This window comes from Phalacrocorax aristotelis, chromosome 8 (assembly GCF_949628215.1).
Source record: "Phalacrocorax aristotelis chromosome 8, bGulAri2.1, whole genome shotgun sequence".
Classification (NCBI taxonomy): domain Eukaryota; kingdom Metazoa; phylum Chordata; class Aves; order Suliformes; family Phalacrocoracidae; genus Phalacrocorax; species Phalacrocorax aristotelis.
This window is the reverse complement of record NC_134283.1, coordinates 42,674,128-42,746,216: the sequence shown is the minus strand read 5'-3', so window position 1 is coordinate 42,746,216 and position 72,089 is coordinate 42,674,128. Positions and strand designations below refer to the sequence as shown.

The 72,089-nt window shown below is 45.2% G+C and overlaps 1 long non-coding RNA gene across 1 annotated transcript; it reads right to left on the bottom strand.

The window, feature by feature from the left end:
- Window positions 1-15,754: 15,754 nt before the first annotated feature.
- Window positions 15,755-39,654, bottom strand: LOC142060775 (uncharacterized). Its single transcript, XR_012661911.1, has 3 exons — window positions 39,021-39,654; window positions 36,421-36,564; window positions 15,755-19,456 (listed from the first exon to the last, which is right to left on the bottom strand). It is a non-coding gene; the product is annotated as an uncharacterized LOC142060775 (long non-coding RNA).
- Between the last annotated feature and the right edge of the window lie 32,435 nt (window positions 39,655-72,089).

The following is a 72,089-nucleotide window of genomic DNA, read 5'->3' as shown; positions in this document are numbered from 1 at the left end:
GGACTGACAAAGGGAAAATACATTAATGTTTTCAAGTTCCTCTATAAAATATGTTTGCATAAACACACTGTGTGTAGTCAGAACTAGCCTATAGTTTCTGGTAGTATGTTAAACAAGGAGAGTGATATTTGCCAAACCCTCTGCTATGGTTTTGGGATGTGCAGTCCTCTGCAGAAGGACAGAGCTAAACCGAGGAAACGCTTTGGAATGAACTCATCTTGGAGGTAGTCCAGATATCTTGTGGAATGGGTGGAGATGCAAAAAAAAAAAAAAAAAGAATTTAACCATTAAATCATCCAGCAACTTGGCATCTGCGGCATTTATCTTCTTGTCCCAAAGATAATAATGTTTCAAAGTCGTAATGACATCTAAACATCTTTGATCACAGAGCAGACAAATTGGTCCAAAAATGCTAAATTTGGCTGTCTCAGCCGGGTTATCCTAATAAATACTGAGTCAGTTTTGCAAACGGAGTGGTTTTCAAAAGCGTGGAATGACCGTAGATGTGCTTGACCTAAGAGAAGCTGGAGGTGTTAGTTGCAGCAGCCAGTGGACCTCCACTTGCTTGAAAGCAAATTTATGATTCCTGGTTTTTAGGCTCTGGCATCTGTAAACGCTGTGAATATTTTTTTTTTCAGACTGACTCTAAAAGCTGCCTTCATAATTTTGCATGAGCAAGAACTTCTGCTTGTGCAGGGTTTTAGTCCCAATTTTTAGCACTTTGAAAAGCTAAGCCTGTGCTTGGGGAGGGGGAGTGGGGGCGAAACTGGTTTCTGCTAGAAGAAGTCTCTGCCTTTTTCCCTGCCCACTTACTGAGCCGACCTGTTGCCAGGATTGGGAGAGCATTAGCTAACAAGCACCTGAGAGGTGCCATCATCACAACGACACGGTGCAACCAGCCATTTTTTAAAATGCCATTTAAAATGCCATTTTAAATGGCATTGAAATAGCATTTAAATGGCATTTAAATGTTTTTAAATGGCATTTTAAATACCATTTTAAAAAATCCAGTCCAAGAACTCGGTGAAGCCAGGCAAAAAGAAGAAGCATTTGCATCCCATTTATCAGGTACAAGCTGAAAGCTCAGGAAGACGGTGCAATTGCACTGCAGATTAATTTGGGCTTTTGACCTGAGTTTCCACTGCTGGATTCTTTGCGTATGTCTGTGACCAGAATAAAGAGTTTCTCTGCGAGGCTACTCAAAGGGGAGGCATGAGCCAGACAAAAGTCATGCAACATTTTCTTAGCAGGAAATAAATTTAGATCCTTGCATTTTTTTCTTTTTTCTAAAATATTGGAAGGAAATGTGGGGCTTGGAATGGGATGATCGCTGCAAGAAAACATGGCTGGTTTTACTGCACTTGCTATTGCGCCCCAAGGCCACAATTAGGTCTGGAATCCCATTGTGCCGGGCATTGTCCAAACACAGAGGAAGGAACAATCCTTGACTCGGAGGTTTGCAGTTTTGATGAATGTTTATTTGTTTGTGCAATTACTGGTTTATTATTGAGCACTGTTATTTGCTTTAGAAGGGAAATGTTCTCAATGCAGAAATAATGAGCCCAGGTGTCAGCCGTATCATAAGCCATACATTCCGTGTAGGCAACATGGAAATATTTTTCTTGTTTTCGTAGGTGCCTCATTGAAGTTTCAGGTTTTCAGGCAATCTTGGGGAGTTACACTCACGGCGCCATGAAAGTCTGTGTGACCAGGACACAGAATTCCTGGCAGCCCCTTGGGAACCTGCATCCTAAAATGACGTGCCCCTAAGCCCATGCGAGACAGCAACAGAACTAGGACTAACAGTATCCCGTATCCCAAGCTGATTCTCTTGAAATAGTATCTCTCATTTCTGCAAAAACAGATATTCTGTGAATATGCCTCTATAAACAATTTTACTGCAAAGTACACTTGATTTAACTTCCAAGACACTGGTAATCTGTGTGTCCCTACTTTGGCTGCTGGCTAAAATACCATTTTCTTGTCCACGCATTGGTTTCGGCTTTCCCACTGCAATGCTGCTATCTCTTCTGCTATCTCATAATTTACAGGAAATTCAAAACTGGATGCAATCACAACTCATAATTTGAAATTCTAATCCTTGGCCTGTCACTCCAGCTGTAACACATACAGCCTGCTCTATTAAACTTTAATGTCTGCCCTAATAGCCATGTGAGGCTAGAAATCCAGGGATTAGCTTTGATTCCCGTTTAACTACTGATAGGCGCCTGTAGTATTATAAAGGACTCTTTCTCTTCTGAGGACCGCTGAGCATCTTTCCTTTGGTTTGTTTATAAGCTACTGAAAGTTGGTCTAACATAGATTTTCTCCAAAAAGGACTACTATAAACTGGGCTTAATCTAGCTGAAGAAGGGCGCACTTGGAGCAGCAATGGCTCGTTTTCTCACTCTGTGTGTGTCACAGCCTGCCCGCTGTAAATACGGTGTCTGCTAGGGAAAGAGCTGAATTTTCTTTAGGAGTGATATTCAGGACTATCTGGATTCTCTGAGTGGGTGGAAGACTGGGTATGTGTCGTGGTTTACCCGGGCAGGCAGCTAAACCACAGAGCTGTTCGCTTACTCCCCGCCCCCAAGTGGGATGGGGAGACAATTAGAAAAAAGGTAAAACTCATGAGTTGAGATGAAGACAATTTAACATGACAGGAAAGGAAGGGAAAATAATAATAATGATAAAAGAATACACAAAACAAGTGAAGCATAATGCAATTGCTCACCACCCACTGACTGATGCCCAGCCAGTTCCCGAGCAGTGGCCGTATCCCCCCAAGCCAACTACCCCCAGTTTTTTGTTCAGCATGACATCATGTGATATGGAATATCCCTTTGGCATGTTGGGGTCAGGTGTCCTGGTTGTGTCCCCTTCCAGCTTCTTGTGCATCTCCGGCCTCCTTCCTGGCAGGGCAGTATGAGAAGCTGAAAAGTCCTTGACTTAGTGTAAGCCCTGCTCAGCAACAACTAAACCATCAGTGTGTTATCAATATTATTCTCATCCTAAATCCAAAGCACGGCACTGTACCAGATACTAGGAAGAAATTCAACTCTATCCCAGCTGAAACCAGGACAATATGAAGCAACTGTATTGTGTAAGATGGGTAAAGACCTGGCCCTGATGAAACCAAGTGTAACATTTCTACCCATCAGCAGGGCCAAGATTACCCATGATATTTTGGATTAAGGTAATGCTGTTTGCATTGTCCAAATAGACACTGACAAGGGAGGTAATCATTGGTTTTTGTTTTGTCTTTCAGTCAAGTGAATGCTTTCTTCATGTCGTGTTGGTAGGAAGGCTAAGTAAGGTGTAAGAGCAGAGGTCTGGTAGTGTTCTCCTCTGTCAAAAGTAGGTAGAAATAATAGGCATATAGTCTTCGCCACAGTTAGTACCTCTGAGTTATATGCTGGAAATGACAGAATCATTTAGTTTGGAAAAGACCTTTAAGATCATCCATTCCAACTGTATATGCAACACTGCCAAGTCCACCACTAAACCATGTTCCTAAGCACCACGTCTACAAATAGGATGCTTCTATCATTATTAGCTTCTGTGGATACAAGACCTATTTGGATTGTGGATTGGAAACTCTCCTGGCAAAAATGTCTTATTTCTTTTGCAGAAGAAGATCTGTTCACCGCCCCAAAGAATGAGGTTGCAACCTGTTCTTCAGCATGGAGATCTTGCCACCATTAGTGCATGCCTGTGGTTAGTCCAGGGCATATCATTGCAACCCAACCATCCGTGCAGCTCCTCCCAAATACCACCAAGGGCTAAAGAGGCAGAAGAAACTTCTCCTGCAGATACATTCAAGCATGTTGGTGAGCAGAAGAGGACTGTGGAGGCTCAGTAGGTCCCCGGTGTGGCTGGAGGTCCACCTTTGGAAGCAGCTTGCAGAGGATGCATTTCTGTATATGGTCTTAAAACCTCTACAGCTGGTTGGGGAATGGATTTTTATAGGGATGTTTTAAAATTTGGAGCATAGCAATGAGTTGAACCAGGAAGTTTTTGTTTGTTTGTTTTTTTTTTTTTTAAGAAATGTATTATTTTTTATGCAGTTTGCACTGGGAAAGATCTCCTGGGACCAGAATAACCTCTCTTCCAAAGCATACAAAGCCCAGAAAGCTAAACAGCCTGACAGCGGTGGCAATTCTCTGCCAAACCTCCTGGTTCATAGACTTGCTCTCTGTGGCCTGAAAAGGAAACACAAGCATCGCCTGGTATCATAGCTTTGGGCTGGAGATACTCTGGATGAGGCAGAATTTCCTGCAGCACATCATTCTTTCCTCACAGTTGTTCAGGGAAAGATTTTAGCTTTGCCTCAATTTGGAACAGGACCCATTACTGAAACTTGAGATTTTTTTTGTGTGTGTGTTTTTTTTTCAAAACTGAATTCTTGTTGTTCAGCCAGTCTTTACTCTCTTGAGGCTATGGCAGCCCCCAGTCAGCTCCAGGTCTTTATTTTCATACAGCATCTACCTTTTAGCATCTGGGAGCCCTCCTCTGAGGGAACATGTTGCCTGTTGTACTCCAAGGCAGATGGTGGGTTCAGATGGGATTTTTGGGATAACTCATCAATTTGTTCCAAGCTCTGATAGATTTTGAGGATGGTCTTTGGCTGTGAAATATACTCACCCCTCTGAATCCAGGCTTTTTGACTTTCTGAGTATTTTATAAGGAGTCAGTGTTATCTTTTCTTGGGATTATGTTGAATGGGTACCTGAGTTGTTGGTATGGATAGGTGGAAATTTTTAATGACTGCTGTGTGTGGTTTGTAGCTATTTTTGTGCATATTTTCAATAGCCACAATGGTTACACCCATAAGCTGAAAAAAAAAACCCAAAACTTCTTTCCCGTCTGCTGGCTTTTCTTGCGGCTCATGTATATTCTTGTTTATTCTGCTGGTCTTCCAAGATGGAAGTTTGTACAAACATTTTAAAGTTTTGAGAAACAACAACCAGAGGCAGAAGGAGAAAAAGAAAAACAAGAAGCAGGGTGATTGGCTCTCAAGAGGGTCTGTGCATCCTTTGCTTTATTGTCTGCAGCTTCAAGCTGGCATCAATTTTTATAACTCTTGGGAGATGCAGAAGCTCTGATTTGGTGCTCGGTAAATGAGCATGGCATGTTGTTTCTTTCACTTATAGTCTTTGGAATCCATCCCCTGGCTGCATAGCTCCATGCTTCCTGCAGCTTTCGTACATATGAAGGAAATAACCACAGCAGATGCCACCCAAATACCTGTGGGTGATCAGATAACCCAACTCGCTCTACGGCTTTCAAAAATCCTGAGTCAGGTGTTTGCTATCCAAAGATGTTTCCTTAAAAAGAATAATTTCTGCGGTTTGCACACCCAAAATTATTTCATCTCCTCTTGTGGCTTTTGCCGCAGAGATGAACAACCTCCAGAGACACAAGGAGAAGTTAAGAGGAGGGAGATAGGTGAGTGAGAAATGCTTTCCAGCTGGCACCAATGGCTGGGAGCCCTCTTGTGAACAAATTAATTTTACACGTAAAGGAAGAGCAAGTGGAGCTTGTTCATCTTGTTTGCTACTTGTGGCTGATCTAGCAGTATCTGCAGTGTCCATTGTAAGTACAGTTATTGTAATTTTATATCATTTATTGATTTTCATAAGCCATTGGCCACGGTACCTGTGCAAGGAGTGAAGTGTGCCAACTGCTTTTTGATATTAACTGTAACTCAAAAAAAAATTAAAGAGTATCTGATTTTCACCCTGAATCACCCAGCTGCAGGTAGATGTTGACTTCAGCCAAGGATGCTGGTTTGGTTATGGTCAGCGGAAGCTCATTCAGGTTTTAGGGGACGCTTTCCATCCTCCGCACGTTTCATGCAGAGAAGCACAATTTGGTTTGCCTGCAGCACCGTGGAAGCCAGGATCCATCTCAGCCCACCCTGCCGGGCACAGAGAAGCACCCACCACCCCTGTGCCAGCGGCCGAGCCTGCAGCCAGTGTTGAGGGCACCGACAGCCCCGAGCCGCCAAAACGGCACAAACAGAATAGCTGTGTGGAGGAGAGCCATGTCCGATGGGTTGCAGCTGTCCCTCTGCCTGCCGGCCGCCCCCACCCTGCTCCAAATGTAAATCATCACCCTTTTCCCTTTTAACATAACAGTTGTGTCATTTAAAAGCTCAAAGAGCTGAGAAAAAAGTCTACTTGTTTAGAGAAACCATTAAAACAAATTATAAGCATTTAATAAATGGGGAAAACTGTCTGTTTGTCATAACACAGAATTTTTCCTTGAAATATCCAAACAACCGCCCAAAAGGTTAGTTGTAGATGGGTGTGATGGGGGGATATTTCCAGGGTCAGTCTGCACTGGGGTCCTTGCTGGAAGCCTTTGGCCCAAATCCCAGCTGTAGTGAGCACAGATGGGTGGAGGGCTCAGGGTGGGGTACAAGGCTGTGCTGAGCTCCCTCTGGGGCTGGTGATGGAGCATGGCAGCTTTCCCCAGCCTCGTGGTACCCAGTCGGGCTGGCACACATTGCCTCCATGCTGGCAGAAGAGGGATGGGAGCACAGTTCCCGTGTACCGCATCATGCTTGGCTCTACGGACCGTGCTTGGCTGCTCTGCGGGGAGGAGGGTCTGCCCTGCATGCAGATGGCATTTTTGTAAAGCATCGATGCATCTCTTAAATAAACAGTAGCTTGCAACTGCCTTTGGAGAGCAGTTCAGTGCTTTTCTCACTTCTCATGTGATACTTTTTCGAAACATTTCCTGATCCTGAGCTCCTTCCTTAGGTTGTGGGAACATTCAGGTTTGGATATGCAGTGTGTGGGCTGGCCTCTCTCCAGTTGTTTAACAGATGATTGCTTTGAATAGGATTATCTTGGACAGGCAGGGAATCATCTCTGCAGTGCCGGGGCCGCCTTCGCCCTGGGAGGGGGGAGCGACCAGACCATGCTGTGAGATGCTCGGCTCGCCTTGCTGGCAAGTGTCTCCTCCAGTCAGTGTATTCAGGCTCTGGAGCTGTGATCCAGTCTTTAAGAGCTATTAAGTCATTGGGTCCTTAAGAATGATTGATTACCAGCTAAACCTCCTTGTAATGAGCCTCTTTACCTTTAGGACCTACTGAAGTTTGGGAGAAAACCTGTTGTGTGTCTTGCTGCTTGGTGACTCAGGAGCCTGGAGGTAAATAAGTCCTCACCCTTTAAGGGCACAACATTTCACAGGGTTGCAGCTTCACTGGTCTGAAAACTGACTGCTGGCTCCCATTTGGCTGCTGCAGGCATGGAGAGTGGCCGGGTGGTTGCAGTCATGTTGTGGACCAGCTCCTGAGGGCAGCAGACACTGTCAGAACCAACCCAAGCTTCAGTGTTGCAGGCTGCTAAGGAAAGACAAAACCAGATGGGGTCCAGCTAACATAACGCTGCCGAGTTCCTCGCTGTTGCCAGGCTGGCTGTTGCATCTCTGCCACTGTTCGTCCACTTCTGATGGTGTCAGGGGTGACCTGCTGAGCGCTTGGGGCACTCATGACATATGCCCCATGTGGAGGCTGGCCGACTTGCTGGCGGTGTGTCAGCTTGTGGCTGGCACCCCTCCAGAGTGCTTCCACAGTTTTCCTGAAGCGCTTGGAGCTGGCAGCTTTTACAAGGTAGTTGGCCAACAAGGGGACCACGTTTTGTGCTGCTGTTGTGCTGGAACTGGGCAAAGCAGAGGGAAAAGGAAGAGAAAGACCTTTCTGGGTCTGTCTCCACTTTGGGTGTAGGTTGCAACAACACGACAGGGTGAGAGCCTGGTGCAGCTTGTCGGAAGAGGGCACACAAGGTTTTGCTGAATCTGTGTAGATACATGAATTTGGAGATGGTAATTTTAAGGGTCTGTTTTAAGACTTGTCTGTGGGGTTCATGGGCAACAAGTCATGTGAAGACCAGGGTGAGAAACCAGCATTCACCCAAGAAGGCACTACTGTTGGGGCAATGGCAAGGCCACCAGTGGGAGCCAGCACTGGTTAAGCAGACCCTTCAGGAAGAAGTGGGTACGAGGAAAGATGAATAACGTGGTTTTATGATGAGGGAGACGACAAAAGGTATAGCTTGAACAGGACTTTGGGCTATGCTAACAGGGAGGAAAGGGAAAAAAATAAAAGAAATGTCATAAGGACAAACAGAAAGGTTTTGAAACAGCCTTAGTGTGTGGGCAAGGGTGAGATGTTAATCAGAGTTAACTGCTCAATTACAGGCTTTGTCACGGGCAGATGGAGCAGAGGTGGTTCCGCTCTGCAGAGGTGACAGCAGAGGTGGGAAATTCTTGGACACTGCAACAGCCCAAAGGTTTGGTCCCAAAATACAGAGTAAAGCATTTTTCTCCCTTGCATCACTCTCCTGTGAGATGAGCTGGTTCTAGCTCAGCTTTCCATGTCCAGGCAACTTGACCCTGGCATTTGGGATAAAGCAAAGTATGGAGACAGATAAACTTTGAAGGGCCTCACCTAAAAATAAAAGCACAGTTGAGAGATAGTGCTTCATGGGGACACTGTCCTTTGGGCACATGCTGTCCCCGGTGTGAATATTAACTCCCTTAATTAAAGCGGTGCTGTGTCGGACTCTCAGTTTCAGGTCAGTAAGGAGTATTTTATTACCTCCCTATCATTAAAAAAAGAAGACAATCCTTTTCTTTTAGCCTCCTCAGTTCTTTAATCTTGGAGTCCTCCTCGGTCAGATGTGAGGAGACTGTTCTTTATGAATCGGGAGCAAATTATCCAGCTTCTCTCCCACAGGTTTTAATCCCTTCTTTTGTTTCACCATGTGGTTGTGTAAGCAGTTCCCTTGAGAACAGGGCTCTAGGAATATATAATTAAATCAAAAGTTTGGCACTAATAAGTGATCTTATCACTTTGCTGTGCCATTTTTTTCAGGTCTTTCTGTGATATTCCTCGGCCGCTCGTTTGAAGTTATTTAATTAAAAGGTCCCCACAGTAGAGCCTGGGCCTTGGATGGCCTTTTTAAAATGGCATAGTATATCATGTGGTATGATGCTTTGTGCACCAGGTGATCTAGGAGGGGCTGACAAACCTTCAGGACTGTCACTGACTAAGCTGACTCTGCAGAGATTGTTTTTGCTATGAGTAATTACCAAAGAGAAACTCCTCTTCAAGCCCTAACAAAGCAAGTGGTTGAACCCCAGAATAGCTGTCACTGTCAAGCTGGGCACTGGAGCCCCCTGGGGACAAGAGTAAAGGAGAAAGAAAGCCAAATCCTGTGAAAACTCCCATTCCCGGTGAGTTTTCCTGTGTCCTGTACAGATCAGAGCGCTGTGCCTTCTTCTGAGGTCCTTGGGCCGTGGAGGCATATGGCTGCCGTGACCTCCATGGGGTGGGACAGTTGCCCAATGCAGGTTTCTCCAAGGGTTGAACCTCTCCATTGTTCAGCTCCAAGCAGTGATGAGGATTAGGGTGCAGCCCTCACCCTTGAGAAGCCTCAGGGCCTGAGTTGACTAGATGTGAAGTTGTTTAAGTACTTCAAGATGAAGATAAGATACGGAGAATTCAAAAACCTATTAGAAACCTGCTGTCTGTTGAAGTGCATTCTAGGTAATGGGGTATGCACCCTTAGGATGGAGCTAATATTGATAGGAAAACAGTGTTTGTAACTCTGCATCTTTCAGCACCCCAATAATTTTGACAACTGACTTGCATCTCCTCCCCAAAGAATGCGCAATATGATTGAGAATGATGTGAAATGTGAGAGCAATAACACAAAGGAAGGCATTGGTGTGGTCTGGTGGTACGATGACACAGCAGCATGAGGTGCTTTCAAAACCCCAGAATATGTTTTGGTTTGTTTTTTTTTTTTTTAAGGAAGAATATTCTTCCACTCCTCCATTCTAGCTGCTGGTCCATTCATGGCTGCTGGTCTGCTGGGGAGGTGAGAGCTGGACTGCCATGAACACGGTGAGAGGTGTGGTTGGTTAGCTTTCAACCTCAGGTAAGATCAGAAGTAGCCACCAGCCAGGTGGAGCAGGAGTACAGGCTTCACCCATGTTCCCCCAATAGATAATATTTCCTGAAATGCAGCCAGTTTTCCCCTTTTGTTACTCTTTTGCCCCATAAAATGTCGGAGAGCCCTTTGCATATCTGAAGTTTTATGCTTGCAATCATTACACAATCTGCGATGGAAATGGGCTTTTAAACTGATCTGTTTGCTTGAAAAACCTTCCGTCTCTCAGTGAAAACTGCCCCCGGGGAAACCCTTCCCCCTCTTTAAACAGCAAATCTGTTTCAAGAGCTTCGGCAATGCCAGCACTAACTCTGAGCATGACAGTCGCTGGAAACTGCTCTGCTTTCCGCTGGCCATGTGACTCGAGGTAAGACCTCTCTGTTGTTGTAATCCATCAACTGAGAACCTGCTGACTGATGCCCTGCAACTGCCCTGGCGCAGTTTGCTGCGCACCTGAGCCCGGAGCTGACTTTGGAGCTCCATCCCCTTGCTATGCTCAGGCGGAAAGCCCTTGATCAGAAAGTCAGGTGCTAATGAAATAATAACTGAACAGAGATTAGCATATCCTTACAGTGTCATTTTCAGGTCTCATTTTGTTGCTTTTCTACCCACTTGGAATGCTGCCCCACTTAGTAACTTCTTATTTGCTTTACTTCCAGCTTGCTTACCTATCATCACTAATTACAGAACAAACAATTGCAGTAATACAGTAATGAATAGCAAACTTTTGGGTTTTTTTCCTTTTGTAGGTGCACCTGGTTCAAACATTTAAGATAAATGGGAGTAACTTTCCAACGCTCCTCTCCTTTGCCTAGCAGCAGAATTTCTATCAATTCATTCTGGATGGTATGAGCAGGCAGCAGGAGGTTCTGCCAGGTAAGCAGGAGGAAGGAGTGTTCTGAGATTTCCTGTAAACACAGAGTTCAAAGGTTGCTGCTGAGCACCATCCCCTTCCATTTTTAACTTTTTTCCCTCCTTGCCTCTGTGCTGGTGTTATTGTGAGCAGTTGTCTGTGATCCCAGTGACGCCGAGTGACACTGGCTTTGGCTGAGCTGGCACTCCTTACAGCAAGACCTAGTGCGACCCCAAATTCAAATGTTCACCATTAATTAGGAAAAGGAGAAATTCAGAAAAGAGACTCAAACCTTTCCTGTACCAGTGCCCTAACGCAACACAGCACTTGGGATAAGAGCAAGAACAACTTCCGTTGATTTTTGCTGCTTTGTGTAAACTTAGGCATCCACATAAGGATATCTTTTTGATCTGGACTTGGGATTACAATGGAACACAAAGCAATGTAAATCCACCATTAAGTACATCAACAAAAACACCTCACAAATGAAGCTTAAGTGAGCCTTAAAATGTACCTGGAAATAGGAAATTACCTATTGTAAGTGAAATAGATGTTGATAGAAAGCATTTAATTAAAATAGAATTAGTGTTTCAGTTAATCTTTCTGTATTTCCTTTCATTGTGGTATGCGGTTGGGCATATGTCCCTGCCTGGGCTGGAAACAGCTCTGACGGGGACCAGCTTCTACCTTGGACCTACACAGCCTTTCTGACAGATATTTTGTCCAATGTGACATAATTCAGGAGAACAGTTTGCTTTCAGTGAGCTACCATAATTTTTTTTTTTTTTAAATCCTCTTTTGCTCTAATGTCACCCAGGACCTCCACTCTCTGGAGTTACAAATATTTCTGAAAAGCAGGGGTACAATTCTGCCACAAATCTACTTACAGGGAGATATGGCCTGCTTAATGGAAACAACCCCTGAGCCGCCTGCTGAACTGGTTTGATGTTACTTTGGTGTAGTGCTAACCAGTTGTGCACTAGGATAAATCAAGAGTCACTTTTTGAGGATGCAGGCATCTACCATTTACAAGACAGTAATGAATCACCCTCGCTGTCTATTCAAATGGACCATTAAAATTATTGCCAACCCTAGAAAAAATAAAACCATTTGAATGAGGCCTCAGAAAACCGTGAATTTGGCTCAAAGGTCTTCAGCTCCTCCTCTACTAGTGGGAGGAAGGCGTTTATGCCTTGTCTTTTTATTCCAGAGCCTCCAGCTTAGAAGTAGGGCAGCTTTTTCTGCAGCTGGCTTGGGTAGAAATGCACATTTGGAGAAAGGAAGGTGGAGCTCCTTGCCTTTCCTTGTGTCTCCAGCAGCTGAGGATTTAAGAAAAATACCAAATATAGGTATCACTCCATAGATACATGGCAGCAGCTTGGCGCAGTGCAGAGGATTGGGAATGGGTGGATGCAGTGGTGTATCTTGCAGATTAGCGGCTATCAGGCAAAGGGGATCCTGTATCCCAAAATGGTGGGGTGAGATGCAGCACCTGCAGAGTGTCCCCTTGGGCTCCTCCTCGCAGAGTCCATCTGTCTGGGCACCTTGTGCGTCTGTCTTCTCTGTCCTAGGACTCCCCCCTTGCTCTCCCAGGGCTCGCAAATCTAAGGTGTGAGCAAACACCGGAGCAAAGTCAACAAGAGAGAAGGTTTCTGCTGCTTTCAATGTCCCAGGAGAGGCTGAAGCGCACTGTGAGAGCCAGCTCACAGTGCTGGGCTGTGGGGATGCCCCTTCCTGCAAAGTGGGTGTCTGGCATCTGGACACTCAATGGTGTCACAGAACTGAGTGTGGACGCTGGGAAGGTTCATGAGGAAAGGAGAGGGTGTGTGACATTCAAAGTGCGGTACCAGCGCTTTAGATGTTTCCTTGGTGCGGTCTCCCAGTGGGACGTGGGGTGATTCAGGGTGCTCATCCCTTTGCGTCAGACTCTCCCTTCTGTTTGCTGTATCCACGCTGATCCCCTGTGCCTGTGATGTATGAGGGGCCACATCTGATATAGATATAACAAGGTCTCTGTTACCTACTTTACCACTTTATACGCCCTGGTTTTGTGTCTGTATTTTTACTGGTGTAAAGCACTCTAAAACACTAGTTCAGCTGCCGCTGGAGCTGTGGAGCAGCGCAGTAACTACCAGTGTCCCGTGCTTGTGTGAGCAATGGTGAAATGCTGGACTGCAGCAAGGAAATGCCTGGGATAAGGTGGTATCCTGAGCCTGACAAGACTTGCTGAGGTCAGGCAGGAGGAAAGCCTGCGTGAGCAGAGAAGGAAGGATACATTCTCCTTGGCGGCCGTTCACTTGCACACCAGGAGCAGGAACCGTGCGTCGTCTTCGGGTCATGGCTCCACCTCGCAGGAACAGCTTTCATCACCTGGCCCCAGTGTTTCTCTGAGAGTTAAAAACATCAACCTGCTGGGACGTGTCTGCAGCCTCTTGAGGTGAAGGAAAGACCAGGGCTGGGGTGGAGCCACCCGTGTCACTGCAGTATTTCACAGGGTACAGCACTGATGAGGGCTCCTTGTTCCCACACTAGTTGCTTGTGCTGCTAGAGAAGGATGCACAGGCTGTGTGCTGCCTGGGTGCTCCTCTGCACCCACTCCAGGTCTTGCAAGAGCTGCCCTGGTACCCAGCCTCACCCGGTGCCACCGACCTCTGACGATGAGATATCGCACCTGGTGATGGTGCACTCCCAAGAAGGACGGGGTCCTCAGGCATTCTGAGGAGGGGGTGTCTGTGTACAGCTCCTAAACTTCATCTGGGTTTGGGTCTGGAGCTCAGGGTGCTCCTTTCCCATGTAAGGGTGCCTGCCAGGCTGGGTGCTACAGGGGTGATGTGTGGAGAAGCCTCCTCTGCAGATGCTGACCCAGTTTATGTGTAAGATAAGCCCTGAGCTGCACTGCACAGGGAGGAGCAGGCCACTTCTGGGAATTTTAGACATCTGGATAACTTTAATGTAGAAAACACAGATGTTTATAGATGCTCGCTGCAAGGTCAGGGAGGTTCGAAGATCATTGTTTCGTGCTTGGGCATCTAAGTCCTTTTGCAGATTTCTTGGCTCCACCATTTGCTTTTGCAATGGCAGAGGAATGATTTGACTTAGAGCAGCATACCAGCTGCTCAAGATAAATGGACTAGCTATGTCCACATGGAACAAATCTCTCTGTGCCTCACTTTCCTCCTAGTTAAAATGAACACATTAATAATTATAGAGGTGTTGGGAGGATCATTAATGTGTGGCCAAAGTCTCAGACTTATGTGTGCAGTTCCATAGGAGTTAAAAGTACTGTTCCTGTCAGTTTATCACTCACTACATTAAGCCAATTAATTCATGCCCTTTTAAAATGTTGACTGGCAGGTATTCTATGCCTAATATTAAATAATGCACATTATGATTATAGCCACAGTACTCCTTTTATTATTTTGCCTGAGAGCAGTTCTCATCCTTTGGTCCCCACTAGGACAAATAACATATAATGGGGATATTTCAACAAGAGGCAATGAGTGCAACTTCCTTGACCTGGATAAACAGCACCAGGCAAAAAACCCCCTCCAACAGCTCCGGTGAGTGCTGGGGGGACTGGAGTGGGGACAGACATAAGCCAGTTCCAAAGGGGAGCTTGGACTTAACACTATCCCTTCGCCATCTAGTTACAATACCGCCTTTTGCTTTAAAATAAGACTTAGATAGCGTATGTTCAAAATACTACCCATTAATTAGGTAAAAAAGCTAAGCCCTCCTTTCCTCCCCAGGTCCAGGGGAGCTGAAGGCACCAGCTTCCCCAGCACACAGCGAGAGGTGATTTACTGTAGCCCCAGCACAACGGGTATTTTCTGGGGCCACAGCACATAGACATGCCATTGATAATTCTGCCTTTGTTTTGATTGCTTCCAACTGGAGAATGAGTGAGACTTAATTGGCAGAAATGACCTCATTCCTGGCTTGATTAAGGTCTCCATATGTGTTTTATAAATAAAGTAGTCTTTTCAACTGTTTTATCACTTGGAGGTTTCAGCAGACTAAATATGATTTATGGTGTTTTGCCTCTTTCCCTGAATGGGAACCACTTCTGATCATCCACCCTTCCTGCAGCTGAGGACACTGGAACATCAAGAGCTGACGGGCGCATCGCCTGAGCTTGCTGGTGTTGCTGCCAAGGCTCTGGAGGTGGCCGGACACCATCCAAGCCCTCCCTGGGGTGTTCGCCCAGCCCGGAGCACGGCTGAGTAAAGGGTTTCCAGGGGGTTTGCATACAGTGGTTGGCAGCATCAGCTCCATCCGTGCGGCATGACTGAACAGGGCTGCACGCTGCTGTCTGCAATGGGCTCCTTCACGGCACGGCCGGGGCTTGCCCTGACAGCGCTCACAGGTGATGGTTGCGTTGGCTGCGAGCCGAATTCCCCTGCTCCCTTTCTTATTGTGTTATAATAAAGGAATAAAGCAAATATATGCATTAAATCAGGCTTTCACTCATCGGCTGGGCTGCAGTGTGTGGCCTCCTGAAGCACTGGGAAAGCCTTTTACAGCGGACCACCAAGGGGCATCTCGATCCTAGCAACGTTGCTGGATCATCCTCCTCCACACCTAACAGCAGTGGCTGAAGATGAGCTTCAGCACGGGACCTGCCATCTGCTTAGTCCTCCCAAATCCACCCAACGAGAAGCCAGAGTCAGAGGCGGAAAGATGAAGAGTGGTTGGATGATGCTAACCAGGTGCTAAACTGTGAAACCTGGAATAGTGCTTTTAAAAGAGATTGTTAGACAAACAGCAATGGGAAAAAAAGAATGAATAGGAATAAAATCAAGGCCTTGTGTGTCAAATACACTGCTTGCTCCCATCTACATTGTTTCATGTCTCTTTGTTTTCATGTAGCTGTGTTGCTTAAGCCAAGCTTTCAGAAATCATGAGCTCAGCTTAAAATTGGAGCCAAGAAATGTTTCATATCAGGTTCTTTTATTCTCTCTCTGAAGGTTGAACATTTTGCACTCACGTGCCTTTCAGGAAGGCTGGAAATGCATTAAATGAAAAAATGAAAGCTTAAGTTGTTAGGTTGAAAACTGATGGGAGCTCTAAATCACCAGTAAATACAGAGGACTCATGATAAAATGATGAGAATTGAAATACCGTTAGACATTTACAAAGATAAAGAGAAGAGGTATATTTAGTGGGATTCTTGTGTCTTAGCATTTGGTATTCTGAACTGCCTAGAGAGGAACATGCCGATTTCCTCGGATTACTTGATCATGGTTCACTGAGTTCAGGTTTTCTTTCCTTTCTTATTTTGCTGCTAATTCAGTAGCAGCGAATATTCTTGTGAATGAATTCATGCAGCTAAGCACATTTTTTGAGAGAAAGAATATCTTTTCTAAGAACGATCATTTCCTATCTGAGGTGCAGGGGAAAAAAAAAAGAAAAAGTTGGTTTTATATTATTGTTAGTTCTGAATTTTTAAAAAACAAGCAAAATAAGAAAGTTGGCCTGAAACAGCTGGATGTGAAATTCCAAAAAACAGAATTTGGGATTTTGCGCCAGACTGGATTCTGCTTGACAGCAAAGCAACAATTCAGAGCCAGCGCGGGAAGCAGCCCTGGAGGCCAAGGGAGGATTCGGTTGGGGTGCAGGACAGGCTGTTTCTGCTTTGCCCCCATAGGCTGCTCCAAATAATACCCCTGAAAAATGAGGTCTCCATCCTGTAATCAGGTCTGCCTTGAAAGGTGCTGCTCCCATCGCAACTCAGGCCACATATCTTTCAGGAACGGGGGTCCATAGCAAGGATTAATGGCACCGCGAGGGTGTTTTACAGCTGTCATACACAGAGGGACAGCGCAAGGAGTTTAATACCATTCCTCCTTGGGAAAACCCATTGGGGCAGGACAGCCCAACAGAGAAGCTTCTGCTCAGGTTCACCTGCAGGAGTACTAAGGCAACACAGCCAAAAATGAGACGTTACTATGTACTGTGTCTGCAGTGAAATGTAAATGTGGTGTTTCCCCTAATGGAAGAAAGGCAGAGGCACTACAGTCAGGTTTTCCACGTGCTTCTCGCCACAAGGCATGCAGGAGGGAGCCCGCTGACGTTGAATGAAATCCTTCCTTTGTGGCTGGCGGGGAGAGAAGTCCTGTGTTATTTCTGTGCTGACGGCATATCTCCAGGAAGGTTATTTTGGTTTTGGCTCTCCTTCCCTTAAAGGAATGGCACTACGTGAAAACCCAAGGTCCGCTCGTGACCAGAAGGTTTTTGGTTGGAGATGAAACGAAGCACGCTCCTGCCCTGCTGAGGTGGGAAGAGAAAAATATCTAGAAAAACCTCTTTTTGCCTCTTTTGGAAGTTACAACAGTAGCTTCAGCGGCAAACGTTTCGAGGCAACACTTGAAGATGTGTGCTTGTCTGGAACAGAATACCAGACACGACCAGAGTCCCAGCCGGATTTTTGTCTCTGCGTAGCAGGGCCTGTTGCCAGGGTGAGTAAGGGAGCTCTTCTCCTGAATACTACCACGGACACAGCTCTTCACAGATGTTCTTTCACCGAGGGCTGAAGCAACGTGCTGTTGTTTCCAAACAGGCTTTTCAGTGCTCTCCTGGACGCTCAGCCCAGGGAAGCACTGGTCCTGCCGGGTCAGGGCAGGCAGGTGTTTGCAGTGCGGGTCAGGGGCCGAGTCCTTCAGGTGGGGGACGATATGGCCAAGTGAAAAATTCCCTAAAAGTGCCAGTCCTCAGCAGTGCAGGGAGGCGAGGGGGTCTGGCACGAAGGGCACAAGCTCTTGGCTCTGGCTGCCCCGGGAGCCCCCATACCCTCCGCCGTTCCCAGCCTGCAAAAATACTTACCGTCCTCCCCCGTTTGGCAAAGGTTAACTGCTGGGGAGGTATAAGTACTATTGATTAAGTTTTGCTGGACAATTCGCATGCCTGTCCCATGTGGACCGGAGAAATATTCTTGCCCTCTCCTGTCCTTCATGTCGGAGCCACTCTTTATTCAGCCGATTTCTCGGGAGAAATCTGGGGAGAGGGAGTGTGCCTGCCAGAGATGTGAGCTGAATAACAATCGTTAAACCCCCCTCCTGCATCAGCTTGTGCTCCTGCTCCTGCTGTTCCATATTCTCTGTGGCAGAAACATTGGAAACAGATTTTCTGGGTGCAGAAAAAAGAAAAATTGAATGGCCGTCAAGATGCCAAACGACAGAACACATTTTCCTCGTGCAGATAACATTTCTGATTTTGCTAACGAACACCCAGGTTTCCCTGAAACCTCTAACCATCACAGAGTTTTTATAATAATGTTTGCATTAGGCTTCTGGTGGGCCAGGCTTTTGGAATTATATTCGAGCTTCCTTAGCTTTCAGCACCATTAAGCATATTTTAAAAACACATTAAAAGGAATATGTCAACTTGGTTTAGGCTGAAATTTACATTGGGAAAGGAAAAAAAAGTGGTCAAAAGGAAGAATTTTACAAAATACAAATGAAACGAGAGTCTTTTCATTAAAGGACAAAATAAAGAAAATATGTTATTCCAAAATAAGTTAATTTCTCTTTTTTTTTAACCTCTAGACCAGGCAACCCAAACACATTAACTTGGTGCTCGTGCACGAGGAAAACTAAATGAGCAGAACCCAAACTGCTCCAGGTGATGTGAAACAAAACTCCTTGTTTTTGGGAAACAAAGCAAAACGGGAACACCAAATACAAAAATATGTTAAGTATCACCAGAAGCACCTGCAAGTTTAAACAGAAACATTTAACTGAAATATGGTTTGTATCCTTGGCAAAGAATGTAGGAAAGTTTCCTTTTATTTTAACATTTCCATCAATTAAAAGACCCAGACTCTTCCCAAACTCCAGCCCGTAGCCTTCAACCTTCAGGGACTGTTACCAAGAAGCCCAAATTTTCAGTTCTTGCTGTGCAGAAAGATTCCTAAAACAAGGCTCTGCTCCTTTTGCCACCTTTTGTTTCTCTGAAAAATAGTATGTGCATTGTTTAAAGGCAAACTGGGAAAGCAGCGCTGGATGAAGCAGGAGGAGGAGAAAGGCCAGGAGCCAGATGCAGGGGCAGCATCCTGCAGGACAGCCGTGGTCCCCAGCCCACGCCTGGGATGGGCACCCTGACCTGGTGGGCTGAGCTGCTGTGTTGGAGCTCCGTGCGTGGGAAAGAAGGAGGTACATGAGGGGTGGGAGACCTTGGTAGACTCTCGGCTCTTGGTGCAGGCTGATGTCTTGGGTGGTTGTGTCTGGAGTTGTCCTCCCACCAGGTGCCATGCTCGGAGGAGACCCGTGTGCTTCACCGTTCTCCTCTCTCAGGAAATTATTGTGGGAAAGCCCATCTATTTTCCATGGCTCCTAGTCCTAACGGGCAGTCGTGATAGGAGAAGGGACAATGTTAATGACATTAATAATGGCACAAAGCCTACAAGAAGGCATCTAGAAGCCTTGCTGCATAATGAGCCCATGGCCTCCAAAACGCAAAGCCTCCTTGAAACTCATGATGCACCTTTGTGTGGCTGCTCTTTACATGATTTTTTTTTCTTTAAATCTAGCAACAACCGATGTAATAATTGATAAAAACATGTGCAGCATTGCTTCTTCTCTGCATAACGCCACTGTTTTTCTGTTGGCTTCAACACCAGTCAGGTCTTCCTTCTGGGCTGCTGTGAAAAGAGGAAAGGCAAGATGTAACCATCTAGCCCTGCTGTGGCTTTTCTTCTGCCTTTGACTTTTATAACAGCCATAGTCAACAGCTCCCTGTTTGCTACCCTTGTATGTGGCTTAATATGGAAAGCACAACACAGTCTGCCAGGCTCTGTGTGCTGCCGTGTATGGTGAATGGGAGTGACCTCCCCAAAGCTGAGGCGTAAATTCTTCTTTCTACATATAAGAGGCATAAAAAAGATAATAAGAAGCTCTGGCTCTCTCCTTGTTTGGGTCAGCAGTATAGGACTGCCCAGCTATAAACAGAGGAAAATGTGCTTTCGGGCAGGTAAGGAAGAAAGCAGCAGCTTACACTGACCTAGGGGAAAAGCAGCATTTTCCATGCAGAAAAGCCTGCAACTGGAAAATCACTTTGAAAGTATTAGAAAGGCAAGAATAAAATAATAACAGAGAAGATGGTATGTTAAAAGTCCCTAAATATGTATTTATCTAATCATAGAAAAGCAAGCTAAGTTTTAATATTTTATTATTATGAATATAATAATATAAATAATATAATAATTATACAATAATATAATATATTGTATAGTATATAGTTTAATATAAGAACACATTACATTAATAGTAAATTAAATTATTAATATATAACAGTTGCATATTATCAACATATATCTAATAAATAATATACATGCCGATGCTGCTGGGAAACAGATAATGCTGGAAAAAAAAAAGATAATAATGTTGGAATATAACTCAGAATTAGCACAAAATGTTTTTGTCTTAGGTCCGTTTAGAAATCTAACATGAACAGAGCATACATCTTAGGTCACCAGGCTGGGAATAACTGAGAGTGAGGAGACTGAGTATGGCACTGCTTGTTCAGATTTCGACGTGCACCCTTCCTGACTCGCCTTTGAGAGGGACCCAAGGTGGGGGCGACGCCGGACGGCTGTGTCGGCTGCGTGGGTCAACACGGACGGGTCGACAGGCTGCTGCTATTCCCCAGTTTGCTTTTGAATTGTGAGGCAATGTCCTGTCCTGTTTGTTGAGGCTGTGGTTGTTGGAAAAAGCTGAGAAGGAGAGAGGACGCCTCCCTTCCTCAGTGATGCCCTGACCCCCCCAGCCTGGCAGGGGCTGAGCACAGAGGGGGCAGCTGCGGGTCCAGAAACACTGCCCGAGCGGCCAAGAAATGAGTATTTTAAAAAGCTGACATATTTTTCTTAGGGAGGAGAAAATCAGGTATCTCCAGAGATATAATTTTGAAATTTTATTTTAGTAGCTTAAATAGCTTGATTTGAACTTTCATCCAAATTTCAGCAAAATTTTTTTCTCCTGATATATGAATCTACCCACCAAACTGCAGCCGGAGGGAGGGGTTTTGTATGGTGCTGTAGCATTAGAAACCTTTGTCCATGGGGTAAAGAAGAAGAACTTAAAATATATTCATCCCCGTGTGTTTACACAGCAGACCCTAACAGTTCCAAGGGGGCATTTAGAATTAATCGGGAGAGTGCTCTCTGCTGTAAGAGGTCCTTAAATACGTATTTCCCTGACCCAGGCTTTGGGCGCCACTTTGGTGGATGTCCCCAAGAGCACCGTGACCGTGTTGGACCTGGCTATAGCAGCATCCTTTCTGCACCCAAACCCTGCACTGCCAATAACCAGTGGCTTCGCCAGCCGAAGAGGCTTGGAGGCTTTTTGCCCATTTCCACCCGTAACTTCACCAGCGATGGCTTCATTGCCGAAAGATCTCCAGGTTCACCTCAGGAAAAATTTCCCCCCAGCCTTCAGAAGTGGCTTTTGTAGCTAAATCCTGGAATCTTTAAAGAGAACTGGGGTAATTTCCTATTTCAGGGCTGGTTTTGACTGAGAATTGTCCCAAGTAACCCTTGCTGGTTGGATTTGGACCGCAGCTGTCAAACCAGCAGCATTGGGTTTTGCAGCCTGTTTGTGCGGGTGGAAAAGGTGCAAAGTCTGTGGGTAGGGGTGAATTCAGCCCCTTGTCCCCACTGGGACAAGGAGGCTCCTTGTCTGTGTTCATGGTCCCTTTGAGTGGAAGGGGATGGACAGCACCGTGTGGGTTGCCGGGGCAGGTGTTACCTGAACTGAGAAGATAAACTTTGTTAAAGTGACAATGTGAACATCTGCCTGTATCACATACAAGTATTACACGCGTTCACATGATACAGAAATTATTTTGCAGCTTTGGTCCAGACTTGTTCTGCACAACTAAAATCCAAACTGAGTTAACGCCATGCTACGGAGTCTGTAAAGAAATCTTTGGTGTGACCTTTATTGAGGACTCTGCTCTCTGGGAAAAATGTGTTCTGCAACAAAGTGGTTAAATCAAAATAACAAGGGTGATTTATCTAGTAGCTTTCCCTGGCTATACTCAAGGGGGGCATATCTACCTATTTGTCAAATCATTGACAATAGCCTATTTCTTTCTTCCTACCCGTTTGCTTTATTAAAGAAACACTTGACCTACCTGTCATATCAAACTGCTTCCTTTATCCAAAACAGAATAATATAGACATTTCCCTTAAGGGATTCCTGATGCAAATATATAAGGACAGGTTGCCAATTTGTTGAGTGTATTAGGGTATAGAAAACTGTCAAGGGAAACAGCTGTAATACAGACTGTTCTAACAAGCTCATTTTTCTTTTTTTTCGGTGGTACTTTAGGTCTCTCTTTAGTTTATATTATACGATTTGTATGTTACGATTTTTATGGACAGCTGTCAGCTGCAACCCGTCTCTTTTTCACTCTGGAAAAAAAAAGGAAACCTTCTGATTCCCAGCCATTGCTCTGATCTATTGTTTCGCCTTTGACAGTAACCGCTGTGAACCCTTCAGCTGCACATAGCCGTGAAGAAAGTTATGGGGTAGGGGAAGGAAAAGAGCAGCAAAGCTTGTGATGGAGAAGAGAAGGCTCTGACCGTGATTTAAAAGGCATGTATTTTCACATGAAGCCACTTAAATATATGGTGACATTTCCCATTTTCACCTGTCTGCTCCTATGTTGCAGAAAGCACTCGCTGTCTTGCCCTCGAAGAGTGGTTTGGGCAGTAAGTCAATTCTGAAATGATGCAGAAAGGTCCAAATGTGGCGCTTTGCACAACCAAGCTTTGCTGTGGCTGAGGGCTATAAATGGGAGCCAAGCTGCAGGAATTCAGGCTTCCCAGCGGCACGGTGGTTAATCCTGAGCCACTCAGTCCCCAGCACTGGTTTTGGTGCACAGGTCCAAAACGTCGCCGGCTTTCCAGCAAGGCGTTTTGGTGATGTTGTACAGACCCCCATCAGTTTCCAAGTGAAATCCATAATTTTCAGCAACTGGAATCTCCTGAGACCAGAAAAGATTAAGAGCCAAATCCATATAATTAGAGGTCTACTTTGACTCGTGGACAAGGCAAAGGCTGTGCTACAAGAACAAAGAGTAGATTAAAGATGTTAGTCCTGTTTCACTTTGGCTGCTGCTCCACTAAAATCAGTGGGGTTACCCAAGGGATTAATTAGTCAATTTATCCTTGTTTGCATAAAGGATGACATAGATCATCAGCTGAAAAAAAGTGACTCAGCAGGACAGAGCAAAATTTCAGGCAGTGCAAGTCAGGGCAAGAGGGGAGAGAATTAACCCTGTCTGGACCGAGGTCACAGCTCGGGCTGATCCCGTTGCTGTCGCGGAGCATCGTGCCTACTGTGTGCCTCTAACCGGTGACCTGCGATGAGAGGTGACCACGGACTTCTGCATCGCCAATAAAAGTCGGCTCACCCCAAGCAAACGTCTTTAAAGGGTTGTACAAATATTTGGGTAGAGAAGAAAAGGAGCACTGGGGTCACCGCGTGAAAGGGTGCACAGCAATAGTCTGGTATTTCCCCTTGGTCTGAACTTCTGCCCTGCTCCTGCTTAACAACCCAGCAACATGTCCTTACACCCAGCCATGGGCTCCTCTTCTCAAAGGTGTGAAAAAGAGATTCCTAATCCTGTCTTTTAATGTGGGAGCACCCAAAAGAAGATAAAGAGCAGCAGGTGGCATCCTGGTCCTGCTGAAACCCTGGGGAGTATTCCTCGTGCCCCTCTTCAGGGCCAGGAGCTCACCCATATGTTAAATATTGGCACTGTGGAAGGAGGGAGGTCTGGTGGGCTGGTGTCTCTGCTGTGGTCCAGGCTGCCAGTGCCTTTAGGGGGCATTTTGTTGGCACACGGCGTATGAAGGAAAGCACTTGGAGATGGCACTGTGATTGCAGGGTATATCCAGAGATGAGAAGTTCCTAAAAGCACTGACTCTGCCTTTAGGAAAGGGCTGGATAGTTTGAAGTCATTGATAGACTTTCTATAGCAGACACTATCTGAGCCAGAAACGAAACATTACCACCAAAGTTTAACAAAGTGGAAACAGCAAAAAATACCTGCCTGTTCCCTTGGGATGCTGCAGAGAGCAGGGGAGAGGGTCTGTCAGACACTGCTTTTCTGTTCTGGTTTTGTAAATACACATACCCAATGAGCATTTTCTGAGAGAAGTGAAAATATTGCCTCCGTTTTGTACATGTTTTGAATCTGCAATGCATTTCCTGGGGCCAATCTGTAGCTCAGACATAGCGAGAGATGCACATATTGCTGGGACTGGAGTGGAGCCAAAAGCTTCTCCTTTTTTACCCTGCCACTGACACATATGATGACACTTAATGATCTCTTGTCTAAATAGTGATGCACTTGAATACCCAGGGGGGTGGCACGGAGGTGAATGCATTAATGGTCACGGTATATTTGGTCCATCCAAATCCCTCGGTGCAGCCTTGCGTCTGCGGAGCACTTGCTTGCAGCATGTTCTGAAACTGGGGGGCAGCAGGACAAGTCAGAGCAACCCCAGTGAGGGATGGGGGGGGGGGGGCTGCAGCACAGCCACAGGGACCAGAAACAGCAGCAGCAACTAAATGGTGATCAAATATTGTCCTAGGAGCTGCTCGCCCAAGTCATGTGAGCTACCCAGTGGGCCAGATCCCCTGGAACAAACCCAGTATGTTCCAGCGAGGATCTGAGTCACAGGTCCTGGGGAGTAACTGTTAATTAGCATTAGACAACTGTTTCCTGGGGGAAGTTTGAAAAACAAGTATGTCTCAATCATGCTTTTGAAAAGCCACGTCTTGCCAACAGAGGGGATTTTTAACACTTTATCTCAAAGGGCTTCCAGGTATGAGTGCCCGAAATGTTCAGGCAACATTGGTGTAAACAGATTGATTTGGGGATTTTGTATTTTGGAGGGAAATAGTTCAAATATTGCAGCATCCTCAGCAAAATCACACCAGGCGCTGCTTATATTGAAAAGTATCTCATTTGGTTTTAATTCATTGTGTACCATGAGGTTACAGCCTGTTTTGGTTCCTGCTTGCTTTTTAGCTGCTTTCTGTTACTTTTCCTTTTTTTTCTTTTTTTTTTTTTTTTCTTTTTTTTTTTTCCCCCGGAGTTTGTGAATTGCAAGGTCAAGCTAAAGTCAAGCTTTACCAGTTCAGTGATGAAATGCAAGCAGATGTGGCTGTTTCATGTGACACTGCGCCCGCCCCGTCACGCTGGGGCCCGTGGGTGGTGCCTGGCACCCCGGACCATGTCCATTCCCCCGCAGGTCAGCGTTGCCAGTTCTCCGATTCGATTTCAAAGCGGGTGCCAGGCTGGCTGCTGTTCAGCCCAGGAGGGCAACCAGGGGAATTGCTTTAAACTTCAGCGCCTGCACAGAGTGCGGTGCCCACAGCTGCTGTTTGCTTGGCCTTGGGAAGGAGCGCAAGCAGGTGACTGAGGGTTTGTGACGGTGTTTTGCTTCATAACATTTTGTTGCATCAGTCTAATTTCCTGGGGACATCAGGCTCTGCCAGCTACGTGGTACCAAACTGACAATTATGGAGAGCTTCCCCTGGCTCCATTGCTTTTTGCAGATCTATTCATTCGCTCTCTGCATCTCTCGTATGGTTTGTAAATGATAATCACTTGGTATTGAGTAGGATGGACTCTCCAACCTGAAATAAAAGTAAACTATCTTGCCCAGCCCCAGGCTGCTGCTGAAACCAATGATGCTTTTTCACAGTGGTGATCATGCTGCTCATTACTGTAATCGCTTGTGTCCATTCGTCTCTTCCCACCCACGAAATAAAACACTGATTCCCATGACGTTAAGCGCATGGCTCAGAGCAAAGTGCCCAGGCATGCTGGAAGGACGGCATCGGCCATTCCTCCTGGGACTCCTGCCCTTCCCTCCAGCCATCTCTTGCTCAGGGCATTGCTCTGCATTTGATGGTCATCGTTGGATTTCAGCACCGTGGTGCAGATCATCCAGAATCTAATCCTGAGTTTGCCTCTAGATATAGAAATAAAAGCACAACCCTCTTCCACAGGGCAGGATAGGGTTGGCAGAGAGGATTCCCCTCACTCAGCACATCCTGCACTGCAGGTCTGGGTCACTCGGTGCTTTTCATTTGTAGGTTTGAAAAACTCATTAAGCTCTTCTGCACTAGACTGGTAAAGAGCTGGATCTTGCTGGTTTACGTTCATGACCCCATGGTGTGCAGTGAAGCTGCAGTAATTTGAAATATTTCTCTTGGTTGTCTTGCTGGAGTTGTTCGTTATCCAGGCAGAAAACATACATAAGGTTGTTCTCTTTTGGGGTGATGGTGAGAAACACAAGGATAGAAGCACGGCTGAGAATTAATGAATTTCTAAAGAAATTTGAGGTTATGCCTTGGAAATTTTTCATCTCTTGGCTGTGTACACAGGGCTCTGTTGCCTGTTCACAGAACAGCATGTAAAGCTTTGTATCAATGAAAACTATCCAAGCAACGCAATGCAGCGTATTCCTCCCTCAGAAAAATCACAACCAGACAATATTTTTCTACCTACTTTCAGCCTTACATTTTTCCAGGTCCAGGACAAAACTTTTTTTCAATGTTAGCTAAGAGACATATTCCCAGAAGGCTGCCAAACCCCAAAATCTTCTGAGAATTTGAAGTAACCTTTAAGTAGAGAAAAAAGGGGGCAGAGGCTGGAGCCCTTGCTTCGGTCAGCAGGGATGCTGCGAAGCCAGCCTGCTTTCCTCGCCGCAGCGCTCTCCCCGGTGTTTCTCTCCAAAGCCATTCCTTGATGTTGCTTTGTTTCTATTAGGATTAGGGTGACCCACTTAGTGGTCTCGGAGAAAACGCTGTTTGAGTCTGAGGGACGGTTACGTACGCAGGGCAGGAACGACGGTGTCCCACGTTTCAGGAACATCGCGGTTTTCTCGCCGAGATGCGTGGAGCTGGAGCCGCTTCCAGACATGTGTTTGTAATTTCTTGTTTGGTCTGCCTCAGTTCTGAGAAATGGTGCATTTTTTGATTTTCCTGCTGAAAGAGTTTCACACTTTCAGATACTGGCATTTGATTATTTTTGATAATAACCACGGTAGTACAATTCTAACTTCCAGATTGCTTTCCAGTGTGACACTAAACAGCCACCCATCTCCAAGGCTGAAGAAATTCACACGTGCATTTGATTTTTTTTTTCCTTACGGAGGTGCAAAGAAGTGTAAAATGCTTGCCACCAAAAAAATTAAAAAAAAGAAGAAAAAAAATCACATTTCTCATTCCTCCATTTAGGGCAATGTCTGCGTGAGCCTGTTAAAGTAAATACAAGGGGATCTATCAAGAACAGAGTGGCTCCAGTTCTTTCTTTTATCATCTCCATACACTAGTTATCTGCCTGAGTAATTTTTAGAAACTTTGTTCGATGAAGAGCTGTATTTGTCAAGCGTGTGCACGATTTAAGGGAGAGTTGCTGGACTTCGGAAGGAAAATTACTGGGAATTCTTGCCCAGAGATAACATAATATGAAAATGACAGAAAAGAACAGACTAGCATTTCTATCGCCCTTTTTCCCTGCCTACTAATGCTTTTGATTCTCATTATTTCTCAAATGCCAAGAGTAAAAACTCTCCAGAGTACCAATTAGCTGTGCCCAGTCTGGATACGACTGCTCTCATCCAGGACATGTTTTGAGATGCTGAAGCGCTCTTTGGGAAAAGGCAATTTGTGTGCAGCTACGTTTGGTATTTTTCAAGGATTTCATCTTCTTGGGAAATAGAGGTGGACTCGTATTTAATTTAATTTAAACCAAAGCTTTTTATTAATTGACTTTAAAGATAACCAATTACCATAAATGGGAACCTGGGATCAATGTTTGCAGATCATTTTTATCTGCCTCAATTATATTTTATTAGGGGTTATATTTTTTTCAAAAAAGAGTAAGTGGCACTTTGAATTTACTTTTGAATGAGCTTCCTGCCTTCTCTACAACCTTTTCTGTCTGCTTTTGCATTATTTTAAAGTTAGACAGTTGAACAATCTCAGTGATGGAATTTATTAGTGTGCAACTATGGTTTTTTACATTTCTGTTGCTTAAGCATATTGCAATTTAAGGGGCGTTTTTTTTTTTTTAATTTCAAACAACAAACGTAGATAATTTAATGGTTAAAATAATAACATTTTGGGTTACAGCTCACGGCTGATTCGGGTCAGGATTGCTGCGATATCAGTGGCACCGCGCGTGGTTAATAGGCGCTGATAGAGGTACGTTAGTTATGCCGAAGCTCAGCCTTTCCCCTGCATTAATTGCTGCCGGCAGCCCTCTCCCGAGGTAGTGCTCTCCCTGCTTTGGAGATTAGGAAGCAGATCTGCTAAGACCGATGCTTTACTCACATGAATAGTTCCATTGAGTCCAACATGGCTATTACGTGAGTTAAGTTCAATAATATATTAAATCTTTGCAGGGCCTAAGGCAACTTGGAGGAGGTTATTTAAGAACTCTGCCCTAGCTTTTTGCTTTGGCCACAAAACCATCCTTGTCAGAGCCCGCTGCTTTCCCACTCCTAATTCTGTGTCTTGTGCAGTATTTTGCCCCATTCCTCGTGCAGACGCGGCACCTCTCGTGAGCATCCTGCCCCTTTCTGTCGCTCCCTCCCTTGCCCGAGCGCAGCCTCCCCTCCACAGCCCTTTGCATCTCTCCAGCCCATCTGTATTCTCTTCAAGTTTGTTTTTCAGTGCTGTGATGGGAGCAAACAAACAAACAAACAAAAAACCCAGAGGAGCAGCTTCCACTGCCCCTCCACAGCCAAAATAGATCCGGCTTTCATAAAATTGCAATACAGGCAAAAGCAATAGAGGGAGCTGCTGCGGATGGCTGGCATCCAGCAAAGCACTAAGAGCTGTACTCGCCTAATCCCCGGCAGCGATCTCCCCCACAGCTCTACCATTTAGAATTCCTTGAAATGGATAAAAAAGAAAAATGGGGGGGGGGGGGGGGGGCGGGAAGCAAGAGCCTCAATAAGATTTCTTTGGATCAATATTTAAAGTGCGGGAAAAATTAAGAGAGAAAGATATTTGCAAAATTCAAAAATATTTTCTTAGCTTTAGCGTAAATATTTGTAGAGAAAGCAATTATTGTGCATAAGAATTTTCTGCTGTCCCTGTTTCAGTGCTTTCAGTGAAATGATTGCTTTTTTGGCCTACCCCTGAATAACTAAGTAGAGGTGATTAAAAACCTTCAAGCCCTTCAAATGTATTGTAATGCAACTATTTTTGAAAGCAGATTTAATATCAGGACGCTATTTATATTACCCGAGAGCTAACATTTCAGAGACTACACCAATACATCAATGCCTGATGCAAAGCAGATTGCACTGAAGATGTACAAATGTACACAAGAAGAAAACTGCTTATATTTAATAAAGAACCGAGATATAAACATATTTTAATACAATGGCAGAAATGGCTTTGAAACCCCCGGGTTCCTACTGGTTTGCTCCATCTACCTCCCTGATGTTTCTCTTCCGTATCCTGCGTGCGGCGGGGAGGGGCAAATGCAGGACTGATGTTTCCCTCAGCACTTCTGCGCACATCAGGCTTATTTTTATACTGAAATGCATTTTTGCTCCCACGTTCCTGCTGCCCATCCCAGGGCTGCACGCGGCCCTCGTGCTGCCTCTCACCTCCTGCCCTCACCCCTAGCCCTGGGCACATCCTCCCTGTCCTGGGATTTCTTGAGGGGTCCCCGCAGGCTCCCAAAATGCTATCCTTGAGCTCTTCTTGTCCCCGGACTCCTGCCAGGGCACTTGCTGGAGCATCAGTTGTGTATAAAGACCGTGCAGCGCCAGGCTCTGGTGGGTGGGGTGGGAAGGGGTGGCTGCAGGGTTCTGGTCCCAGAGCCTAGAAACTGCTTTGAGGCTGAAGGGAAGAGCAGGCAGGTAGCAAAGACGAGGCAGAGGGGTCATTCAGGCTGCTGTCAGCACCCAGCACTGGGGGGTTCCTACCTCCAGGCTAGTTTCTGGGCCCTGAAGGGACTGGTTACCTTTATGGTAGAGAGTGGAAAACGTTCCCTTTTTATACAAATATTTAATTCCCCTTGGTCTGTACAGAAATTGATGGCTTTAGGGGTTTAAGGCCACCAGATCCAGCCTGGCGGTCCTCCTCGTGGCTGTCCCCATTGCCACAATTCATGTCCATGGCACAGCAGAAGGCTGAGACCAGACTAAAACCTCTCTGCTGTGCTTTTACCTCTTTTGCATCTCACTGCTGTGCTCCTGCTGCCTCTGCACTGGGCATTTATACTCAGCTGCCTTTATCTGAGATAACCAAAGACACAGAAACCTTCTGGTCTCCCTGCTAAAACCTTCCACGCTCAGCCCAAGGCAAGGGTCAGAGGCTGCAGAGCCCAGCCTAGCAGAGCTGAGCTGAGGCAAGCTGGGGCTGGGCAGCCCAGCAGCTGGCTGCAGCTGGCTCCCCACCGTGCAGCCCCCATGGCTGAGCTTGGGACATGCATGTTTTCTCCCTTGTCTGCACTCCTCTTTCCAGGGAAGTCCACCCACTCCTTTCCTCCTTCTCTGCCTTTGATGGTTCATCCGTATTTTGCTACCAGCAGTAGCCTCCTGTTCTTCCCAGAAACCTTCTCCTCTCTATTAGGTCCGCTCCCACCCCCCACCCCACCCCCCCGCCCCAAGTTTAACCACAGCAGTGCCCTATGGCCCCAGGAAAATTTCACAATTCCCTCTCCTTTGGCCATGAATACTCTGTCTGTATCAACTCCCTCTTTATTTTGCACATTGCTCCATCTCTACGTGGCCAAGCAGTGAATCAGCCATCACTTCCCCCACCTCTGCCCCCCATCACTTCCCCCATCTCTGCCCCCCATCACTGCCCCCATCTCTGTCCCCCACCACTGCCCCCATCACTGCTCCCCATCTCTGTACCCCCTCTTCCATAGGTGCTCTGGCACGAGCATCCCGTCCTTGCCCCCAACACCCCAGCTGTGCCCCGAAGAGCGGTGGAGACCTCTAAAGCTGGTCCAAAGCAAACCCCTTCAGCCACCCAACGTGCGGGGTGTTCAAGCACATGCCTGGAGGGCACAGACATGAATGTCCCAAAGCCATATGGCCAATGCCACCTCTCCCAGGACAGGCGGATTTTGCTCAGGGAGCGGCGTGGGTGCTGGCAGAACCCTCTGGCCCTTGTCATCTCCTGCCGTGAAGATATTATTAAAGGCATTAATATTTCAGCTGATTTCCAGCGTGGGTTCCCTTCGTGCCACCTGGTGGACAAAGGGGACATTTTCCCCGTTTTATTTTATAGAAGATGAAGAAGCACCTGGGAAAGTTCATTTTCAGTGGGGAATCTGGCAGAGCATCACCCGATTTAAATTTCATGCCATGAGAAATGTGATCCTGCGATATCACGTACCCCAGGGTGAGCCCCAAACCGCCCCAGCGTTGATCAAATATCTATTCCTTGCTCATTGCTGATGTTTATGCATAGTACTGCTTTTTAAATGTAAGTAACAACTGTTCAAGAAAACTCAATTCCTATAATCACCTTAACAAGCAAATAACGTTTCCCCTCCCTGAGCTGCGGACAAATGAATACTTTTATTTAGGTTTGAGCAACTGCTTTCTGCCTTCTTAACAAATATGCAGTTTGAATCCCTCCTGTGGCCAGTCACGGGCAGGCTGTGAGGGATGGGAGTGCTGGTAAAATGTCCATGGAAATAGAAAAATTTAAGTAAATAATAGTGGATGTTCCTGGCAAGCGTTGTTTTTTTTCAATTTATGAACACAAACATTGCATGAGAAACTTGGTTCTGAGAGATATTTTCGTTTGAGGATTAGAAGTAAATCCCTGAATTGAGGTGCTTAATGAAATGAACCAAAATGGCTTTTATTCTCAAATCCCTGCAAGAACTGCCCAAACCGAGCTGCGAAATAGCTTCAAATCATGAATAAATAGCGATAAAAACGGCAACGTGCTCAGAGCACATTTCAGAACAGCGCAAGATGTTGCTAGCTGGTGAGGAAATTCATTGTTCAGAGTTTTCTCCCACTATTAACAATTTCACATCCCTCTACTTTAATCCTCCAGGAGAAATCCTACCTTTAGTGAAGTCAATGGAAATTTTAGCAGCGATTTGACTTGGGCCAGGATTTTGTCCCAAATCTTTTCATAAACTCAACCAAAAGGCTACACAAAAATATGTAACACGGACAAAAATCACGGCCAGCAGCTGTTGGTAGCTAACGCCGGGGATAACACGGGACAGTGCGAAGCAACGCTGCAGAAAATGAAGAATTTCTTTGTGTACATAGCCTGAAATCTCTGCGGGCAGAACGAAGCTGAAATTTGGCTACAGCCCTCTGACTGATACCCTGAATGCTGCAAAAAGACTACCACAAAATCCCTCTGCCTACAATTAGCTTGCACCGCGATTTTATATCTCACTTAAAGACGATGTCTTCATAATATCCCGTGTAATCTTTCGGGGCAGTAACTCTTCTTCCCCAGGACATTTAATTCAGCCACCCAAAGCCCTGGCTTTGTTTTTCTATAAAGAAGGGAAAAATGAGCACAAATTAAAAATAGTTTGACTTCAGAATAAGGAAAATCGTATGTTTTACTTGGAAAAGAAACTAATTGCTTTTATTTTCTTCAGTGGCAAAACCCATATAACTTAGACTGTCCAGAAAGGGAAAGCTTTTCATTTTCTAGGGAAACAACCTCCTTCCCTCTCAAAGATTCAATTTTCACTGACTCAGAGTAACTTGCCCTGAGATCAAACAAAATATTTTAGTTCATCTCAGACTTTTAAAAACTGTCTGCAGTAGTATTTAAAAAAAATCCGACTAGTAAAAAAATAATTAAAAAATTAATCTTGAACATGTTTCACCAAAAAAAAAAATGCAGAAACAAAGACTGTAGGCTTTCCTCACCCTCATTAATTTGTTTCCCCCCCACCCCGGAAATTTTTGTTTAGTAAAATGTTTGCTCCAAAAGCTGTCGGAAGACTTAACTCCGGGGCCGGAGCTGCTCTGCGGGGAAGCAGCGGGTGCCTGGCGCTGGTGCCTGCTGCACGGCTGCGGCGGTGACAGCACCCGTGCTGGGGACAAGAGCCACCTTCATCCTTGGACCTCACCAGCCTGGTGTGCCCAGCCAGGGACGTCGCTGCCCGGGGAGCTGGGGATGGAGGGGATTTGGGCAGTGAGCTGGGATGGGATGTGGGAGGCGGCGGAGGGAGAGGGTCAGGAGTGACAGGGGACATTTTTGGGGTGGGGGAGCACAAGCGGCTTAAGCCGGCTTTATCAGCATGTTATAAAACGGCAATCAGCAGGGCTGAGATTTGGCAATCAGTCAATACCGGCTCAAAAACAACCTGGAGAAATGAACCTGGGACCCACTTAAGGTGACCTTTGGAAGGAAGAAAAACAAGTTTAAAAGAAAACAAATGTTTCACAGTGGTGTTTTAAACAGCACTGTTTAACTGAGGGTGTGTAAGGACATTTTTCCTCTGTGTGTGGGAACTCTGTGTGCCTGGAGCTCTGTGGTGGCACGACACGCTTGTGGCCCTCGGCCGGGCACGGATGCCCCACCTGCCTATATAGGGGACCCATTGGCTCCTGGGGAGCTCCCCGATGCCTCCAGCACAGCTGGGCAAAGCTGCTTCACCCTTTCCTGGGACAATCCAGGGGCACGTGCTAACGAAGAGGCAGCTTAAGCCTCCCCTATTTATTCTCTTCTCAGATGAAAGCAGCCCATAACACAGGTCGATGTTCAGAGGTAGTTAGCACGGCTGTTGAAATCCCAACCAAGTTTAGTCTTGGGTTTGCTTTCCAGTTTGAGGTCAGCTTGTCGTCCTGTGGGAACATGGCAATTGCACGAGGCCATTGCACAACACGGTTTGGGAGCAGTGGCTGATTTTCACCGCCTCGACCGCCCCATCTGCTGCCCCAGGACTGAATTCCCCATGAAACCCCAGTTCCCCCAGCTCTCAACCAGAAGCTGCCTATTTCTTTCCCCCAAACTGGCCCACTAGCAAAAACGCAACAGTCTGAAACCAACTGCCCTTCGAACGCCGGATATGAAGCCCTGCTTCTGCCCAGAATCTCCCTAAAAACCTAACAAGGAATATGCGAAATGTCTGAAGGAGCTGAAATCGCCCAGCCACGGATGGCGTGTAGCAGCCCTGCTGAGATATCTGGTTTCTGTTATGTGTTTCTTTTCCTTGCATTATCTGTATTAGAACTTATAAAATGGATGATTTGTATCAGCTGTCCTGCTTTGTTGTTATTGCCATGTTCTGCTAAAATGATAACGAACTGCTTGTCCCAAATCTTCCCCTCCCACAAAATATCCCAGCTATGTGAAATAAAAGATGCCATTTTATTACAGAGCTGAACAAAACATTATAAGAGGCAAAATGAAGGGCCTGAGAGGGGTACGACTCCAGGGAAGTGGAGGAAAAGCTGGTGGAGATGATGGTCACAGGGAACAAAAAAAGCAAAAGCAACTGTCAGCTTGGAAATTATTTGTCATTTTGCAACCTCAGTCAGGAGCCTCATACCTCCCCCCATTGCAGCACAGCCCAGGACACTTGGACTTGAGAGGACAATGTCCAGCTTTCATAGGGGATTTCACACTAAGGAATTTTGGGGAGAATTTATAATTTGCTTTATGAATCTGGAAGCATCTGGTTTACCTGAATTTCCAGGTGCTGGGTGAAATGAATCCTCTAATGTACCTAATTTCATGTGGTCATGGGGAGTGGGGTATTTTGGATCTGCTCACCAAAATGGGTGTTTCTGATCCTTCCCTGGTGAGCCTCGGCCAAGTCATGGGAATGGGCAGGCGTCTGCTGTCATGCATTTCTATACAGTAATTCCCTCCCTCCTGAACAGGGAATTTTTTTCTGCACCATCTGCTGATGAGATTTTTCAGAAGAAAGACAGCAGAGTCTGCATTTGTGTGTCTGTGAGCAGAAAACCCTCTCCGTGGGTGATTCATCGGATCAACAGCCGTGGTTCCCAGGCTACAGGAGCCCCTGTGCAAACACACGCTGTGGTGGATCGCGTCCTGATTTCAATGAAAATTACACCACAGATCATAAGGTTATATACCCCTTTGGTCTGGCTCCTCCACCAAAATTTTATGGTGTCCTCTTCTTTGTTAAACCACAGTTTCCCTCAAAATATTTAAAGGTGTTTATATCCCCTCCTCACTTTATTTCTCCTTTCCACCCCTTGTCTTGTGAGGTTGGTGCAAGCAAATATGATCTGGGCTTTACAGACTACAGAAAGGAGGCAGAGCTGAAGTGATTTATCGTTAAAGGAGCTGAGGTCAGATCCAGACCTACAGCTCAGGAGAAGCTGTGAATACTGCTCCTCTGCCCAAGCTGTTGAGCCAGACCCTTTTTAGCTTTGGTAGTCCCACTGCAGGACCAGTTTTGGAAAGGACTTATCGTATGAGTTGCAAATACCGTGACATTTCAGCTGAAATCTCATCGAGCAAGTCTACTTTTCAGAGGAAATATTATGGAACTTAACAACTTAACACTTCAACAGTGATAAAAACGTATTTGTCTTTTATACAGAAAAGGGCTGACAGCCAAATTCTGTAATTGAGAATACTTCCTTAAATATATAACACCGAATGAGCTGCAAAAGGGTCAATTCAGATTTTTATGAAAACAAGCAAAAGTGACTGTTCTGTTTATATTATATACGCCTGGAGCGCGGGCATCCCTTCTCATTCCTGTCTTTGGAGGTGACGCGAACTGTCACAGGACTTACAGAAAGAGCTGGAATGTTTGGGTGAAAAGTATAGGCAGAAATTTATTTCAAGACAATAAAAGTAATAATTTATCATCAGAAAAAGTGCCAGGGTCAGAACTTTCGTTGGCACTTCAGTGAGGCTACACCAAACTGCATCGGTGGGAGAGAGGGTGTTAGTGAGTATTATTTTAAGTGGCCTGGCTAAAGAATAGCTCCTTGCATGGCCTTGCAGCAGATTATTAATTATTATTTAAAAACTCAGTAAAGCTTTTGTTTTTCCATCTTTCTGTTCTCAGCAAAAATGTACCTCATTATAGACCTATTATGGCCCTTCTGCAAACAGAAGGCGATACGTTTTCCACTTTAATCAGACGTTCTCATTTGCATCTAACTTCCTGATGAACATTACTGACTTCAAAGGATTAAAATTCCTAATTCTGGTCCAACAAGAAAATTGTTTTGTTCAGACGATCAGAATGAGAATAAAAACTTTCTCTTTTTGCTTTGTCCCCACCTTTTCTGTATATTTTAGAAAAGTCTTGCTTGGTAGATAATTTGGAAACGCTTGTTGCAATCTCATTAGCAGAGTCAAGCGCTAAATGCCCCAGTAGAATAAAAACCTAGTAAAAGACATGGTTTATAACCATTTCTTTTTGCAGCTGTTTGAAAATAACCCACACATCTGTTTATAGTGATTATTGCTTTGCTGATGACATCCATTTATTTTCTTTCCCCTAAATGCCAATGTTCCTAAGCAGCAGCAAGGGTGTCCCCTTCCAGCTCATTTCAGGAGAGTCAAGACCAAATTTTCCATTAAAGAAAATTGGGAATTGTTCCTTTGCAGCCATGCTGCTGCCTACCTGGTGAACTGCTGGTCCAAAAAGTCCTGGTTTTCCTCGCTACAGAGGAACATTGCAAGGAGGTGGTGGAATTTGAAACGAAAACTGCTTGCGGGTCAGCTGGGAATTGCTCTGCAAATTTGTCTTCAGTTGTTGACAGACTCCCTGGATTACAAAGGCAGAGGCAGAGAGAAGAAACGCTGCTTAATCCCAAATGCAAAGCACAGGTGGAAACTATCCAATAAAATAGGGTTTGGGGGGGTTGGTTGGAAAATTCTGTTTCATCAAATTGCAATTGTTTTTGCATGAACATGTTCATTTAAAAAAAAAAATTTTGCTAGGAAGGTTTTTCAAATCCAGGGTGTAGTTTTCTGCCAAGGCTGGAAAAAGCAAGGACTGTCATTCTTCCTGCACAACAGCCCGTCCAAACCACCCGCCAATGTCATTTCCCAGAGATAAGGGCACTCAGATTTCAGAATTTTCCTCTGCCCCTATTTTTCCCTTGAAAAGTGCCAACCAAACTTGGCATCTTTGGGCTGGAACCAAAGGTCAAGCCCTGATTTCCTCCAAGAAGCACAATTGCTTTGCAGCCAACCCCGTTGGGAGAGGTGCATCGAACAACAGGGATTAAAATTTCATGCCTGATCATATGGTTCAAAATAAAGAAGGTTTACTTATTTCCCTTTGCTCTTTCCACTAAGAATGCCTCCCGGCAAAGTACCCTGTGTTTGAATTTTAGATCAAAACAGTTGCTGTGCTTCCAAAGCCTGCCTGCAGCACGGTGGCTCAGCCATGCTTGCGAACAGAAGGGAGGCCAAAGGAGAAAACTCTTTTGAGACACAAGTCAGAGCGGGGAGGGAGCAGAATAAAAGCTACTGCTGGAAAATCCATTCCAGAGGATGGGATTTGACATCCCACAGCTGCCAAGCAGACTTTATGTGTGGCAATGGGTGTTGTCTCCCATGCAGAGCGAGAGGCGGGAGAACATGTGGCTGCGAAGGCGAGCCAAAGGCGGGGGAGAGCTTTCTGCAAGGATGCTCATGCGTTGACTTGCTCCTTGCTCTGTCACTGCAATACACGACAGCGCTGCCTTCAAGAGAAGCTGTCCTAGACCCAAAAGGCTGGTCAACCCTCCACGACACCCAGGTCCTGTGTTTTGAAGCCTCCGTGTGCGGGAGGGGTGCAGGACAGGCAGTTTTGGGGAGCAACAGAAATAAACTGCATGATTCAATACAACAACAGGGATGGAGGGGAGTAGAGGCTGTTACCTAGGGTCAGGCTGGCCATCGGTTTTCATGCCCTTTACAGGGAAATAGTAGCATCAGATAATTTATTGGGTCTTCCAGGTGACAGCAGCAGAAGGGGAGGCGGTTCTGGTCCTGCATGGGCAGAGGCGGTCACAGCTGAGCTTGCTGGGTTTAATCGCAGTCCAGATCTCCCCCTTGCACCCCTCTAAGCTGGTCCTGCTCCTCCCTCTGCCTCCCATTTCCTCGGAGAGGTTTTCTTCATGTGCTGCTCACTGTAAGCCTTGCCTTCGCAAGGGCAACGTGCCTTGTGTTTTGATTGACTAATGAGCTGGGGAGGAATGTTTTCAGGAGGGATTTTTCCCTTTGGTGCTTAAAGGGAGCCAAATTATTGGATAAAATTGTAACACTGGATGTGAACATCAGTCCATATTCCAACTCACTGCTGAACCCTTCACTGTTGCCATTTGTCTGTCTGTCTCCGGGGGGTTGAAGGACTTTCTAGAGCTGCTGTAGGATGAAGCAGGGCAAAAGCAAATTTGCTTTTGTGATGAGAAGATCCTGTCAAGGGGTATCTGGCCATCAGCTATTTGAATAGCGCAAGCTGCACATTTCATGGTGCCCTGAACTCCATTCCAGGTGGTATACTACAAATTGTTTATATGAAGATTTATTAATTTTGAAGCCATTGGATGGATGGCGGCTGTCCAATTAGGAAAATGGAAAACACAAATAAAGAAATAACTAGGAAACTGCAGGTACAATGTGCCCAGAGACATCTGGCAAACGCTTGTCCCCAGTGCCCAAACTTCTCAACAAGGTGCTCACACCCTGGTGTCAACTCTTGACCACTCTCAACAAATTTGTTCCCTGCCATTCCCTCTGAGCCATTCTTTGTTCACTTTCTTAAAAAACAGCATTCTATGTATCATCTTTGCCATTGGATTTTTTTCTTCTTTTTTTTTTTTGGTTGTCTTTATTGTGGCCATCATGAGAACATCTGCCCTAGGTTAGATGTAACAGCAGATGCAGCTCTTCTGCCCTCCAATGCCACTGTAGCATCCCAGAAAACGTGTATACCTCATTCTTTTTTATAACATAAATTAAAAAAGCAACAATGGATGCTTAGGGATACTACCTCAGGAAAGGCCAAGTAACAATAATATTCAGAGATCTATTGAGAGGAGCATTATCCACAATCTATTTAAATTTCAAAAATAAGTTGAAATGGTGCAAGCCACTCCGCGGCTTCTCCTTATTTTGGCAATAGAATTATGGCAGCATCCAGTTTTCCAGCAGTATTTCCATTTCCCATCACCACCACGCATGCAAAACAATGACCAAACATTTTAAAAGCAAAAATCCCCCAGCACTTACCAAAGAAAAGATGTTTAACAAACGTTTGGGGTCCACCGAAGTGGGGAGAGCAACAGCACAGGCATGTCCCAGCCCAACCTGCCTTTCCAGGAACGCAGGTTTTCTGCAAAATTGCCCTCCCCGCCTCAGGGCAACACCCCCGGTACCTCTTGTCCTGCCCTACTCCACGATTATTGTGTGCACAGATGAATGGCACAGACCTGTGTGCTGGGATGTTATTGCTGGATAAAGCTAATAAAACATTTGACTCACTGCAAGGAAGCTTTCCCATCCCACTACATGCCTGATCTTCAGGGTTACCCGCGTTTGCCTCCTCACCTTTGCATTGTATGATGTTATTCTAACCTCTTTCATCTTTGGCTTTTGGCAGTCTTTTCTGCTTTAAATATATAGTTATCTTAAGTTGAGCAAGATGTTTCAGGCTACAATAACTGGCTGATGTTTTAAATTGAAATCTCCTAATATGCATTCAATTTACATGTACTAAGGCTCTCATTCAATCTGAAATACCAACCAAGTATAAAATAATAGTGACACTTGACATTTTCACAGAGATTTACAACTTCAAAGGGCTCTACAATATAAACGAACTCTCTCTGTATTTATGGGATGGGTAAACAAATACTATTAAGATGGAAAATGGATGTGGAGGGATTGCAGAGCTTGCCCAAGGCCAGACACAGAGCCGGTGTCAGGGCTGAGGTCCTGGCTCTCTCTCATATACCCAAACTGAAAGGCAGCTGTTAACTTTAAAAGCTGTATAACCAACATGGACGAGTCACGCAGGTCTCCATCCCAAGCAGATGTATGAGAAATTTAGGCACTGGAACTGAATGCTGTCATCCAACAAAACACACCCGGTCTCCACCTGGCCCTGGGAGCTCCTGGGCATGGTGGATGCTGTGGTTCCTTAGAGCCGAGGTGCCCCTGCAGCGGTGATGCAGCTTTGGCACCCAGACCGGGGACGGGTGGGACGACGGCCGCGGGGCACATCCTGCTTGCACAGACCTGCCTCCGGCACAGCCGCGGTCCTGCCCTGCAGGTGAATTATAAAACTGGTAGGAAGTCCTATGGACGGGATAGCCTGTGCATTTGTCTACGAGAGCGGCTTTATTCTATTTACTCGTTTGCAAACATGAACCGGGTCCCTCCCTTGCGACGCTCCTTTGTTTCGGGGGGAGGAGATGGCTCTCGAGCAGCGCCATGCGCTTGCGGCGTCTGCTCCGGTAGCCTGAATTAGAAACCTGCACGCTGCTTGATGGATGCTGCTATTGTTAAGGCAAATAAGCGGGTGGGTGTTTCATTAATCACAGCCCATAAACCATTTTGACTAACTGAAAAAATATTTCCTCTTTCTTATTCATGCAATAGTTTCTCTGAGCCTTTTAGCCCATTTGTATGGGCTAGAGAATGAGTTGCTACCCGTTATACAGCGTGTCCTGCCCTTCCCTTCCTTTGTAAACATGAGCAGCTCGATTCCATGATGTTTTGATGAACTGCCAAGAGCCAGCTAATGTACTGTTTGCTGACAAGTATTTGTTATTAATCCAAAAGCACTGAGCTTGTGGGTTGGTATTTTATTTTTTTTTTTAAGAAATATAAAAACTAAATTAAACAAGGGTGTGGAGATTCCTCAAATGTAGCTACTGTTCCTTCTGCGATGCAGTCGCATATATGCAGCTCCTCCAATACCAGGGTATTATTTAAATAATTTTGTTGCTCTATCACATTTATCTTCCTGCAGAAATTACAAAAGCTTAACTGGGTGTCCTCTTCTGATGATAATTTTCACTAAAAAGCTAGAATTTCAGAGCAAATGAAGGGGGATAAACCTGTGGCAGCACTTCCTTGTACACATCTTGCTGCCTCGTGCGGTTGCCTGGGACCAGGTGGCGACAACAGGGTGGCAGCCGCTCAGCACCAGCTAGGAACTCCCAAACTCATCATCCGTGTGACCCACCAAGGACGGCGCACATCACCTAATGGGTTCTTTTGGTGTCCTTTTGGCAAGACCCCTCTTTAAAGCCTCCGTGGCTTTTTGGGATGCGCTCAGGACTCCAGCGTGCAGCCCGGGATGCTTTGCTGCCTGGATGAACCCTTTTGCAGGGAGCAGCCCATTAACCCCTTGCAGAGGTGGTTGCAGCACCGACCACAGCCAGGACCATCCCCGTCCCATCTCCAGAAATGGCCCATGGGAGGGAAGTGTGTGCAGGAGGAGGAGGAGGAAGGGGAAGACGGACTTTGGAAGCATTGCCAATGCAAGCACGTTGGAGGGGAGCGTCTCCGCACCAGCCAGCGCGGCACATCAGGCTTGGCGCTGGCTGCACCAACAGGTTTGTGCAACAGGACCTCCCACAACGCAGAGCAGAAAGCGCCCTGAGGGCAGATCAATTTTAAGCTTGATGTAAAAAGATGACAACTATATATGAGCCGAGTAGGCAGAAAACACAGGGGCTTTCATTTTCACGTGCAGGGCACCATTTGCCTTCGAAATTCAACTGACAGCTTTTGAGGCAGTTCTTTCAGGTGACAAATGGCAATAAAGCGCCTATTTACACTGGCTGTTGACTCATCTTAGGTGGAATTATGTACCGAAATAAGTAAATAGCTTCCTATTCAATGTGATCCATATACAGCTATGGGCCATAGTACAATGCAAAGCTCCTGTATAGACAAGACTCTTGTTTGTTGTGTGCTTTTCTAGGTCACTTAGCACTTTGCTTCATAAACGTGCTTTTTAGGAGTGAGGCTCCTGGTGTGAATGGTCTTTCCCTTGTACGGAGTAATTCACCCTTAAAAGCTAGCAAAGCTATGATTGCTTTTTAATTTGCATTGTAAACACATTAAAGACAAGCTGAACAAAGCGGGACAACTTAGGATGCCTTTTTACATACCTGAATATGAGGCCTTGTGCGGTTTATTTTCTTAGTGTCTCCATTAATCTCATGCATTTTGGAATTGTTAGAACAAATTTTCTTGGAAAAGAGGTTCTCAAGATAATTTCGTTTCAGATGGTGCAATTGCTAGAGATTACATGCACACATAGGATTTTCATAGCTCGGGTTTGTGCCGGTCAGACTGGTACAGGGGCACAGAGCCTATTGTGGTAGGGCAGTATTTCTCTGGGGCCTTGGAAGCCACTTTGGGGAAATTTGACCCAGGTGAAAACATGTGAATGAAAATCCCTTAAAAACTGAACAGAACAAACTCAAAGACCAACAGTCAGCAACATGAAAAATAAAGTGTGTAATGTCTTCTCTCTTAAAACCACTCAAAATTAACATCAGCATTTTTGAACTGGACCCCATCTGCATGACGCTGCTCAAGGACCTCTGAGCTGCTCCCAAATCGCAAGGTAGAAATCAGGAAGATTAAAGGGACATGGGGTGAGGCAACTTGGTGGCTGTTGTGGGTGTGTCAAGGAACACAACATGCTTACGAGCATCTACTCCACTGATTTTATCGCTCTGATGAACATTTCTGTCCAATTCCTGCTGACTGTCCCGTTGGATGAAGCCGTCTTTCTCTTTTGAGTCTCAAAAGATTGTGGAAAAGCAGTGTCCTAACTTAGCTGGCAAACTGTCTGGGGTATTTTGAGACACCTACCCTGTAAAGTTGCCCATGTTAAATCCTGGTTGGTTGGTCACTATCTCTAGAAGCTGCAAGTGACGCAATGTTGTGGTTTTCCATAGACATAGATAAGCTTTTGTATGTTAGGCCAGAATAATTTACTTTCCAATACTGATGGACACCAACAAACGTAAAAAGAATGTGATTCCCCATGGCCTCAGTCTGCTCGTAATAGAGACTGATTCATCAAGACAGTATAAAAATGGTGATTCCATGAATGAAACGAATCTGAAAGTTTCCCAGAACTGTCACCTACGAAATGACATTTCTGTTCCCAGAATTTTGTAGACCAGCCAGCCTTCAACTTTTTTTCTTCTGTTGAAGATAGAGGCCTTGCAATAGTTAGAGAAGATGGATGAATCGTGGCAAATAGAAGTTGCATCAAAGACGGTTGAAAAACGCACTTTCTTACTTCTTGGCGCTGGGAATTGAAATAGTGTAGGGAACTGTATCTGTATCTAAGGATTTAAGAATGAACACAATTTTCTTCTTCCATTAGATTCTTCCAAGGGTGACTGTAATAACTCATCCAGTGTGTTCAGAGGAAGTCGTTATTGAGTTAACGTCCGGCCAAAGCGGCACGACTGCAAGCTCTTAATTCTGTTTCCTTTATGATTCTGGACTTGACTTGAAAGTTCCCAGCATCACCAGGCTGCCTGGAGATTTTAACACTTGGGGAAGTGGAAGGGTTGACCAAACTGAGTTTGCAAAGGAGTTTGAGGAGGCTTGGCCAGATGAGGCGCACGGGGACAGGCAGTATCTCATGTTCCCTGGAAACCCCAAGTGGTGTGCTGCAGGGGAAATTTCTTTCCTCTTACCTCTACTTATCTTTTATTACTAGTGTTCATATTTCACTCTTCAGTCTCTCCTTCAAAGCAATCCCAGTGGAAAAGCATATAATAATGAAGGCAAGCGTTACTTTCCCTTCCATCTCTATTGACTTCTTTCTCTAGTATTTTTCTAGTTGATGCTGAAATTACTGCTTTGCAAAAATCACTGTCCAATGAACAAGCCAGGTATTAGCGTCACTGTGACTCTTTTTGAGAGTCCTGAGATGCCGCTGCCAGCGCATAGCTGAGGTGTATTGGAAGCAGAGGAACCCAGGTCTTCCAGTGCTGTTGCAGGATTGCATCTCACCATCTCATGGCTGCCACTACTTAGAGGTATCTTTCCCATCTCAAAACTTTGTGCGGTGCATATGGTTTATCTGCAGAGCTTATTCCTACATGTCTGATGCATACATGAATGCACACGCACCGCTGCTGGAGGACAATAAGCGTTGTCTTCTGTTGCTGGATAGTAAAAGAGAAGTAGGGAAAGGTGTTGCAGTTCTCCAGAGTGCAAAGTGACCTACAGCCCCTCAGTGGGAGGCATGAAGTTATGTAGCTCATTAAACCTTAGAAAAGCAAGGAGAGAAGCTGCTTCCAATTATCAGGATGAAAATTAATGAAATAAAAACTACAGACAGGCTGCAGAATTATGCAATAAAAAGGGCTTTGCTGGCATTAACAAGGCAGTGTGTAATATTTGTGTGGTTCTAGCTCAGCCTTGGCTTGAACACATGGTGATTCTGCACATAAAATGTAACCAAATTAATGAATTAAAAATCCTTGATAATCCCACACAATTTTCTGTTCAGAGTTAAGTATTATTCTTTGGGAAATCTCCTCAGAAAGGGAAAATGAGGTTGTGATCTGTTGTCTGAGAAAATAACCTCTTTGTTGGTACCAAAAGAGTCACGTGCTGGAATGGCCGGCCAGATTCACAGAAAATCACAGCTGGTGTCTCGTTGTAGGGAACAAAGGTCCAACACAGCAGTAACTGCATGTAACGGGGTCCAGAAGAGATCTACAGTTTGGGGCACTTGGGACAGAAGCAAGGGTGAGTGTGGTGGTGAATATGCATGAAAAAAGCTGCCTTTAGGTACACGAAGACTCTTATTCAGAGGTTTCACATCAGCCCTCACAGAATATCCTTCACAATGTCAGCTCTGCCTTGGGATGCAGTGTTGCCATATTACTCCATATCTAAAATCAATCTAGTGCACTCTGCTATAACCAGAGCTCATAGCCTTCAGCATGAAGAGACTGCATGAGCTTGATGCAGAAAATATTGCTTTTTCCTCTAAAAGCCTGGGCCACTCTTCCTTTTCACTTTCTTTCTCCCCATTTCTATAAAAGGGCACAAGTGCCTTTCTAGGCAGCTGAGCAAAACCTGTGCCTTCGCTTTGCAAACTCCATAAATGTAACCTTTGTTTCCGTTGTGGTGATGTCGGTCTGGCATGGGGTATATGTATGATCCAGAAAGTGTTCACCAAGGACTGAAGAGCCTGCTGGCCTGACGAGCAAGGTACAGTGAAAGTAGTATACATGGAAATGTGTTAGTGAGATTGCTGTTCCCGTGAACGTAGATACAGAATCTCCGGAGAGGGGAGAATGTTGCAATCTAAACATTTATATTATAAAAAAAATGGGAAATCATTTGCTTAGACATAAATTAGCCCCTATGAGACAGATTTATTGTGGCGTGGAATGTTTTAATGAGAAGAGGAGGTTCCACAATCATGGGATGCATTTTGCATCAAAATGTTTGACATATAAATAACATCTAGGCGAAATTTTCAACCCCACAATATTTATCACTTAACTGGGGATTTGGAAGGAATTTAAGGAAGAGGGACACGTAAATTGGTGTTTCAGTTAAATTCTGAGCCCTCTGACGTCTGACGTCAGGTTTACGCATGGGAGCCGTGCTGGGATGCCCGCTGCGGGGCGGGGGAGAGGTGAGAGCTGAGGTCTGAAAGGCTCACAGAAGCGATGTTTGTGGAGGGCAGCTCTCCCTCTCTCCGTCCTTCATGCAAAGCCCTTTCTACGCCTGGGTCTGGGGATAAGAGAGACGGCAGGAGCACGACTTCAGAAATATTGTTTCTCTTTCACCCGCTGCTACTCCAAAGCCCCGCATTTCACATGCTCCGAGGGGACTGTTTGGTTTAACGGTGGTTGTTCTTGGTGTAGGAATTGACTCCAGGCTCCGTGAATGAATCTGAAAAAGCAGATAGAATTCAAAGCTGATGGATCAGTCCCTGGTTGTGTGATCGTGTCAGAGAGAATCGGCAGCAAGTGATTCCCAAAGGGCAAACAGTAGGATTTTTCCTATTTCATATGACTATAAGCCATGAGCTTTAACATCCTCTTAAGAAAATGCCAACACATATTCAAAGCCATGAGCTGTGTACTCAGCTGAGAACATCTTATTTCTAGCCTGCTCTTCTGTCAGGAACAACAACTTTTTTTCGTGTTAACTTGAGCTTGAAAGATGATGACAACAATCCCCAGAACTCTTCCTCCTGGTCTAATTCGGTGAAATGAACCTGGATAGGAAATAATAGACAAAAAAGAAAGAATTATAATATTGTTACGTCATTGTGATTGGCCATTCACTGAGGAATCATAAATACAACAGAATATAAAAGGATTTGAATTCATATTTTAACGCCTCAAGGTATTTTGTAGATGTTCTTTGAATAAATGCAGACACTTGAGAAATGGATTTGTGGGCTGGAGTTGGTTTTCACACCAAGCACAACCACAGAGGGGAATGCTGAGTGCTGGCATTGGGGCCACTCTGTGGCTGGGACCGAGGACTGAATATTTCAGACCAGAAAGTGCATTTTCAAGGTCTGAGTCCCTTTTTCCACCTCTGGTAACCCAGCAGAGGTTTGGGGGAGAGCTATGGCAGAAGCAGCATGGTGATTTCCACAGGTATTGCCAAGAAGATGCTAGAAGAGTTATTAATTACCGTTCAGCTCCCACACTCAGTACCGCGATCTCTAACCTGGTTATCGGCTGACTTTGCTGGTGGGAGCACCCGCTGAGGACCTGACCTTTTATTCAAAGAAAAATACTCCTGAAGACATCATCTCAGGAGAGTTCACGCTGAAATCAGTGGGTTGCTGGTTCCAGCGGAGGCAGTGGGATGAGTGGGAAAGCACTGCTGTTCCCTCTGCTCTTAGAGGTTTTCCCTTGCTGACTTTCCCAGAGGAAATGTTCCCACTCCTCCAGGCATGAGGAAAAGGAGAAACACTGGCAGAGAGAAAGCTGGAAATTGCAGGTGTTTAGCAGCCAAAGCTGAGGGAAGAGATGGAAAAAACCTGGGACATTTCTGGGACAAGTACTCAAACCACTTGCCTGCCACGCTGGCTCTGAAGAATATGAATTAATATTATTTGGGCATGTAACTTAAGTATGCTCTCTAGGGTGCTCAGAAAGATTTTAACAGTCATTGTGTGTTTCCAAACCCATGGTGAAGAGGAAAGCATGTACATAAAGCTTATTTCAGGAATGATGCTTATTAAGAAGCTGTCTTGGGCTTGGGGAAATGGGCATGCAGTGTCCCCGAAAAGCATTATGAGCTCAACCACGGTAATCCTTTCAGTTATCTCACACATCAAATTTGCTTATTTCTTAATACAAGGAACAAAACAATGTATTTCAACCAATAAGAATACTAATAAAAAAGTAGAACATCTCCCACGCGTATGGAAGGTGCTAGTGCCTGCACGCTCCACCGCGGCAGATGCGCCAGCCTGGGGCTGGCGATGCAAAGGCTGATGCAGCCTACGCAGGGCTCGGGCCCGAAGGAGCCTGCGACAGGGAGGGTGCAAAGGTGACTTCGAGGGACACCTTGGCACTGTCTGCCTGGATTTTCCTTGGCACTCCTCAGAGGTATAAATCCTGTTTCCTTATCCAGGTTTTTTCTTCCTCTTTACATTTCACCGTCTTTCACTGCTGCTGGCATTTCAAAGCCAGAAGTTAAAGAATTGTTACAAGTAAAATGATGAACGTTTTATTCAGGAGCAATACCTTCAGTAGCCCAGTATTTGAAGTAAAATTGTGTTCAGTTTTGATGTACATAAATTAGGAGAGGGGGAGCAAAGTATCCTCTTTCCTGTGTTGATAGAGTAATTTTTAGCAGTTTGAGGCAGAACAAGGAATATTGAAGTTTGACCTTGAATTTGTTGTGGTTTTCCACAAGAAAAGGTCATGTTTAAACAGTGCAAATGCCTTATCTTCCTAGGAAAAGCTGTTTTCACCTAATTCATAACATGTTTGCAGTGCTTATGTTGGTAATGAACTGCGCTGATTTTGGTGTGTAAGTAATAAATTCACTGACTGAAATTTGCAAAAATAGCAGCCCTGGCCAAATTTGCAAGATCTTGGGAAAGTCATGAAAACCATCAATCTTGGCATTTCAAAGTTTACAAAGCGAAACTTTGTTCTACACAAATGCTGTTATAATAATTTATACATTTCATTTAACATTTCTTTTACTTAATAAGTATATAATTCATACGGGACAGAAATTAAATTGTACAACACTTGGTTTCAATTTTGCGGTTCCTGTTAGGGGATTTTAATGCTCTCCTATTATTGCTACAGAGTTTTTTCACTGCTATTGGTCCATATCATCCATGTGTTGGTCAACTTAGATGAAAAGCCACACTGCATGCGCTAAACCTTGAGACTAATGCCACCAAATGAATCAATTCCTACTTTCTGACTCTGAACCTACCCTAAGGTGAAGGAAACACGATCCACTGAGGATCATCTTGCAATTAAAACAATTCTCTATGAATCAGCATGACAATGCAGGTGCTAAGCAAGCATCTGTTCAATTAAGTTGGTTTAGCAGTTTTGAGGCAAGTCTATTTTGCTTTTTTTCACATCATTAAGCTTACACTTAATGCTCCCAGCAAACAATAGCTCATTAGTGGATTAGGGGTAATTACCAACAGCAGTCATTATTCCTAAGGCTTAATGGGCCAATTTGCTGCTGTAATAGTACCCCAACACTGTGGTGCTCCAGCAGAAAAGCCAGGGGTGTTGGAATGAGCCATTGCCTTGAAGGCCCTGGAAATGGCTGAGCAATCCCACCCCTTCCCAGGACACCCCACCATGAGGCGGGTGGGGTCTTGCTGCCAGCTGGGGGGTCCCATCAGCTCCCAGGCTTGCATTCTGGGAGATGGGTTCAAGCTGAAGGGCATCCACTTGGGGCAGCTGCCTGTCCCCAGAGCTGCTTGGGTCACTGTCCATAAGTCTCATAAGGAAAGGGGGGGACACCAGAAGCTGTGCCCGCAGGTCCAGCTGGCTCTGCCTCACCTGGAGCCTCTCCTGGCCTCTCCTCCCCAGGGCTGTGCGAGGGTGTTTTGAACATTTTTCTGTTCTCATTCAGACCAGAGACTGAGAGTCAATATCTAGACACAGGTACGAAATTTTTTGTGAAGTTCTGTAAGGTACCGGCTTAGCTACACTGCTGGTGGGCTGGAAGGCATATTTATACAAGATGTTAAGGCATATTCAAGGAGCCCAGAACGGCACATGCCTGCAGTGTTATGGTAAGGAATGACATTTACTTGCTGTTGCACCACCTTCCAGTTGCACTCAATGACCATAATGAAGGAGAAGCGGCATAAAATGCTCCTGAGTTGGAAATCTGGTGCTGTAGGAATAAGGATGAATGACAGCTCTATCTTAAAATTTCTCAGGCAGCTTGGCATCTCCATCCTCCGTAGGGTCCATGGGCAGGGGTTGAGCAGAGAAGCCAGGGAGCTGAGTGCAGAGGACTGAAGTTGAAGTATGCAAAATTGTAGACCTATTTGCAAGCAGAGTAAAATGGTATCGACCGCTATGTTTTTATTTTTAGCATTATATTTTCAGTCACTCATTTCAACCTAGAGTGCCGTATCATTTTTCTGCTTTTAGGAAGGGGATTAAGACAGAAAAAAAAAGACATAATGCTATAGTGGAGTTAAGTGCCACCTCTTCAGGCTCCTGTCAAATCTTGTAATTTGGAATAATTACCAGTGTCAGGTCTGAGGAAGGAGTTTGATGTAAATTGCCTCGATCTGTACTCGTCCTGTGAGAAAAGAAAAAACAGTATGTTAGAAGGTACAGGACTGAATGGGCATCACCGGCAAAATCCCTGTTTAAGCAACCTCACTTTAATATACATGACTATTTTATCTCAATTTTTTTTCATATCATTCAGATCTGGGCAAATCCTGCTCATGCTGAGGCCGATGTTGATTTCTCATTTATTTTAATAGCCCAGCCTATAGACTTCTGCTTAGCAGGAGGTCTCGCAGGTTGCTAAGCATTGTATTCATTATTACATATGATCCTTTAAAAAGCAGAGAAAATCTAACCAGACTTATTCGTAGCCCCATGCAGGCGAAAGACCTACCATCTTCCACAAGCACCCTCAAAAAAGGTTTGGGGGAACCCATTTGGGTTAGGCTCAGCCCTGCAGACCAGCCTTGGTGTCCTGACAAGCCTTAGCAGTGATATCCATGTTTTCTGGGGAGTACAAGTGAGGATGACGGCAGTTTTGTGAGGGGTTACGTTCTCTTCAGTCTGAGGCCTCTAGTTGATGTGGAGCAAGGGGAGATGTCCAGGCTGGAGCAGGGAAAGGAGCCATTCTGTCTTTGGCCTTCTGTCATCTCCCATCCAGTTACTTCCTCGCATCTGCAACTCATCTAAATTTTTAATTTAAATATTTTCTTTTTGATGGGGAAAAATGTCATTCTCAGAGCATTTGTATACTTTTAGTGAACAGAATCCAAAACCCAAACCCCATAAAAAGTTGAAAATGATCAACCCGCTCTTTTGGAACATGTCTCAGAAAGCAGCATTTTTTTTTTCCTTTCCACTTCGTGTGCATAAAAAACATGCCTCTTTTTTCCTTCTTTGCAATTTCTTTTGAGTTATGGGAGCAGTTTCTGTCCATGTATTGAAATAAATCACCACCATAAAAATCACAGTGTATTGCCTTCTCCAGTTCTTGGAAAATGGCCTTCGGACCCAGCACCATCATGCATGCCATGATAGGAGCTGAAGTAGGTGCTTTCAGACTAGGAGGTTTTTGCAAGCATGTCCAGAAATTGCTGCCCATTGTCACCCCGAAATCCTGCGAGACATCAGACAACGTTGGTGATCCCAAGTGTTCCAATCACCATAGGACTGCATGGGGATGGCAGGGTGGGATGCCTGATCCTGATCCATTCCTGGCTGAGCACCATTACCCATGTGCCCGAGGATGCCCACCACAGCAGCCCCGGTGTGACCTGATGATTTATGGAAATGTCTTCAGTTGTAATTGTCTCTAATGGCAGCCGTGACTAATACAACGGGATGGCTGAGCCACGCGCTGGCTGAAGAAACTGTCAAAATGCTGCTGGCCTTCCCCAGCTGTCAAATGGATTTTGAGAAGAGACCGCTTGCAGCAGGCAGCTCCAGGGTGTCTGCCTAAAGGTGGGTCTGAGCAGCCCGTGAATCACCGCTGCGGGTTTCCACCCGCAGATGATAAAGGACCTCACCTGTTACGTGGGGAAAAATGTTCCAAACTCCGTGAAACCTGTTGCTTTGAGGGGTTCCTAGATTTCAGCACGGTTTTGTGATGAGGTAGAATTGATGGCCAGTTGGAGACATGAGCTGGGGTGTGCTTTCAGCAGAAGCTCTCATAATCATCTTCTGCTCTGCTGCCAGTACTCAATTCCCACCTCAACACTAAATACTAATGACTACTGGGGAGGCTGAGCAAGTAACGGGGCCTTCAATTGACTCGATACTCCTTGAAAGTTGCAGAGATGCACTAAGAATAATCGGATGCCAAATGATCTTTTTTACTTTGGGAAACACAACCCACTTTTTTTAGGGTGATGGTGACACTGGAGAGAGCCTGTGGTTGTAGCAGTGTCCATCTCAATATTTCTCATGCCTGAGCTCTTTCTGGTCAACCCTATTCTTGCCAAAACATCTTGCTGGGTCAGGAAAGTGAAGGCAGGCAGACGTGGAAAAGGAAGGAAAAACTTAAAGCAGTTTCTTTGAAATTAATTGGATCCCTGTGTGTCGGTAGGTTTGCCAAGGATCTGAGAGGGACTCTGCACTTGTGCTCAGAGCTGTGATCCCCCAAAGGCGTGTGGCACTGTGGCTGAGCCCTGAAAGCGCCGGACACCCTGTACCAGGGATGACCATGCTTTCATGCTTGCTGGCACGAGCAGCGATGTATGGGAAGGAGACACAAGCGCACAGCATGGGGCTAATCTAACGTCTCGTGGAATTTAACAAGCAATAAAATCAGGTTTGACAGAAAATATATTTACAGATTATTTAAATGCTTCATATTGCAATTATTATGAGTTGTATTACAGCAACAGTGAGGGGCCCAAGTGAAGCCCAGCTGTGTGTGCATTGCCTAAATAGATCAGGAGAGGTTGTTTCTGCTCTACAGTTAGTAATCTAAGCTGCAAAAAATTACAATGGGAATCTGAGGCTCAGAGGAATCAAACAATTGATCCAAATTAATAGGAAATTAATAGGAAAACATGGGAATCAAAGCCAGGCCTATGGGGTTCCGGTTTATAGACATGCTGCTCACTTAATCTTCATCTATGAGCCTCTTCAAAGCTTTGAATAGGCAGCTCTGATCTTCTGTTCAATGCTATAGAAACATTCAGTCAAAGAGCATGAAGAGACCAAAATTGCTCAATTACTTCTTTCTCCTAAAATGTAGGAAATCTGGTTGTCTGTATTGTTTGAAAATATTGGCTAGCAATATTTGATTTGCCAAATGCTACTAACCACAAGCCTACATGAAGGAAGATAAAATTAATAGAGAAAAAGTGAATACTGAGCTCAGTTTAGAAGATCTGTACTGAAGGGACTTGAATCAAGCCACAGGATCTAGCAGAGGATGCTATATTTCCATCTGTTTATCCTGGTGTTGTTATGTGGGTTGCTTGTCTAAATATTTCCTTGTTATAACTCGTCTTAGGCAACAGATAATCTGATACTATCATAATACACAGTTAAAGCATAAAGGCAGTCAAAATAATATCCATCTCTATCAAATGTGAGTGGTGAGGACAGGAATCCTGCCAAGCAAGAGCCCAGCAGTCACCCATCGTGAGGTTGCAAGCGTATGGTTAAGGAGCTCTGGAGTGGCTAATCCTGTTGTCGTTTGAATTAACTTTCAAATAGGGGAGAAAAAATCCCAGCAGTTGCATAATAAGAGGCTTAAGGTCTTGAGCTGGGGAGTAATGTGTGTGTTTTGTGCATGCTCGCTTAGCAGTAACACCATGAATGTAATTTTGCTGTAAGAGGATTGTTTTCCTGGGTAAAATGAGTGATGCTCTTCAGCTTGCTCCAGCCACAAACTTGAGTGTGTGTGTGAGTGCTGAGAGCCTACAATGACAATTAAGGATCCCATAAACACCGGGCAGTACTAGATACCTCAGGGAGTGGATTTGGTGAGACAGTGGTTGGTACTCCTCCTCCTGGGAGCCAGCGCTTCCCAAAGGAAGCCTTGGCAGAGGTCTTACCTGCACGCACTCATTACAGGCTGGTGCTGTCCGATAGCGTTTGGCATGTTTGACAGGATATTCCAGGTGTGTTTTCAAACAAAATAAACCCTCAGCACATCATGCAATTATTTGCCCGGCTCTTTCAAAGCTCCAGTGTTCCTTTCTGGTGGAAGGGGTGAGCAGGCGGGTACCAGGTTGCTGAGGCACCTTGCAACCAGCTGATCATGTCAGCAGGGGCTCACACATGGTGCTGCAATTGCAGCTTTTTGGAGGTATCTTTCCATCAACATTTAATTTTCTCTAGAATAAATAATTACCAATATATGCAAATAAAACAGACAAAAGAACACCAGGGTCACAGGGGAGGAAATTAATTAGCCTATGTTAAACTCACCGCATAATAAAAGCCATTTAAGAAGCATGAAGGAAAATGCAGCTGGGAACAGCTTTTCTGTTGCTGGACGTTTGCTGCTTGGGCTGGACATTTTTTGCTTAGAGACGAAACAGAGGAATGGGTTGGGATTCAGCACCGAAGATGAGCATTTACTGGGGCAAGATGGCATCACGTTCATGTGCTGGGACCTGCTTGGTTGTCTCCGTCAATGGGAATCTTCTCCCTGACTCCCATGGGAGTTGTGCTCAGCCACACGTGAACAGAGCCCTTGGCTTGTAGTGCATGCGTTTGCAGGAGACTCAGGAGAGACACTGGCATTCAGATGGACCTGAAGTCCCATCATTTTCTCCTGGAGAAAGGACCTTTCTCCCAGGACTTGGGTTTCAGGTGAGACGCTGCTGTCTTTCCAAACGGCTGATGTGGGGTGCTTGACCAAGTTAAGGGTACAGAACAGCATGTTGCCCAATGGTCACCTCCTTTGCCCTGCTGACTCGTGCTGCAGGTGGCTCCTGGTGCAATCACAGTGTCCCCACAGAGATCCCACGCAGGGGCCAAGGGAAAACCTGTGGCTGAGCTACGGGCTCGGCTCTTGCTGCGTCGGGGAAGGCAGGGAGCGGTGGAGGGCCCACAGCTTGGCTGCAAAGGAACAGAGAGTCTGCTGAAAATGCTCACTAGCTTTTCACTTTTTTATTCCTACAAACAGAAGACAGAGCTGAGCCCTGAGGGGGATGACTGCAGTCCAGCGACCGATCGCAGAACGGAGCTGCAGCCACGGCTCAGCTGACGGCTCTGTGGGTTTGCCAGCCATTTAAAACGTTTGCCAATATTTAAAGCATGCATTGTTGTGGTTTAAACTCGGGAAGGATTTTCTAGGAAAGCTTCGTCTGAGGAGAAATGCCAAAAAACCAGCCTACAGCTGGTCATGCCCATGTTGCTGCGTGTGCTCTTGCGCAGGCTGCTTGCTCTGCAGCAGCACCTCTCTGCTGCGCACGTCCTGCTGCGGGACCTGGGAAGGGCAACCACAAGACCGGGCGATTTGGAGCGAGTCGCTCCTATCTCAGCTGGACAGGGAGATGTTTCTGCTGCTGTGATCTACTGTACAAGTCAGAAACGGAGAGATTTCACCGATAACCTTTATCGGTCCGGCTCTTCCGCCCCCTCTGCTGGCTGCCGAGCGTGCGAGGTCCGAGGCCAAAGCCCCCAAGAGCCTTGGTGGAGCCTCAACCAGGAGAACGAGCCGGAGCAGCTCGGCCCCGCTGCATGTCCCCGGCTGCCTTCATCCCCGGTGCCATGAGAAGTGGCCGTTGGTAGGGGATGGAAGAGCGACAAGGGTAGCCCTCGACTGGAAATCGCTGCTCGCTTCCCTTGAGTCTCCCATCCCTTGTGTTTCTGCTGCGAGGGTGAGCAGTTGTGGACTTCAGCACCAAATAGTTCAGGGCATGATGAGACTTTTGAAGTCAGTTTTTGCCCCTCTTCATTGGATTGTTCTGTACCTAACTCTAAATACTCTTTTTTTTTTTTTCCCCACCAGTTGGGATATTCATTAATCTCATCCAGATATTTTTGTGTCTTATAACGGGACACACACTTTGGTCTTTTCTCATAGTGTAAAGTCTCTTATGCTTATTTTTGCAGAATTTGTGGGACCTTGGCATCTGTGAGGCCTCTACAGCTTTGTCACATTTGGCTGACTGGGACCACAGGTTTGGTATCAGCAAAACAAATGAGAAATGGGTTGACTGGTGGCTCCATACTGGGCTCTCAAGGCAGAGTATGGGGGGAAGAAAGACAAAACCAAAAGCAACCCTCCCAAACAAAAAAACAAAAAAAAGAGACATATCTTCTCAATTTCTTGGGAAGGCTCATGTTTGCCAGGGACTCAATTTAAATTTGCTGAAGCTTTTTTTTTTTTCAGAGGTCTGGTTATTTGCTTCCCAGCTCTGCTACTGCTCTCCCTTGCAGCCGTGTGCAAGACACTTATTATTCTCTAACCTAATATCTGTAAAACAGGAAGAGTGATGGCTTCTTTTGCTAAATATGCTAAGATTTACGTACCTAGTAAGTGTGAAATAACTTTCTTTTTCAGTCTGCGCAATGAGTATTTCAGGAAAAGGGAGGGCCCTTGACCAGGGGCACCGTATGAGATTCCCGATTTACTCCTGTTCTGCAGATTCAGATTTGATTCCATTTGTGTCAATCTTTAAATTTTCAAATGGGAGCAAGTCCTCCCCCCTCCGAAGGCTCTTCTCGCTGCGGTGAATCACCGAGGAAGACTTTGCTGCCCTTTTAGCAAGGTGATGGGGACTAACTCCCTGGGTTTGGGAAGGGGAGGTGGAGCTGTGTGCTTCCAGAGCCGATGGTCATTTCGTGATAAAGTGATAATGCTAATAATCCCTAGATCCTTTTTTTTTTTTGCCTTTGAACTGAACACTTTGCCTGTCTCAACTGTGGTTGCCTTTTTGAACTGTCAGTTTGGGAGGATTAGATGCATGTTTAGGCTGGGTGAACTCATGAATGAAAATATTTTCCTTGGCAGTTTTTAAAATGCTTCCCCCCTTTAAGAGCTGAACCCTTTGGCAACAATCTGCTTTTTGCCCAGATTACCACTGTCATTTTGGGAGGTCTTTTCCCGCAGAACAAACAATGGAATTTTAATAACACAGTGAAATAGATTCAGTTCTGCTTTATTTATATTTTCTTTATTTATGCTTGAATACTCAGTATGCAGCTCCAGCAAAGACAAATTTAAGCTTTGTATTACTTCAAAATGATGAATTAATCTCTGGGAGATTTACTTCCCCAGAAAAGGATATTTTGATTCGCTGCTTTGAACACATCTCGTAAGAACAATAAATATCAGAGAAATTAAAAATAAAATAAAAAAAACCTCAGTAAAAATTGCAGATGCAGAGTAGGGCAGGCACAGCACTGCTCTGTCTGCAAGCAGGTCTGCCAGAATTTGCACCACAACTCCCTGCTCTAGTGAAAGATTGACTCGACAGTTCAGTGATCAAATGCAGTGATCACCATTGCAACGAGGCTGAATTAATTCTGACCATTTATTTTATACTAAGTCCTGCTTGGGTCTGTGTACTGAAGTGCTCAAACCAACACCAGCTTTTGCGACCTGAGCAAACAGGCGCTGGTTAAGCTCCCAATGCCATCGCCTGCAGGACTCTGGTTGCAGAGCATCCCTCAAAATCATCTTACTTCATCCAGGGGCAGAGAAATCACACAGAAATGCAAAGTGAATTGGGAATCATCTGAAATGAAGCATAAAATAGCATCTATTAAGGCTTTCATCTGAGACTAACTATTAGCAAACTGAAATAAAGTGCCTTGTGCAAGCTCTTCTCAGAAACTCTCATAGGTTTGAACGTCAGCTTTTTCTATGACTAGGGTTGCACTGATTGCAGCAGTGAATATTATTGTGCTTGATGATTAATCCCTTCATGTTGCTTATACAGCTTTTTCCCCTCAAGAGAATTCTCTGTTATTTTAGTTTCCCTGTACATCTTCATGCCTGATGCACCATCCTCCCAACGTCCCAAGCCCGAGATGGAGATATTCACCGATCATGTATAACAGATCTGTTCCAGGGCTTTCAGTGTTAAATAGCTCTCTGTCAGATAAGCCACTGATACGCTGCTGTGCTCAGTTAAGATGGATGGTATGTGGTAGAGATGGAAAGTGGCCAAACGTACCAGTGCTCTGAGTCTGGAGATTAGGTTGAGAGTGCCAGAAATATACTGGAAGGACGGGTTGTACCATGGAGATGTGGAGAAAGGGAAGGAATTAGGGTATTTTGAAGGATACACTGGATATTGTTTGTGCCTTATTGCTCTGCTTTTAGCACCGCTGATCGTATCCTGCTTCACTGAAACCACTTCAAGTAATTTTCGTGCGTACAGAGCATGGCATGCAGCTCGTTGCTGCGGCCCAACAGGGATCGGAAAAAGCTGGTGAGCAGAGTTGGAGCAAAGCAGGTAACTGAAATGTCCTTTGCTGAACACAACTGCGATTTTTCAGCTCAAGGACCTTGTCAGTGCTTGATGGCATTTGATACAAAGTGGAGTGATAGAGGCACCGGCTGTCTCGTGGAGTGTAACCTGCCATTTGCTCCCCTGCGCTGGCCAAAGGATTTCTGCAAAGCCCTGTGGTGGCTGCCTGCTGCGTGCTCCTTTGGTTCCGCATCTGCCTGGGGACATCATGCAGGAGGAAACATCAGCTCAACCCCGAGAGAACTTGATTTGGCTGCTGCCAGAGCAAAAGTGAAGGAGCTCAGCCATCTTGCCACTGAGATACTATAATTACTGAGCTACTGTGAACCAATATCTTCCAAGGATATTACAGCTGTTTTTCCATTTCCCTCCCCTTGTAAATTCAAGGGTGAAGAAGCTGCAGCAACGTGGCTTGTGTCCAGGAATGTGATAAAGATGCAAAGAAAAACAACGATTCATGGGGGAATTAACCTCCTTGGCCACTTGCTGTAGCTCTGCTTGCCTGGATCAAAGATGCTGCTGCACCTGCTCTGCACGGTTGTAGGAGATGCTCCTCCCCACTGCCTGGATCAATGGGACATGGTTATTGGTTATCCAAGACACTCTGTTTACAGAAGAGCAGTGGTTTGTAGATAAGAAGAAATGCTGCTGGTTACTGGAGAACTTTGGTCAAGATTTGAACGTGTCGCCCAGGCTGAGTTATTTGTCTTCATGCCCTGCAGGCCAGAGCAGCTGGAGCTGGTGGTGAAGCTTGCAGGAAGGAGAAGTGCTTGTCTGCTCTCCCAAAAGGCTGCTCCATTTCTGCCTTTACATCAAACACTGGTTTGGGGCAGAATGTGGAAATGCAGCACTCTCTGCTCTCAGCCTTGGGAGGGGACACAGAAAAGAGAAGAAGGAATTTGGAAGCTGGGAGAGCTGTCAGCTCTGCTGCTCTCCGGGGATCCACACACCGTTTTTCCTCTGCAGCCACTGGGAAGCAATGTAATTGGCAAAGTATGAACAAAACAACTGCTGCAGTTGTGGTGGTGAGTGGCTCAAGAGCAAAACGTACAAGAAACAAGAAACTAGAGCCTTTGGACACTGAGCTCTGTGGCACACCAGCACAGCCTCACCGGCTTCCAGACCCACCTTACCCAGTAGAGGGGATGTTTAACCTCCTCCTGGAGCAGCGGCACCACCAACTTGTGTCCTGCTGTGCCATGGGGTTTTCGGTGCTGTGGATGGGCCAGGGAGCAGCCTGGGGCAGCAAAAAGCACCCGAACATCAGTGGCTAAACGCCAGTGCTGAGTGCTCTGGGCTTTTCCTGGCAAAGGTGGTGACTGGCTGCAGCAGCTCCGGGAAGGATGGTGAAAGGCATGGGATGGGGTTAGGCACGCTCCAGAAGAGCACAGGGTTTGGGAGCAAAGGAAAGGAACGGAGATGTGCAGGACTAAAGCCGCAAGCTGCAACCTCTAAGCACACCAGAGCATCGCTGGGGCTGAGTGTTCTGGTGTCAGTGCAGCACAAAGTCTAATTAGAAGAGCAGTGCAAATGAGCAGCAAGGCTGCCGCGCTTCTCAGCCCCTCGCCTCGTTTCACCTCCCACCCTGATGCCTGTGATGAAAACTGAGACGTTGCTCAGAGGTGACAACATGCACTGTCTGGTGTCATGGCGAGTTCTGCCAGCAGGATGTTGCCCAGTTGGACCCTGCGACCCACTGCTCTTCATCCTGCAACAGCCTCCCTCCAGCAGTGCTGCTCAGAGGGCAGGGCGAACAGCCACCAAGCTCTGATAGAAGAATATTTATTTATTTACTGTAATTTACTATGAGCCTATTGCAAAAGTATCCCGTGTCTTACATTCTGTCAAAGACTTTCTTACCATGTCTGTGATCCACTTTTATTTAGATTGATCTTTTGCAATGCACTAATACGCATTTAAAACAAAAGCAAATCATTTTAAAGGCTTCCGTATCAGCACAGCTTCCAAGAGTGCTGAATACAAGCAAGAGCTTCTGTACACTGGAAGCAGATAGAAAGGATGGAGAATCATTCCATATTGGTCTCCCATATTGTCACAGGTGCCTCACAGGCATTTAGTAAAAAGACCAAAGGAGAAAATGCACAGGCACAAGTGCCTGAATAATAACCTGTGAAGTCCTGAGTGGGAGGAACAGCACTTAATGAATCATTCACAGCAGCCAAGATGGTCAATTTAAAAGCTCCACTGGTGTTGTAGGTCCTGGTCCGGTAAACCCTTAAACAAGTAAGCTCATGGTCATATGAACAGTTCCTGGTGGCATCAATGAAGCTACATACTAGAGTAGAGATAATAAAGTACCTGATATCTGCAGATCTGCTGGTTTCGACCAAGCAGTGAATTACGCTACCTAGAAGTCTACCCATCATTACGTGAAGAAGATGCATTTTTCTTCCCTTAATCATAGAGGTATGAAAAAGCAGTTTGGCAAAATCAGCGTGCATCCACGCTAATAGGTAAGAGGAGGGTGTGCTGCAGCTGCTAAACCCTCCCTTTGGTGACCTGCCATGCTCTTCCATCCACAAAACCACTTGTAGAGCTGCCAACTGGACAGGGAAATGAGAGAAAAGCGTCTTCCTCCTGGAAGCTCAGCTGGAGGCATGGGCATGTCTTGGCAGGCACATCCATGATTCACCTTATCTATGGCTACACCCAAACCTGCTGGACAATTTCAAGAGAAACCAAGGAGACCTAAATAAAAAAAAGTGTAGTTTCGAGATTATTTAAGCATCCATCATTTAATTTTATCAGACAGTCCAGTAATTTTAATTAGTCGGGCCAATAGCTTTCATTTGGTTTGATGGTTTGATTTTTTGATTTCTGGTCAGTGAGGTCAATATTTCATTTTTTAGCTAATGCAAAATGTGAAGTCAGTGCTTTGTTTTCCTTCCAGCATGCTGTACCTGCCTTCCACGGCGTCTCAGATATCAGAGTGTAATCAATATCAAATAATCCTCATAGTCGAAATGTTTGCTTATGTGCTTTGAATGTTGCTTGCATCGAGTGGTGATGCCCCTAATCTGCTTTCACTGGGCTCCCCAATACCCTAATTATGTCATTTAGAGGAGGACATTTCCTGGCAGCAGTTCCTCAATTCACTGCGACAGCCACTATTGGAATACGGACAAAACAAGGCTGTAATAGCTAGCACATGTGGACGATAGCTACAGGGACAATTAACCTTCGTTTAAGAGTGAGCACAAGTCCATTTTGTTTAATATTTCCAAATGATGGTACCTTATAATGAGCAGAGGTAACACTGCAAGCCAAGCTCCAGTATTTGCCTATCCAGCCTTACACTCAGGTATATCGTTACCTTATGGCACAGGCTACAGCAAGCTCTAGAAAAGGGCACAGATACTCCGTAGCTACCCAGAAATGCTGGATATGGCCAGGATCCCAAGAGATCGTCCGTGTGCATGAAATTGTGCAATGGCAAAGAGTTCCTTCGCAGGTACGAGCTTAAGGCAAAGAGCTGTTAGCGACAAGCTGTGGGTATTTCCGATTGCAGTGCAATTAATATGTTCAAAAGCATTGAATTTCTGTGCCTAAACTGGATTCTTGCAGGGTTAGAGCAAAGGATGAAGATTTTAGCTTACACAAAAGCCTAGGACCACATGGTGGGGAAGACACACAGTTGCACTAGAAAAATAGATCTTTTTTGGGTATGTTGGTTTTAGTTAATTTAATTCTCAGGAATGTTGTTCCCACCTGCAAAACTTGGCTTAGGTTTACTAAAACCACGGGCACCCGTGCAAGAGGTGGGAATAAAACCACAACTAACTTAAGGCCACTCCACGCATCAGCTATCCATTTACTGACCCGAGTGGGCTTGTACTGCTGTGGGAAGTCCAAGTGACTATTTTACATGGTTAATTTTTAAAACCTTGTATTTTTTCTCCATGTTTATGCACTCCCTCTGCCTTTCTTGCCAGTGTATTTCTACGGCAGTATCTTTCTGCTGAGAAAATGTGGAGCTCACAAGTGCAATAAAGAAACCAAATATCCATCAAATGGTTTAGCTTATTCCTCCTCATTTCTCAAGTTCATCTGAACAGCCATGATTCATGGGGAAAAAAAAAAAGGTTTGTCAGTCCTACTAAATAATGTTAATAGAGACTTTCATGGCTGCCTACAGAGTACAAACGCTGACATCTTTTCAAGACAAAAGGCTTTCAGGTGCTGCGACAGTCAATATTTCCGAAGGTGCCAGGTCAAGAAGCTCCCTGCGCTGATGCCCACAGTGTCACTGCCAAGAGTTCCTAAAATCCAGCTACTTCTTTCATTAGACCTTCTATTAGCTGTTTTTTATGCCCACAAGTTTCAAGATGGGAAAACTGATCAAGAATTACAGGTGACGGATGGTTCTGGGAAAGCCAGTCGAGTCCCTGCTGCGGAGCGGCAGCTACGACCGAGGCGGAAGGGCTGCTCCCGGAGCTGCTGGTGGGCTAAGGGGAGCTGACGTAGAACTTCCTCATAGCCGGGATGGCATGTGCTGCGAGGAGGAAAACCAGGGAAAAAAAGAGAAAAGAAAGAAGAAAAAAAAAGAACGAGGAGGATAAATAATGATAATATAAAAACGAGGGATAACTTTTGAGGATTCATTGCACTTAATTGACTTTTCCTTTCCTCCTCTCTGGCTTGGCAAAGCAGAGGCGCAGCTCCGTGGAGGTGTGCAGTCCCTTTGAGCAGCTTTGTTTGCCTCTGATGCCTCGTGGGCACGAACTATTGATAAAATTGTGTGAGGCCATAACCTCAACAGCTTCTCCGAAGCCAATATCAAGGTGTTGCTACTCCTCCTGTTAGTGTTTACTAAATAAATAACCTTATTAGTAAGGTATGTAAAAGCCTGATAAGGTGCTTCTAATTAGCAAAACATCAGAGGTAAAGATTTATGTTAAGTATGACAGAGACAATGAGAAATCAAGTTGATATAGTTTGTGCACTGACAAAAAATCCTCATCTGTTTTGCATTCACATATGGAACATATTCCCAGGGGAGAGCGAGCGACATATTTTTAGGACACTATTTCATCTTAGCAAATCAATGTAGAGGCTATTAAAACTCCATTTTTCCATGAATGATAAGTGTAATTACATCTCTCTTGCAATAAAAGCTAGTGCTTATTAAATGTAAATATTTAACAATGATTAAAATACATTTGAAGGAAACTTTATAGCTTTATTTTATATGTCCCCATCTGGGTTGCCTTTCCTAAACCACTATACTTTTTGGAGAGTTATTAAATTATTATTTTGAGAAGGACTAACACTCTGCATGTCCCTTGCTTCAATTTTAATTTCATACTCCTTCAGAATTTATTGAAGTCTGGTGAGTTTAAGATTCAATCAATGTGCTATTGTATTTGTAGAGCTGCATCGAGGGGAAAGTGGCTTCACGAGGTAGGAAATGCCACACTGACCTGTCTTTTGTGCGTCCAATTTTGATGGCCAGATATAGTTTCCTGACTCCACATGCTCCAGCTCTCGTTTAATTCCAAAGGAAGCAAGTTGGTTCCTTAAATGGGTTTCTTCAGTTTTATGTATGACCCTTCTGGGGCTGTTTTGAAAGTCAGCTTCAATAAAAGGTCCAGTCTTATAAATTGCAGGTATTTATAAGGAGCATTACGCGTGCAAGGTGCTGACCCTGGGCACAATTCATGGCTATACATGCAGGACTGACCCTTCACAAAGCAATGCAATAGGATTACTTGAGAAAGCGATTCACAGGTAACCAAGGGTTTGTCAGATCCAAAAACTAAACGCCATCTCCAGCGGAAATCTTCCCTGCGGAAGGTCCCTTCAAATGCCCAGGGAAGCATCCCTATAGATTTTAAGAGAGTTGAAGTCAGCTTTCTATAAAATTCTGCAGTTGATTTAAAAATTGCATTGCAGGGATATAAACTATTACCCTGCTATGGAACAGCTTAAATGCTTCCAGAAAGGACACCACTCCCTGTTAAATTTTTATAAGTCCTTGATATAATTTGTGCTCAGATGTGCTGGTTTCACCCCTATTCTCTTTTACAAGGGCTGCACTTTTCCAGCCATCCCTAATTCTCTCTTAGTGTTGCTTTTTTTTTTTTAAGGAAACTTGTGCAAAGTTCAGCTTCACACTCAAGATCATTCCAAAAGGCTGGAGTTAATTTTTAATTTGACTAGTAATTTCGGTCCTGTAAGCAATATCACTGAAGTCAGTTACTTACTTGAGAGAGTGTTAACGGGATCAGGCCGCTGAGAGCTCATTAAAAACTCCTGATCCTGCAAAGAAGCAGGAGCTTAAACCACTGCAGAGTTTCTCAGAGTCACCAGGTGCCCCTTATTGCAAAAATCACGCTGAAAAAGTCACTACTTCTATAATTAAAAAAAAAAAAAAAGAAAAAAAGAGACATAAAAACTCAGAAGCCTTGTCCAACATGTTTAAAAATAACAAATAACTGCCCCAAATTTCTCATTCGGGAGGAAGCCAGCCGTGCAGCAACCTGGCGAGGGTGCGCACTTAAAGCATCTTTAGGTTTTACACCCTCCTCCTTTCAGATTATTAAACAACTTTGGCAGCTCCGAGATGCTGTGATAGACAGAGACTCAATGTGTGTGTGTGGCTTTTCAAACAGTTTTCTCTGAGGAGGAAAATTTCTCTTTAAATAAATCTCCCTCCTCTATTGAAACTGGTACTTAAAAAACCCCAACACCCAAGGAAGAGGGTATTTATTTCTGAAATAACACACAGAACATCGTTTCACAACAGTGTATTCGGTGGGTTCGGTTACATCTGATGAAAGGAATATTAATTTAAGGCAGCGATTTTCCACAAGATAAACCTTTGGAAAATAAAGTCTTTCTTGGAGAAAAGTAAATAGTAGTAGCACAAAAAGGCTTGGCAGCGTGGGCATCTTTGTTTGTTTAATTAAACCTCTCGACTAAATTTTCATTTATTTATTTTTTTGCATAATTTCGGTCATGAAAGATATTGCTTAAAGCTAGAACATATGTTTGTTGGTTCTAATTACAGACGTATTTTTTTTCTACGGAGCAAACAGCACCTCTTGCATACAGTAATGGGAGAATAACACAGGCAACCTTTCCTGGTGACTGTTGTAGCCTGAAACACAAGACAAATATTTGTGTATTTTTGGCTGTTCCTGTTGCCATTGAACCCCGATGGGAGCAAAAGCAAGTGCTTTCCGATACAGACATGATGAAATAATTTAAGGCAATCGGTTTTCTAGCATTTCTGAGCTGTTTCCGCACAGTGGTTAAACACAATGCACAGCCAGGTACGCATAGGTGCGTGCACACGAGCTTGAAGTTAAAATCTGCTAAATATGTTACACTTTCTCAAATAATATCAGGTACTTGGGGAAATTTATGTGTGCCTTAATATACCAGCCCTAACTCTGTATTTTACCCATGCAAATAATTGCATTGATGTCATCGTGTTTGCTTGTCAGGGTGAGTTAAGAAGGGTTGGCTCAAATAATATACCAGCATTTTGAGCTCGGGTACACGGTTTTATTACACGGAGTCCCCATCAGCTTGAACCTCTCAACACTGATATTGAGAATGCGATGTCCACGAGCAAATCCAGTTTGCCTTTAGAAAAATAACCTTACTTTTTTTTTTTGTTTGTTTTTGTAAGAGGAAGCTTTGTTTTACATTTTTGGATTCATTATTCCTCTCTTCCATCTTACAAACCAGCCTCCTGGAGGTGCCTTAAATTTTAAGTACAAAATAAAAGTGTGCATATATTCTGCACACATGCACTGGAAATAAAAGCGCATGAGGCTGTTTTCTTGGGCACTAAAAAGGGGAAATTGTTGCCTTCACGTCTGTCCTTTTTTTGCACAATAGTTTCTTGAATTTAAAATTACAGTACAATGCTCTGGCTTTAACCTGTGGCTTGGCTCTGACCAAAGCCGCTTTCATCTGTTTCCTGACAAAGGCTAAATCTCAGCCTGCCAGTGTTACCAGGTACTTTCAGCGTGGCTGGTAATTGCCCTTTCTATAATTCTATAATGGCAGATTTAGTACTGAATAATTATACATTATAGAGGATAGCAACTGCCTGTAGAAAAAAAAGACCCGATCCAGGCCCTCTGAAATCACGGCTATTTTTTTCTGAACGCCGCATTTTCTGAATGGTAAATAAATGTAGAGCTGATCCGAAGCACAGCAGGGACACGGTTTCGTGCTGAGCCGATGTTCATCCAAACGTGAGCCTGGGAGGATGGACACCGTGCCTCAAGGTGCAAGGCCTGAAACTCTCCCTCCATGTTTTATTTCATCGTGCACAGGTAAGGGTAAAAGTGTGATTCAGGTGGAAATCTAGCTAAAAAAACATCTAACCTGTGTTCTCTGTGCTGTTTTCCATGTGCGGGTCGAATTTGTGATTGTGAATCACAATCTGTGAATCTAGAGGATTCAGTACAGAATTTGCATTTCTCTTGAATAAATCATTTGCAACCAAACCATTCCCACGTCCGTGCTGCTCGCAGTCGGCGACGGCAAAGCGGAGGCCACTAAAACAGATTCACCAACAAACTAGGAAATTCCACCGGGCTAATAAAAACCCTCTCTTTCAAGTGAATGATTTCATCACTTCTCCGTCTACCGGTTTCTCTTTGCACTTCACAGCAACCGAGCGATTTAATCCGTGCTTTCCTCCAGCAGAGAGACCCTGATGTTTAGACTTTTCTGTAGTGCCTTTATATAATTCAGTTCACTCTGCAGAAGTCCTAGCGTGCAGTATCTGCAGCAAGACTTGGTCTCCGGGCTGGGGAGGGAGCGTGAACCTCAGGCTGTGAACCCCTGGGCTGTAACGCTGGTCCAGACGCCTTTTTGCTGAGGGCTTTTAGCCTCTCGCTCGGCAGCTGCCAGTCTCTTGTAGCACTTTAGGGAGCGTAACGGGGGAACGCGGCGAGCACTGACATCAAATCGGTCTCTTGGCTCAATTGGTTAGTGAAAAACAGGGAATGCCTTTAAATGCATTGATGTTTCTCACTTCTAGATGGGAAAACATTAAAAGACAAGTGCTTTAATCTTGCTGTATAGCCCCAAGTTGGGAGCTTAAAGCTGAAAGCTTGCAGTTCCAGTTCCTGCTCTTTTTGCAAAGATTTCTGACAGGACATAATGTAGCTCACAGCGGTATTAATCCCCTCTACAGCCCCTCTAACAGTGACACCTCCCCATACCACCCAGGCTCGACAGTCCCAAGGCTTGCGGCAGGCAGAGATAAGGCAGCCCTTGCTCCTCTGAGCAAGCAGAGCCCCTAATTGCTCGCGTTTATTGCCGTAGGAAATTTGGGAGAGGGCCTAGCCCAGGTCTTTCCTGTGTTTTGCTGCGAGACGAGGCCCACTGATTTCAGCGGCTGCAGGATCAGCCCCGAATTTCGCCGTCAGATCCAAAGGAGCTCCATGCCTGGGGAGCGAGATTTAGGAATCCAGACTTACACTGCTGCAATTAACTGCAAAATTTGGCCCTAAAAATCCCACTGATGTAAACAGCGGGGCTGCAGGTCAGCACCAAGCACACAGCCCGGGATTAACTGCAGCTCACTACTGGAGCAATTATCTTCTGGCAAAGCCAAAAATCTCCCTTGTTAAGCAACTGTGGGGCTCTCGGTGCTCTCCCTTACACCTGTAAAATGCCAGATAAGGCCACCAAACCAGAAGACTTTTTTTCTAGAGTTTCAGTGAGAGAGCAACTCTGTGAGCAGCATGTTCTTAATATTATTTGGAATATAAATCTTAGCAGCCGCTGAAGAAGAGTCGAGACTGAGCGGAGTGGCTGGACGTGATGTTTGCTGGGGGAGTTAACAAACCTGGCAATAAAACCCTGGGTAATGACGGCTCTGAAGAGTTACATTTGCTTTGGTATTTAGTTTTATAAAAGCACGAAATTTTATGTAGAAACAAGATCTATAACCACCTATATAAAAGTAAGGGGTTTTAGTACCTCTGAGAACGATGGACTATATTCTGTACTGCTACTGCAGGACAGATCCCGTATGAGGACTGTAGGATCAGCGCTCAGCGAGTAATTCAATATTGGTGATTTCATAAGCTTTGTCTTTGGTGAGCGTAAAATATGATTTTCTTGAATCGATTTATTATATGACCTTTTTTTTTTTTTTTAAATGCCAGTCTCCCCTGACAGACTTATTCTTAGCATTTACTGTTGGAAATTCAGGCTGGTTTGGTTTCTCAGTGCAAATATGATTTCAGAGATTATTTTCTTTGCTTTCTTTTTCCATAGCGTTTGCATACAGTTCCTTGTTTCCTTGGTTGTGTCTGTCAGGAAGGGCACTAAGGTACAGGAGAGGTAAGGTCACAAATTAACTTCTTGTAAACTTGAAACAAAGGTGAAGGAGGAATGTTTTTGTGGAGTTTGCCCAACTTTATAACAAACATCCAGCTCAATCCTCAGACTCTTCACAGAGAAACAAGGCATTTTTCTCTAACGCCTCTCCCCACTTCCCACTCCACTTCATGCCACAATTTAACAAAAGCTCAGATTTTACCACCGTATCCAGGCAAAACTCCCCTTAGAGGTACAAGATTTACCCGAGTAAACCTGGAAATAGCGAGCAGAACAGGTCTCTTCGTCAAAACCAGAACGAAAAGTGCAATTAATGATGCCGGGTAAAACTCCAACTTAAATCAGGGCGGGATTGGGAGGGAATACGGGAATTTACCGAGCTCCTTAGGCGAAAGCCCGGCTTTCCTGAAAAGAGCAGTCGCGGGAGCAAACAGGATCAACGCTCGTCGTCCCAACCCCTCCCATCTCGCCGGGGTTTCGGGCTCCGGCGGCGGAGCGCAGCGGGCTGACGGCCGCTCTCGCCCCGCTCCCGCACCGGGGGCTGCGGGGCCCCGCGGCTCTGCCGCCTGCCGCCAGCGGCCGCAGCACAGGGGCTGCTCTCCAGCCCACCGCTTTGCAACCCCCCCCCTTTTATACTCAAAACCCCCTCCAATATTCTTTTCCCAAGTGTTAAACACCGCTGTGATGTTTCCCGCAAGCCGCCCGCCCGTCCTTGTGAGCGAGGAGCCGCACGGATGTGTGGGTGTGCTATTTAAATCATCAGCGTAACGCTAGAATATACCATCGCGTTCACGCGAGGCGTACGGTCGCAATATTCTTGTTACTATAGGAGCAAAATACATGTAAATATTTAGGTGGATTCCTCCCAAGTCCAAGGGGCAGCTCTGAAAACACTCAGTGCCCTGAGCCAGGACATGCTTTAACACACGTGGAAACCTCAGGCAGGTGAGCAGCTCCCCCCCGCCCCAGGATTTCACACAGGCCGTGCAAATGCCAGGATGTGCGATGCTAAATGCACACCAGTGTCGGTGGGACTGATGTCTGACTGCTTAGGGGAATAATCCCACCAAAGCCCCGTAATAAATGTTTGCAGGATCAGGCCTGGAATGATTTGGGAGAAAGTTTCCCTGGTTTCTTTTGTTTCTTCTCAGTCTCCGAGTGACAGATGACGCGTAAGAGTCAGTTCCCTAAAGATCCCATGCATTACAGACAGACAACAGCCATAAAATCGTCCCTTGCCTCCAGGTCTTTGCTTTTTCCGCAAGGCCTGATTTCATGTTTATGGTGGTTGGGGAGAAGTTGTTGGAGGGCTGAAAGAGCCCTTCCCTTAACTTTACTGTGTAAAGAAATAAAGTTTTGGAACAACCGCTTAACTGTTAAACTATTATTAGAGAGGACATTTTAGGACAGGAAAAATACAACAAAACAAAAATCCTAAAGCTCCATCGGTTATAAAAGAACCCTACAATGCCTATGGAAAGGGGCTGGATTTACCTCCCTGCTCCAATGGATAATGATGCTAAAACATATTCTGAGTGGTTTTAAACAGAATTTAAATGGCTTTTTATTGCCTGTCTCTATTTTTTAACTGCAGATAAATTGGCTTAAGTCATTTAGAGCACAGGGTTTCTTGTCTGACTTTAGCCTACGGAGTGGCCAGTTGTCTGTGCTGCAGTTTATTCATTGTTCTGGAGGAAAGTAACAAATACTGGCTGCCCACCAATAATTGTTTGAGAAAACCAGATACGCGCTGCAGATTTTGGCTATGTCGCTAGTCCTTGTATAAGCAAAAGGGGTTGTTTCTAAAACACTGCGCTCGTCTGAACCATGCGTACAGATGGTATGTGTACTAATCAAGCGAATTCTGCCCTCCACGACATCCCCGCAAAGGCCACCGCCAAGTTTGCAGCCAGACGCTGCAAATTTATCCCACTTGGGAAGCGTGTGGATGGGGGAAGTTTTGGTCACTGGCGAGCTACACCAGTATGGGTAGGGATCCTAAGTTCTCCCCTCCACAGTTTCCCATTAGGGAACAGATAGGAAACCCTACAAGTCCTCTGGTGGCACATGCCATCACTGAGTCCTCAGCTCCAAAACCCCTTACGGATCCCTCCAGCCCTCCCGGCTGAGCCATGCCTTGCACTCTCCCACCTATGATCCCCCCTTTTTCATGGGAAGGGGAATACCACATGGGGTGAGGGTCCCTAGGGTTTCCTATGGGCTACGACAGGTATGATACCCTGCACCCGCAGCAATCATTGCAACCGCAGCCGATGCACTGGCATGGCCCAAAACTCCCCACGGCCAGCTTCAGAGGGAAAACCAACAATGGTGCACTGTATTTAACACTGCGTGCTGTGGGAAATGGAGAGAAGACAAATGGACTTTATTTTACAACATAAAGAATGTTACACCCTTTGGTAATACGTAACTAATAACTTAAATCCATTAAAAAACTGTGTTCTCTACCATACCGCTCATGAACGGAGCCAAAGCTGTAAAAATTCATGAAGGAGTCAGTAGCAGGCTGGCTGGGGTTACAAAATCTACAAAAAACTGCTAGAAGTCACAGTTTTCTCCATGAAAGTCATGGCCATAACAAATATACCACACAGCTTGCTTTCTAATCCATTCCTGGGAAGCCGCATTGTGTGAGGCTGAGCGGATCTTAACATCCAGCGAGGTCGGGAGGCAGCAAGGGGCAGAGAGGAGGGTGCGCGGGGGAGGATGTGGGGTCCCACCAGGCACTGGCTGGGACCCCGAAATGTCCCTGATGCTCTAGACCTGGGTTTGCCCCATGGTGGATGACGCAGAGCTGGTAGTTGACTGATCACACTAGAAAACAAAAGCCGTGCCTGGAAGAAAAGGGCTCTTTTTCATTTCTGTTCCCCATGTCAGGCGAAAATTAATGACTAAATGCACCTTTCTCTGATGTTGTCCATCATGCAAATACTGGTGGGCAGGAGTCAATATGAACATTAAACACACCTGACACAGGTGGCTCTTGCCTTTCAATGCTAAATGGCCACTGGCCAACAATTCACAGCGCAGCATAAAGGAATCCTTGTGGCGAGCAGCCTTCCCTCTGTTTATATTTGTTATTCCAGAATGAAGCTATTCATTGGGGCTGAGATGAAACTGCCCAGGTGAATAACTTCCTGAAACCCATAGCTCCTGCAGGAGTGCGACCAAAATCAACTGCAAAAATGAATGTGGTGTGTGAGTTTGAACCTCGGGGAGAAAGCACAGGAATTAGAGAGACGCTGTAGGGCAGGATGCAGCTGGCAGGAGATGCCCAGTTGTCCAGGACCCCACTGCCCCAGCATCCTTATCGTGGTGTCTCTCCCAGGCACTGGTCAAGCTGAATGACTGCTCTGGGGATTTTCATCTAGCCAGTGGGTCTTCTCCGTGTCCTCTGGGCCGTGTCCTTCTGCCAACAGACCAACGCTGACACAGGCACGGATGGAAAAAGAAATTTAAAAAAAAAATCAGTGAAAGATATTACGTTTCCTGATTTTAGCAGTCAGTCTGTGGGTTCTTCCAAAAACAGCAATCTGAAATAAAATTCAGGCCGTTCTCAGAAGGGTTTCAACGGCACTGCTTTTTTTCTTTTAAGCATTTGCGGCTTATCTCCAGGAAAACAGACGTAACCCCCATCGGTTGTACTTCATACTTCTGCAATTTCAGTGCAAGCCTGTGCATAATTTTTTTTTTGTCTTTTGGATGAGGCATATCCTATTCTAATATCATTTAATCAAAATAAAAAATAGATTGCGCTGTATCCAAAAAAGATATAGAGACTAAATAGTTTGGTGTGTAGTCACTGAAATAACTGTAAAGGGGAATTTGTAAGCAGTTTGGGAAGTTTTCTTTCGGCTTATGCTTAGAGAAATCTTTACATACTATCGGATTTGGGATTAATTTATCACCAAGGCCAGGAACTGTTCCCAATCGGAATTAGCCACACTGATGTCTGGAGCTGACAAGCACAGCTGCAGCAAGCTCCCTCATGTTTATTATTTTAGTTTTTCTTGTCTTTTAACAGTTTGTACACTAATGCAAGAGTGGGAGCTAAAACTTGCTCATCTTTGCCCTACCATTGCAATGAGTTCATTAAGACCATAAAACACCTTAAGGGCTGGTTTTTCAGCTCCTGCTGGGATCAACAGTAGGCACAGAAAATATCTGCATGCTCCTAAGTCTTTTCTGACTGTTCTTTTAGAAAATTTCTGAAAGTCGAGCACAAAAGATTGCGTTCAGCCTCACCTTTCTTTGTTGCTTGATTCCTGTTTTAAAGCCTGCTTTTGAAACTAGTGTTATGTAGCAAATGACTGGAGGTACAAGCCTTT